The 67164-nt window shown below is 45.3% G+C and overlaps 12 protein-coding genes across 17 annotated transcripts; 11 read left to right on the plus strand and 1 right to left on the minus strand.

The window, feature by feature from the left end:
- Window positions 1-3830: 3830 nt before the first annotated feature.
- On the plus strand, window positions 3831-8253 carry LOC101785331 (BTB/POZ domain-containing protein At3g08570). Its single transcript, XM_004978462.3, has 4 exons — window positions 3831-4252; window positions 4954-5020; window positions 5621-6766; window positions 7239-8253. Exons 1-4 carry the CDS (start codon window positions 4167-4169, stop codon window positions 7809-7811), a joined length of 1872 nt encoding a protein of 623 aa, XP_004978519.1. The 5' UTR covers window positions 3831-4166; the 3' UTR covers window positions 7812-8253.
- Window positions 8254-9358: 1105 nt separating this feature from the next.
- LOC101785732 (root phototropism protein 2) lies at window positions 9359-11881 on the plus strand. Its single transcript, XM_004978463.4, has 3 exons — window positions 9359-9556; window positions 9671-9740; window positions 10060-11881. Exons 1-3 carry the CDS (start codon window positions 9405-9407, stop codon window positions 11650-11652), a joined length of 1815 nt encoding a protein of 604 aa, XP_004978520.1. The 5' UTR covers window positions 9359-9404; the 3' UTR covers window positions 11653-11881.
- A 134-nt stretch (window positions 11882-12015) lies between these two features.
- On the plus strand, window positions 12016-14316 carry LOC111258225 (wiskott-Aldrich syndrome protein family member 1-like). The gene is made up of 3 exons (XM_022829168.1): window positions 12016-12058; window positions 12414-12871; window positions 13784-14316. The coding sequence occupies exons 1-3, from the start codon at window positions 12016-12018 to the stop codon at window positions 13841-13843; spliced, it is 561 nt and encodes a 186-aa protein (XP_022684903.1). The 3' UTR covers window positions 13844-14316.
- Window positions 14317-16602: 2286 nt separating this feature from the next.
- Window positions 16603-17263, plus strand: LOC101761847 (ethylene-responsive transcription factor ERF096-like). The gene has a single exon (XM_012848069.2). The coding sequence runs from the start codon at window positions 16683-16685 to the stop codon at window positions 17226-17228; it is 546 nt and encodes a 181-aa protein (XP_012703523.1). The 5' UTR covers window positions 16603-16682; the 3' UTR covers window positions 17229-17263.
- A 483-nt stretch (window positions 17264-17746) lies between these two features.
- On the plus strand, window positions 17747-18204 carry LOC106804448 (mannan endo-1,4-beta-mannosidase 8-like). The gene has a single exon (XM_014805606.2). It carries the CDS (start codon window positions 17773-17775, stop codon window positions 18202-18204), a length of 432 nt encoding a protein of 143 aa, XP_014661092.1. The 5' UTR covers window positions 17747-17772.
- On the plus strand, window positions 18022-22702 carry LOC101786538 (mannan endo-1,4-beta-mannosidase 8). Of its 6 annotated transcripts, none has more exons than XM_022828892.1 (6): window positions 18022-18163; window positions 18467-18661; window positions 18846-18968; window positions 19060-20409; window positions 22135-22311; window positions 22400-22702. In XM_022828892.1, the coding sequence occupies exons 2-4, from the start codon at window positions 18506-18508 to the stop codon at window positions 19273-19275; spliced, it is 495 nt and encodes a 164-aa protein (XP_022684627.1). In that variant the 5' UTR covers window positions 18022-18163; window positions 18467-18505; the 3' UTR covers window positions 19276-20409; window positions 22135-22311; window positions 22400-22702. The 6 variants fall into 6 exon arrangements, with proteins under 6 accessions (XP_022684627.1, XP_022684629.1, XP_022684630.1 ...); XM_022828894.1 differs by having other exon boundaries at window positions 22135-22238; window positions 22361-22702; XM_022828895.1 differs by having other exon boundaries at window positions 19060-20405; window positions 22135-22238; window positions 22361-22702.
- Window positions 19724-22128, minus strand: LOC101786138 (methylesterase 17). The gene is made up of 4 exons (XM_004978464.3): window positions 21368-22128; window positions 20864-21004; window positions 20288-20416; window positions 19724-20012 (listed from the first exon to the last, which is right to left on the minus strand). The coding sequence occupies exons 1-4, from the start codon at window positions 21590-21592 to the stop codon at window positions 19749-19751; spliced, it is 759 nt and encodes a 252-aa protein (XP_004978521.1). The 5' UTR covers window positions 21593-22128; the 3' UTR covers window positions 19724-19748.
- Window positions 22703-33689: 10987 nt separating the features above from the next.
- LOC101762666 (probable WRKY transcription factor 26) lies at window positions 33690-34944 on the plus strand. Its single transcript, XM_004980071.1, has 3 exons — window positions 33690-34024; window positions 34396-34503; window positions 34596-34944. Exons 1-3 carry the CDS (start codon window positions 33690-33692, stop codon window positions 34942-34944), a joined length of 792 nt encoding a protein of 263 aa, XP_004980128.1.
- Window positions 34945-37928: 2984 nt separating this feature from the next.
- LOC101786932 (probable WRKY transcription factor 70) lies at window positions 37929-39518 on the plus strand. The gene is made up of 3 exons (XM_012848452.2): window positions 37929-38479; window positions 38613-38717; window positions 38917-39518. The coding sequence occupies exons 1-3, from the start codon at window positions 38115-38117 to the stop codon at window positions 39281-39283; spliced, it is 837 nt and encodes a 278-aa protein (XP_012703906.1). The 5' UTR covers window positions 37929-38114; the 3' UTR covers window positions 39284-39518.
- Window positions 39519-43662: 4144 nt separating this feature from the next.
- On the plus strand, window positions 43663-45275 carry LOC101752790 (probable WRKY transcription factor 62). Its single transcript, XM_004978466.4, has 3 exons — window positions 43663-44095; window positions 44183-44290; window positions 44509-45275. The coding sequence occupies exons 1-3, from the start codon at window positions 43779-43781 to the stop codon at window positions 44894-44896; spliced, it is 813 nt and encodes a 270-aa protein (XP_004978523.1). The 5' UTR covers window positions 43663-43778; the 3' UTR covers window positions 44897-45275.
- Window positions 45276-54419: 9144 nt separating this feature from the next.
- Window positions 54420-57421, plus strand: LOC101753203 (probable WRKY transcription factor 64). The gene is made up of 3 exons (XM_004978467.2): window positions 54420-54604; window positions 54713-54817; window positions 56567-57421. The coding sequence occupies exons 1-3, from the start codon at window positions 54525-54527 to the stop codon at window positions 57051-57053; spliced, it is 672 nt and encodes a 223-aa protein (XP_004978524.1). The 5' UTR covers window positions 54420-54524; the 3' UTR covers window positions 57054-57421.
- A 699-nt stretch (window positions 57422-58120) lies between these two features.
- On the plus strand, window positions 58121-62952 carry LOC101753611 (pentatricopeptide repeat-containing protein At1g09900). The gene is made up of 2 exons (XM_004978468.3): window positions 58121-61836; window positions 62601-62952. Exon 1 carries the CDS (start codon window positions 58385-58387, stop codon window positions 60920-60922), a length of 2538 nt encoding a protein of 845 aa, XP_004978525.1. The 5' UTR covers window positions 58121-58384; the 3' UTR covers window positions 60923-61836; window positions 62601-62952.
- The last annotated feature ends 4212 nt before the right edge of the window (window positions 62953-67164 follow it).

Consider the following 67164-nt stretch of genomic DNA (forward strand, 5'->3'; position numbering starts at 1 on the left):
ATGTAATAAAAAATAACGAATAAAATTATAGATTATTCTATACCATTTCTTTTTTAAACGCATCTTTTTTTACTCAATATCCGGTTCCATTCTTTCTTTTGTACCGCAACCTTTTTATTCCGTTTTCCCTTATCCAATCCTTCCTTTTCTCCCTGTCTCTTGTTAAATAGACAAATGTTAGGGAACAGAAACTTTATTCATATTTAATAAAATACAAACACCGGTTTCCTAATATACATGTGCTCATAGCGTGCCGTTGGGCAAATCCAACTTGGACGATGTGGTCTTCTGATTCTCGGGACCTTGAAAGGCTCCTGGTTAATTACCTCTACAAGTCTAGCTTGCAGAGCATCTCCAATTCCACTGTTGTGGTCGTCGGTCTTCGCTTCACGCCATGCATGTGTAGTGTTAGTGTAGATGTAGGCGTTGGCGTCATCCATAGTCTCGTTGGTGTCCATAAGCCGGTATAGCACAGCTGGGACATCAGCTCCGTCCGCCCGTGCCGTCCGGCCTAGTCAGTCACGCACGTCAGTCACGAACGGTGATGTAGTCGTAGTAGTTGAAGAGCATGCATGAGGAAGATGTGTAGCTGAACCGCCGTGGACGTTTCGGCAGCATTGTCGAGGTAGGAGTTGTGGAAGAAGAAGGCCTCGCTGGCCCATGAGAGGGCGTCGTGTAGCTGGAACATCAGCTTCGCCCTCCCGCATCGTCCGCCTTGCCGGTGTCGAAGGATGTAGTTGTCGTAGTAGAGGTAGGTTGAGCTGGACCAAGTCGATGTCGTGCCAGCTTGGTCGTCGAGGCCGAGGCAATTGCCGAGTCGCGATCAACAGTGTGGTCGTGGAAGTGGTGTTCAAAGATGGCCGGTCTCTGTGAACGGTAAGAGAACCGCATGAGCACGAGCTAGCTGGGCAATCAGATGATGCTCCACTCGTGATGTCTCCAAGTGATGGACTTTACTTGCTTGCTTATTAAAGTCTTGTAAGTGCATGCCCATGCAAATGCACGAGTGCACAGACAATCGCCAGTTTGCCTCCCGAGCCTTGCTTGACGATGCTGGCTCAAAGACCGTCCTCGCCTGCTCCTTGAACGATCACGCGCCGCCTTGTGGCGGTAGCGTTGTCTTGGTGTCCCCGGCGCCTTGCTCCGTCACTCCCGGCAGCCTGCGGCATCATCTTCGTCGTCTCCACGGCGCCTCCGGCAGCAGCGTGATCGTCTCGGCAGCCTCGTGATGTCGTCTCCGTCGATGGCATCGTCTAGTCGTCCTCGGCGCATCTCGGCAGCCATGCGACGTTATCACCATCGTTCGCGGCGCCGTCTTGTTGTCGCCGGGGCAGCCTCGCGGCGTTGTCATCGTCTTCCCGGCACCACCTCCGGCAACCCTACGGCCGTTAGCGTGGGGAGGGCGCGCACCAGCGTTGCGCCGCCTCGCCTCGTCGTCATCCTCGCGGCATCTCCCTCGATCCTGGCAGCTTGCGGTAGCGCCGTCACCGGCCGTGGGCGCCGTGCCTTCCATCACATGTAAGACTTCACGCTCCCTCTTGACATTCATCATCTCGGGCGCGTCCGACTGAAGCACCGAAGATGAACAGAGAGGTGCCATGGCTGCTTCCTGCTGCGCTCGCCGGCCTCGACTTGACTCCGGCGCGGTCGTTGGCTCCTGGCGCGCGGCGACGGTGGATGAAGCTTGGTGACGATGGACGTGGAGGGCGCCGCCGGCCTCGTGGACACGTAGGTCTTGGGGGTGCCTAGATGGATGGATGAGAGCTCCAGATCCTCCCTTCGCCGGCTGGCTGCCGACGGGAAAAGATCCCGCCGTTCCATGGCGCGGCTCTGCGGCCGCCGTCGCCTCCTCTCCAACACGCCGGGCCTCCTGGCTCCCTTCTTCTTGATCCTGACGGCTCTTCCTTCGATCCAAGATCAGCCCCCCCTCGGTAGATGCATGAGGCCTCCTTTTATAGGCTAGGAACTAGGGTAGGCAGCCGTACCCAGGGAGGGGCGCCAGGGTGCCGCCGCCGGGTTTGTTTGACGCCACGGTATCCGCAAGTCGTTGTTGTATTTGCTTGCCATCCAAGTTGGTCGAGATGATACGCGTACACGTGTAGTTTGTTTGTATCTTTCCCCGGCCACTAGATGATGCTGTAGCAACTGAACGTATATGAAACTAACACATACAAAGCTTCTCTCTCTATTTCTTATCTTCTTTAATAGCACGAACATATCGCCTATATATGAGCTCATACCAATGTACCAGACACTATCTATTTGAAAGATTTTGTACAAAATCTCATCAAACATCCCTATCCTCAGGCGCTGACGTGCTGTCGCCCATCCCGTCAATTTGCTCGGGCCTGCTGCGCCGCTCCGACCGGCAACCTCACGCACCGCTCCAACCTCGCACGCCGCTCTCCAAGTTGTCACGCCGCTCCGAGCCACGCGGAGTCGAGGTGGGCCAAATCCACCGCTACTCGCCGACCAGCTACCGCGCTTTGGCACCGACATGTCGCCTCCCCGCCGCCGTGCTCCGCGTCCGGCATACTGCTCCCTCGATGCACGGACCGCTTGCGGCCGGCCTCAGCGCGCCACTCCCCCGATGAGTGGCATTTTGGCTGTAGTATTTGCAATTTCGAGGAGCAACTGCTTACTTATGCATGCTGAGATGAGGAGCCGTGGGGAGCCATATTTTTCAGCTTACTGCACCTAGTACAAAAAGAGCTCCACTCCACGTGGATTTCGACCTCGGAGCTGTTTTGCAAAGTGCCGTTAAGTAGGGCTCCTGAGGAAGCCGGTGGTGGAGCAGCCTACCAAAGAGGCCCTCTGTGAATGGAACGATCACTCACGAGCCAAACTGCAAAAGCTGAATGGCACCTCACCTCTCGCGGGTGCTAGCTCCTGGTGATGGCAGGCCTGCTAAAGTGAAAGCGGAAAAGCGTACCACTGTCCTCTCACTCTCGGCCTCGATGGGTGGGCAAGCAGCCAGCCAACATGCTTCACCATCATTTCCTTTCTTTACCGACAGACAGCCAGCCTTCTACCCGACTCCATACTCCATAGTCCCTAGCTACTCTGTAGCACAATATACTACTACCACCGCTACTTTATTTGTTTTGCATGCTTTCGTGGATTTAGTGCCAGCTATGTTTATATTGTGGTGTTTGTTTCCATATTTGCACTTGTTATATGCGAGAAATGACCTGGTTTTCTCAAATCAAATAAAAATTGCAGAAGGACCGACCCGGTCCATACCGTATTCATTCAAAACTTGGACTTTGCGACTTTCTAACACACCACCCGACCTTATATTCGCTTGTGATTCGTGTCAAATATATATACTTTTATTTAACACTTTGAACCGATGGCACGACCGAGTGGAGTATTGGAGTAACCAAACCGTGAGCCTCATTGGTTCGATACCCAATCCGACCCTAATAATTACTTCCTTCATGTTTCATTTTTAGTTACAAGGTATACACCCATATCAAGATTCAAACTTTACAATCTTTTACCAATAATTTAACTATTAAAATTTTATTTTTATAATATAAACTTTATATGGTTGAATTCGTAATCAAATATACTCTACAATGATTATAAGTTTATAACCATAAATAATAGAATATGAGATAAATGAATAGTCAAAGTGTTATTTGGAAAACCGTGCCAAGTTATACATACCTTGTTAACATAGATGCAGGGAGTATAGAACAAGTATGCTACCATTAGTTGCCTCTTCCTAAAGTGTATGATTATTAGGAATCTCGGAGAATTTAAACAGTTTCTGCCGAACTACTGTGTTTACATAATTCACGCGAAGCAAGCAGCCACAAAAGATCAAGTCCCCTTTGAAGGCTTCAATGATGAAGCAGCCACAAGCTGACAGTGGAGTGGAGCAGGGGTTATTCCCTAGTCACCCAACTATTCCTCCGTCGAGTCACTTTTCTCTGTTCCTCCTCAGCTAATCCACCCACATCAAGACACAAGAATGCTCTGTCGTGTCGTCTCTCCTTGCTGCTTTCTTTTCTTTGAGAATTTGTTAATGCCACGCGCCGACGACCAGCCGACTATTCTTGCTCCTCGTCCTCTTCTCCTCCACATCGCTCACATTTCAGAGAGAAAGTGGGAGGGAGGGAGGGAGAGGAAGAGAAGGAAGAAGAATCGGCGGCAAAGCAATGGGGATGGGAAGCGACAACGCCGTGTTTCCCTTCGCTACCACCACGACGTCCCCGCGCTTCCGCAACCCCATCAGCCATAGGAGGTGAGGATTCCCATCTCCTGCTCCATTTTCCACTTTTTCCTTCCTGAGTTCAATCGGCTTTGCATATTTGGAGAAACAGATTGCAATGCCTTCATAGTCTTAGATCACCTCACCATTTGCGGCGGCGGCGGCTTTTCTTGTTTGAGATTTTTTATTTTCGCTGCGATGGCTCAAGTCTGTATTCCATTCTCAAGTCTCAACTGATTTGGACGCCGCCCTAGCGCCACCACCCACCAGTTTGTTTCTACGAACACGCCGCATTCAGCGGAACGCCGGAACGGAACTACGGGGAGGAGGCAAAATGCCATCTTCAGGGTTTTCGCAGCCAAGTGAAAGTTGAACCGGTTGAAGGTTTTGGAAGGACTCACAAAACTGCTACTCTGAAAATGCTTTTGCTCCTCGAACGGTCATCAGATGCACTCCTAATCTTTTGTGCTCCCTAGAAAGTCACAAGATTTAAGAAGTTTCTTGAGAAATTCATCAACAGTATTATGGTACAAGCAGAGTTCAAGTACTTGCAGCATTGACTGGAATGATTTGTTGTCATTAGTTGTTTCTTCAGCATTTGGTGTTCTCAGGAGTGTATAGCAAAGGCAAAGTGGTGTATTGTTGTTAAAAACTCTATGCTTCAAGTTTACCTATTGCCAATTCAAATACAGATCTTGCTGCCTGAAACTTTTGGAACATTGCCTGTTGTGCAGGATATTTTCAGATGTCGCAGAGGATGTAACGGTATCGGTGGATGGACAATCTTTCCTACTACACAAGGTTTTGTTTTAATAGCTTTTCTTCTTATTCATCGCCTTTATATACTGTTTCCTTTTTAATAGAACATTTATTTAATCTGTTTTTTCTTGTGAATCTAGTAACTTTAATTGTCAGCCTGTATAGCCTTGTTCGGTTGGGTGGTTGTATTTCTCTTCCCTAGCAATTGAATCCCAAGTTACACTTTTGGATAATAGATGTGCCAAACTTAATTCCAGATTGAACGGGCATGCCACTTCTCAGTAAATTGATGAAAGAACCAATGTGAGGTTTGAACTGAATGTTGGTTATCAATTAAGTACGTTAGAAATGTCTTGCCAAAAAAAAACAGAGTACATCAGAATTGGGTTTTCCTTGCAAATTTGGTAGTGATATAAGCAGAGTTCTTGTAGTGCTGTTAGTGGTTCATTCCAAGAATTTCATAAATGTAATTATTTGCAAAAAGAACAGGTTTGAAGTATGAGCTTTTCTCTAATGGCTGAAAAGTCTAACGCTTACATTAACTGAAGCAAAGTTTTATGCTTTTCATCATACTGAAGCCCCTGCATAGTCCATGTTGACTACTAGACTACATAAACTGAAGCCCCTGTACTTGTTTTGCAGTTTCCTTTAGTATCTCGGTGTGGACGAGTACGAAAACTGGTAGTAGACTCCAAGGATCCAGATCTCTTAAAGCTGGAGCTTGTAAATGTACCAGGGGGAGCTTTTGCATTCGAACTTGCTGCCAAGTTCTGTTATGGTAGCAATTTTGAAATAACCACAGCAAATGTGGCTCATCTCCGATGCGTTGCAGAGTACTTGGAAATGACAGAGGACTATCAACAGGAGAACCTCATTTTTAGGACAGAGACCTACTTAAACGAGATTGTGCTCAAGAACCTTGATAAATCCCTGGAAGTTCTTTGTAAATGTGATGGATTGGACCCGATAGTGGTGGAAGTTGGGCTTGTAGATAGGTGTGTTGATGCAATTGCGATGAATGCAAGCAAGGAGCAGCTGGTTTCAGGCTTGGCGCACTTGGAATGTAATGTGGGATCTGGAAAGTTGCATATGCACTCCCAGGATTGGTGGGTTGAAGACCTTTCTGCACTGAGAATCGACCACTATCGGCGTGTGATTGCTGCAATGAGGAGAAATGGGGTGAGGCCAGAGAGTATTGGCACCTCTATTACACACTATGCCCAGACATCGCTAAAGGGTGTTGAAAGACGCCATGTATGGGACTCAGGTCCCTTTGTCGGAGACGATCAAAGAATGATAGTCGAAACACTCATCGATCTGTTGGCAGCTGAAAATATTACGACGGTTACCTTGTCATTCTTGTTTGGCATGCTGAGGATGGCAATTGAAGTTGATGCAAGTCTAGATTGTAGAATCGAAGTCGAGAAAAGGATTGGTCTCCAGCTTGAGATGGCATCACTAGACGATCTCCTGATCCCCTCGACGCAAACAAGTGACTCAATGTTTGACGTTGATACTGTGCATCGCATATTGGTGAACTTCTTGCAAAGGATCGACGAAGATGATTCAGGAGAGTTGTCACCTTGTGGATATAATTCAGATGGACTGAAGTCTCCAAGTCACAGTTCAGTCTTGAAGGTTGGAAGACTAATGGATGGCTATCTAGCAGAGATAGCTCCAGATCCATATCTGAAGCTGCAGAAGTTCATGGCTCTTATTGAACTATTGCCGGATTACGCACGCATTGTTGATGATGGACTATATCGTGCCATCGACATATACCTGAAGGTAATAAAGGGCATTAGATTAGAAATGTCACATTTTTGTAGTTGTTTCAGGAAATGCAGAGGTTTGAATGCATATTTGATATGGCAGCGCTCCTGCCAACTTTTTGAGGAAAAAAAAAGAATGCATATTTGATTTTCCATATTGTGAGCAGACAGGTTTCCCATCTAAGTAAATACTACCATATATAGACAGCATTATTCACTCTTGATGAAAATGTATCTGCAACAAAATAGAATGAACTCTAGGTAATCACGGGACTTTGATCTCTGTCCGATTAACATTGCTGGATCAATCTTTAAGTTTAAAGGCAAATTGCATTAAAAAAACTACTGCCGTTGTCGTCAATGATGAAAAGTGCTATTTTTATACGACCAAAAAGAATAACTTTAGCTGATCACTAGAACATTGCTCTCTGAATGATTAAAACTTGCTTGGTCAATTTTTTTTATATCTGACCATATCCTCTGTTTAGGCACACCCGTCTCTGACGGATTCGGAGTGCAAGAAGCTGTGCAAGCTGATCGACTGCCAGAAGCTGTCGCAGGACGCGTCGAGCCACGCGGCGCAGAACGACCGTCTCCCGATCCAGATGGTGGTGCGCGTGCTCTACTTCGAGCAGCTCCGGTTGAAGTCGTCCTTCTCGGGCGGTGGCTCCGGCGGATGCGGCGACGGCGGCTTGTCGCAGCGGTTCATCTGCAGCAGTGGCGTGCCGAGCTCGTGCGTGTCCCCGCAGCGTGACAACTACGCGTCGCTGCGGCGGGAGAACCGGGAGCTGAAGCTGGAGATCTCGCGGATGAGGGTGCGGCTGACGGAGCTGGAGCGGGAGCAGGGGCTGATGAAGCAGCAGGGGATCCGCGGCGGGGACGGGCGGCCCGGGGAGCACGGCAGGGCGTTCCTGGCGTCGCTGTCGAGGGGGTTTGGGCGGATAACCATGTTCGGTGGGCCGGCGGCGGCGGAGAAGAGGAGGAAGAAGAGCTCCAGGAGCTCGCAGGGCTCGGAGGGGAAGAACCGGAGGCGGCAGAAGGCATCCTTCGCATACGATTGAAGAAGATTGGAATCAACCCTGGTAGTAGCAGATAGCAGTGGCGGGGGCAGTACATGCCTGCTGGTTTTCAGTTGAGCACTCGTAGTACGAAGAAAGGGCAGATCGAGATAAAGTTTAGGTGGTGAGCGAGATTTTAGCGGGAAATGCTGCAGGATCATGGCATGTAACATCACCTGTACGCATCTTCATACGAGTACTTGACTGTAATACTAGTAGTAGTAGTCTATAGGGGTATGCGTTTTCCCTTTGCCTGAATGCATGGCTAGGTACAGAATGAAGCACCTTCACTGGATTGCATGATTTTTGAGCTTTGCTCGGCATCTAGTGAAAGAAGAAAGCTCCAGCCAAAGCAATCAGTATCTGGTCCTATATTCCACTCTACTGCTGTTTGTATCTCGTGTGCTTGTATCCTATTGCATACTTGCATGTCGATATTTTGGTATGAGTCATGGCCTTGAAGGTGAAGGGTGAACACTAAGGTGCACTTGACCCGAAATATTGGTGTTTGCTATCCTTTTTTTTTCCCAAAAAGGAAGACGAACTGATCGAAAAGAGAACCCGAATCAGTATCTGATTGCGCTGCCTCCAGTAAAAGAACGAAGAAAGCTTCAGCAGCTGAAGCAATCAGTATCCGATCCACTACTGTGCGTGCAAATCATTTGCATCCCGAGATGCCGGTGGCTCCGACGTGGCGACCTCCCACTGGCGCAGCGTACGGAGCCCGGATTTTTGTGGGTCCGCAGCGTTATCGTCCGACGCGAGGGAAGAGTCTCCGGCGAGAGGTTTCGTCGGCGTAGGGCCGGAACGAAGCTGCGTCGCTTGTTTATTTGCGCGGCCGCCGCAGACTAATACGAAGCTTTGCTTGTACTCTTGCGCTGCCGAAAGCATGGAAGCTGTGGACGTGTTCAGTTGTTTTGGATGGATGAGATGACATTTTCTTCGAGAGTACTTGGCGTTGATGTTGACGTGTTCAGTTGTTCATGCAGCTGCAAGCCTGCAAAACAACAACAACAAAAACTGAGAATGGAAAACACAAGGTAGCGATCCTTTTATTAGTTTGTGTGATGAGGCTGCAGCTGCAGGTTAGTGCTGTAACTACAATGTTACATGATCACCTTTTCCCCCTTCCGAATCTGTGCATGGAAATCATTTGGGACCATGTATGTAATAACCAACTGGATAGCACTGTTTGCCTTAACTTTGGATGATGATGTTGCACCTAATAAGCAAACAGAAACAGCGTTCTTGAGAAACAACGTAACTTCCAGACGGCTCGTAGCCGCAGGATAAGGTGAGGAGATTTAGTGGTACTGTACGAGACACTGGGAATGCAGCCGTCAAGACGGAGGCCTGTCTGCTCATCTCGTCCAAGAATTGAGACATTGATGAACAAAACCAGGACGCCTGATTTTTAGCTGCCCATCGAGTCCACTAGTAGCTCGAATAAACACCAGCCATGCAAAATTCCTGGTAGGACCCAATGAGATCTTGGATCTTCTTCTTTCCCAAATCCATTACTGGTACTAAAATACGTAATATTGTAACCGAAAGAGAGAGCATGGAGCGGAATGGAATCTCTATATATGAGATGAGATGGATCCAAAAGAGACTGCCCCTGCTAGCTCCAGCGTGAGCTCTGCAGCTCATGCTCTGACCTGCTCTCTGTTCCTCTCATACAAGCCGCCGCCATCCAACAGCTGCTGCAGCAGAATCTCTGCTTCCGCCATGGACAGGATCACCCAGTGGTATGCATCGCAATCTCATAACTAACTCATGCAAGCTTGCTTCAATATATAATCCAGGCCAGGGTGAACGCGATCATGCTGATGCTTGTGATGTTGATGATGTGTTGTCTGCAGGGTTTCGTCCCAGGAGATCCCTGCCGACCTCACCATCCGCATCGCCGACTCCATCTTCGCTCTCCACAAGGTACTTACTACGCTGCTCTTCATATCACAAAATGAATTCCACCATTTCATGGCGGGAAACACATGAACCTCTGTAAATTTACAATTCATCTCAACAAAAAGAAAATTTTCAAACGTTTGAGCACGACACCTAGATGATCACGGTGATCAAACTCTGCTTTGAATTTTGATTATCGTGCTTCGTGCATAAAAGGAAAGGAGTTAGGCTGTTAGAGCCTTCTGCTTCGGATTTTGATCGACACAACAATACTATGTCTCAATGGAACACGATCAGGGACTAACGACTGACGTGAACGAGCTCTGCTTTTCTCTGCTCCCAGGCGGTGATGGTGCCCAGGTGCGGCTACATCCGCCGGGCCGTCGCGGCGGCCACCAAGGACCCCTCCGCCGCCGTCGAGCTCGACCTCTCCGCCCTCCCGGGTGGCGCCGACGCGTTCGAGAAGGCCGCGCGCTACTGCTACGGCGCCAACTTCGAGATCACCGCGCGCAACGCCGCCGCGCTCCGCTGCGCCGCGGCGTTCCTCGACATGCAGCACCCGGCCGACCTGGCCCGCCGCGTCGACGAGTTCATCGCGCAGGCCGGCCTCCGCGCGCTGCCGAGCGCGGTGACCGTGCTGCGCTCCTGCGAGGCGCTCCTCCCGGCGGCCGAGGAGCTCGGCGTCGTGCGGCGGGCCGCGGACGCCGTCGCGCTCAGGATCTGCAACGAGGCGCTGTTCCCGACCAGGTCGCCACCGGGGTGGTGGACCGCCGAGCTCGCCGCGCTCTCGCCGGCGTCCTTCCAGAAGGTCGTCACGGCGCTGCGCTGCCGCCACGCCGACCCCCAGGTGCTCGCCAGCGCGGCGAGCGCCTACGCCGAGCTCGCGCTGGCCGAGGTCCTCGCCGACCCCCGGGACAGGGAGGACCAGCGCGCGCTCCTCGAGTCCGTCGTGGACGTGCTCCCTTCCGCCGCCGACGCGCCCATCCCGGCCGCGTTCCTCTGCCGCCTCCTCCACACCGCGGTCACCACCGAGGCCTCCGCCAAGACGTGCCGCGACCTGGAGCTCCGCGTCGCGGCGGTGCTGGACCAGGCCACCGTGGGGGACCTGCTCGGCGTCGCGCTCGACGGCGCCGGGGAGCACGTCCGGAACACAGACACCGTGCGTCGCGTCATCGCCGCGTTTGTGGAGCGGCAGGGGGCGGCCTCGGAGGGCGGGCGGAGCCGGCGGGCGTCGCTGTCCGGCGGAGCGGAGCTCGATTCGGGCGCGGCGATGGAGAAGGTCGCCAAGACGGTGGATGAGCTGGCGGCGGAGATCGCGACGGAGGAGTCGCTGGCGATCTCCAAGTTCGTCGGTGTGGCCGGCGCGGTGCCCAAGGAGGCGCGGGCGTCGCACGACTGCCTGTACCGGGCCGTGGACATCTACCTGAAGACACACCCGGAGCTGGACGAGATCGAGAGGGAGAAGGTGTGCAGCGTCATGGACCCGCTCAAGCTCTCGTACCAGGCGCGCCTCCACGCGTCGCAGAACAAGCGGCTGCCGCTGCAGGCCGTGCTCAGCGCGCTCTACTACGACCAGCTCAAGCTCCGCAGTGCCGCCGGCGCCGGGGACGATGACACGCAGTCGGCCGCCGGGAAGGCCCGCGCGCAGGCGAGGGCGGACGCGTCGCTGGCGCGGGAGAACGAGGCGCTGCGGTCGGAGCTGGCGCGGATGCGGGCGTACTTGTCGGGGATGCAGCCCAGCAGGGGGAGCGGGTCGTCGCCGTCGCCGGCGGCGAAGAAAACGAGCTTCTTGGGGTCGGTGTCGCGGACGCTGAGCCGGCTGAACCCGTTCAAAGGCGGGTGGGCCAAGGACACGGCCAGCGTCGCCGATGGACGTGACGGCAGGAAAGAGATGCATGTTGTGAGGCCCAAGAGGAGGAGGTTCTCCATAAGCTAATCATCATCTGGTCATGTTGATTTAGGACTTAGGAGAGTGTGGTTTGTAGTTTCACTATTACGTTTGTTTTTTATTTAATGTTGTGCTATACTAGTACAAGTCTATACCATGTGTGCTTGCTTTAAGCAAAGCACAAAAATTGCATGTATATTGTATTAGAGTCATATAAGATCACATTTGTGAGTTTTTAGCCATTGATCTATCTCATCGAATTGTCATTGGAGAAGAAGACTAAGGACGGACCTGTATAGATTGTTGTATTTTATTTCAGATTTTACTTTTGTAATTTCACCATTCACTTTGGAAAAGGGAGAATCGGTCCAAGGTGGAAAAAAGTTCATGATGTTTTTTTTAAGGGACTTCATGGTGTTTTTGTTTGAGAGTAGGAGGTTCTTTTGTGTGGGCTGTAATTTGGCTGGGCTTCGAAGCTCAATTGCAGCTACGAGCCCAACCACCACAGTTCCGTTCCATATCATCAGCCCAAATTTTGCTAAAAAAAAAACAATCAGCCCAAGTGCCAACTGCCCCATCGTCCAACTACGGAACCCCATCGTCAACGGTACAAATTACCCGCGTGCCCGCGGACAAAAACCCGGTAGGACGAGGGTACAGATACGAGTGCAGGTTTGAGTTTGTGCCTGCGGGTAAAAAATTAGCGGGTATAAAAATACCGTACCCGTGCCCGTGAACCCGCCTGACATGTGGACCCTTATGTACAAGTATATAAAGGGTTCCACTAATCCACTCCTGGCCTCCCGCAGACCCGTGCCGCATCTTATCCTCCGCTCGACCTTGGCCACTCCCACCCCATGCCTTGCGCCCAGACGGCGCTGCCAGTTCCCCGCCGCCCGCCGTCGGCCATCTCTTCGCGCCGCCCGTCGTCCACCCTCACTCCCCGCCGACCGCCGGCCGCCCTCGTTCCCCGCTGCCACTGGTCCACCCGCCCACCTCCCCGCTGCCACCACTCCACCCGCCCACCTCCCCGCCGAGCTCAAAGTCCCGGTCATTGAGGTGCGCGCCGAGCGCCCCGAGCGCGAAGCCAAGGATCTGGTCGTCGAGCATCCTCCTGGCGCAGCTGTGCGTCCAAATCTCGCACTTGAGCACGTTGACCCTCCCGAGTCGAATGCAGAACGGCGGGAGGCGCTCGTCGAAGCGCGGGCTGGCGCTGCCCCTCGTCGTGACGCGCGTGGAGAGGGACGCGTCGTCGTCAGGCGACGAGGTGAGCGCGAACCTGGCGTACATGTCCTGGTTGGCATAGATGCAGATGTTGTGGATGCCACGCACATGGTGCACGTAGATGTCCAGCACGCAGGGCCTCCTCCTATTCGGTGACCTGGCTGCTGCTCCCCTCCTCTGCTCCACCGCCTTCGTCCAGCCGGTCGTACCAAGACCTCGCCGAATCCATCAAAGGAATCAATCGGATTCCTTGGCATCTTGGATGATGATCCTGGCCTAGTAATCCAGGACAAAATGAATGGATCGGATCAAAGTTCAAAGGATTGGATACTGGTTTGAGAAATTGTGAATCTGTGATCTGGCTGGCGGGTACAGGTGTGCCCACGGGTGACGGGCGCGGGTTCAAGTTCGTGCCCGTGACGGGTCGTGGGTGCGGGTGCGGGCATAGGGTTTGCCTCACGAGTGCGGGTTTGTAAACCCTTTACCCACGGGTAATGTGCCCGTTGCCATCTATAGTCCTGGACTTGCTTCTACCTCTGTCGCCGCCGCCGAGCCCCAGGTAACTACCTCGCCTCTTCCCTAGCCCCCATCTCCCTTCGTTCACTAAGTTGTCTCTGTGCGGTGTCTGAAATCGGAACGGCTCTGCTGTTTTAGTGGTCGGTGTCTCTTCAGCATATGCACTCAAAAATTTTCTTCCCGATTCCATTATATTATTTTTTTTCTTGTGCGCTTGTGATCTTTGAAGAAGATGTGTATGTGAGATTGATATATTGCATCAAAAGGCTATGAACTATCATTTATTAGAGCCATTATAGAGGGTTTAATTAAATGTTGGTTTGCTTTCACTCTATGCCCGTAAGGTGTTTGTTTCTATGCTTACTCGCCTGTCTCCTTGTTTTATTCATCATCTGATCATACCTTCTATTTTTTGGATGCTGAAAAAGAGGATCCTCAGACGCTTCCATGTGGAGGAGCTTGTGCTGTTGGTGCTTCTACTGTTCTGTGGAAGTGCTAGAAAGGGTAAAAGAAATCTTCATGCAGTGATGTGTTCCTATAGAAAAAAAAGCTATGACGGAAGCCAGATGTGTTTGGATATAAGTAGCTCGGAGCTGCATGAAAACAATGCCTGGCCCGTTGGTACCTGATACTTTTTTTTTATGTTCACGGTGTCACTTCAAACACCCCGTTGTAATGAAAGATGGTCTCTACGTTTGGTATGAGTGACTGATGGAGAAGTTTGAGGAGGATCCTTTGGTAATATGATCAATGGTTTGTTATGTAAAGCTTATGATCACTGTGGTTGTGTTTCTGTTTCATAATCCTGGTGATCTTATTCTGGTATGGGGTTGTGTGCTTAGAGCTCTGTGTTTAGTTTTCTGTAGGATAACCATATGTTGTAAAGTTGGCATGGATGCTCAAGAAGTCCAGTCAGAAGTGATCCTGGATAAAGTACAGAAACAAGTAAAGAAGGGTGAGGAATGTCGGTTATTTCTTATTTGTCCTTGGGAAGAATAGATCCGGTGGAATCCGAAGATTGGGTGCTTCTTTTCTGCTGGTGGTTGACTCTGTCAACTCGGGTGGAGATAAGATGAGATATGAAATGCATCTCTATTATTTATAAAAAAAATGCAACTCTGGTTTATCATTTGCTGCTAATAATAGCGTTTGACCTCACCTTGGTAAGCCATCCGGGACCCACTAGTCAATGAAAATCACGTGGAAGAGACGCAACTGCAGAAGGAATCAGCTCGAGTCATTGACCTATGGGTCAAATATCGAAATGGGCCCACGAATCCTTCCTACCCTTTGTAAAATATCGAAATAGGCCCACGAATCCTTCCTACCCTCTGTCTCCCTCTGTGTCCAACCAAACCAAAACCCTCCCAAAACCACCCACCCCCACTCTTCTTCCTTCCTTGTGGGTACTGGGGATCTATCCCCGATAGGCAAGGATGCTCGCGACCTGTTCAGTGTGTCTCTGTATGATCTTTCACGTGACTGTCTCTTCTTCACATATGATTACACCGACTGGTCTTGGAAGAAAACAACTACATCTTGTGGAGTGTATGACATGAAAGATGAGAAGGTCTATTCGCCCTTGCCTATTGTATCATGGAAGAGTGGAGATGTCCCAACAACCTAGCTTTTCTCACAGGGTACTCACGTTCACACTTTATTTTTCTTGCAGCCTTTAACAACATATTAAATGAAGTGCCTTGATATTTTTCTCAGCAAAATTGAATTAGTTCTTTTAGATTGTGAACAGTCGTACGTTCTTACTCAGGTGTTAAATGTTTGAGTAGATAAATAGAGTCTGAAATTATGTGAAGCACCAAAAGGATACACATGTGCAATTATATATAAGCAGGGTTTTGAATATCCTTATTTTGAAACTCAATGTGCTTATACATACAGAGATGCAATAAAACACATACATCATATTGAAATATGGAGCGTTTCTTCCATCAAAGCAAAAGGCCCATGCGAGATAACCTAATATTGATGGTTATTTGAGTGCTGCATTCTCATATTTCCACAATCTTGTGAAAAATGAAGTCACCCTTATTTTCTTGATGGCTGCATTCTCGTTATATGATATTGATATGTTGATGGAAACGTGTTTTCTTGAAATATCTTTAACCTTGGAGGATAAATCATCAATGCAACCTTAAGAAAAAAAATAACTTTAAACAATAGTATAACATGTGGTAATTGTTATGAAGAATTAAGCCTTATTGGCCATCAGAGGCACAAGCACCGTGTGATTTTGTTCTGTTTTGTGAAATGCAGGTAAGACAGATGAGTTGCAAGCAGCAGGGGAGCATCTGCAGGAAATTGTGGATGCTGAAAAAGAGGATCCTCAGATGCTTCCATGTTGAGGAGCTTGTGCTGCTAGTGCTTCTACTGCTCTGCGGAAGTGCTAGAAAGGGTAAAAGAAATCTCCATGTAGTGATGTGTTTCTAAAAAAAAAAGCTATGACGGAAGCCAGATGTGTTTGGATATCAGTAGCTCAGAGCTGCATGAAAACAATGCCTTGCCCGTTGGTACCTGATACTTTTTTTTTAGTTCACGGTGTCGCTTCAAACACCCCGTTGTAATGAAAGATGGTCTACGATTGGTATGAGTGACTGATGGTGAAGTTTGAGGAGGATCCTTTGGTAATATGATCACTGGTTTGTTATGTAAAGCTTATGATCACTGTGGTTGTGTTTCTGTTTCATAATCCTGGTGACTTTGTTCTAGTATGGGGTTGTGCGCTTAGAGCTCTGTGTTTAGTTTTTTTTGGATAAAAATATGTTGTAAAGTTGGTATGGATGCTCGAGAAGTCCAGTCAGAAATGATCGTGGACAAAGTATAGAAACAAGTAAAGAAAGGTGAGGAATGTCGGTTATTTCTTATTTATCCTTGGGAAGAATAGATCCGGTGGAATCCGAAAATTGGGTGCTTCTTTTCCGCTGGTGGTTGACTCTGTCAACTCGGCTCGGGTGGAGATAAGATGAGGTATAAAATGCATCTCTATTATTTAAAAAAAGATGCATCTCTAATTTATCGTTTACTGCAAATAATAGTGTTGGACCTCATCTTGGTAAACTAACCGAGACCTTACCAATCAGTGAAAATCACGTGGAAGAGACGCGGAGAGCAGCTGGACCGCAACAGCAGAAGAATTCAGCCCGAGTCTCTGACCTGTGGGTGAAATATCGGCCCACGATTCCTACCTACCCTCTGTCTCCCTCGACCAAACCAAAACCCTCCCAAAACCACCGACCCCCGCTCCTCCTCCGATTCCCTTCCCCTTCCTCCACTCCTCGTGATCCCGCCGGCGCCGTGCTCACCTCATACTCTAGTCGCCCATGGACAACGATCGGCCGGGTCAGGGGAGGGGTCGCCGCCGGTTCCGCGGCGTGCGCCAGCGCCCGTGGGGTAAGTACGCGGCGGAGATCCGCGACCCCACCCTGGGGAAACGCATCTGGCTCGGCACCTTCGACACCGCCGAGGAGGCCGCCGCCGTCTACGACGCCGCCGCGATCCGCCTCCGCGGCCGCCGGGCCGTCACCAACTTCCCTGCCTCCACATCCTCCTCCTCATCGTCGGTGGCCTCCTCCGCCGTCTCGCCCGCGCCGTCGCCGGCGGGCTCGACGACGATCCCTCCTATCCCTCCTCCGGCGCAATCATCCTCTCAGGCGGAGACCTCCTCGGCCTCTCCTCCGTCCACCCAATCGTCGTCGGTGGTCGATGCAGATGAGGAGGTGGCGGGGATGCGGTGGTTCGAGGACGAGCCCTTCGAATTGTTGGAGTTCTGCCTGCCGCCGGCGCCGACGGCGAGACAGTGGGAGTTCGGCGAGCTCGGCGATCTCGACGACCTATTCTCGCCGGAGCCGGAAATTTTTCGTCTTTAGTTTGGTTAGTCGATAGCTTTGCTACTTGAAATCGTGTCAACTGTCAAAAAAAATTATTTCGTTTTTGTTTTGGGGCGGTGGTGACTGGTGAGCCGAATCAATTTTGGTCACAATGTCATCTGACGAGTTGTGCCTTGCTATTATCCTGTCGTGCCTGTGAAATCCAGCGAAAGTTTAAGCCATGCGATGAAAAAAATTGCCTTTGCAACTGCAATCATGGATTGTTCACCAGATTATGCAACTACAATCAGTTCAGGTGGTGTCAATCGTATAGCTATGTCCCCATCTTCAGTTAATTCAGCATTCAGGTTACAGGTAGATGTGAATATGCGCACCAGCCCCGCCTGGATGAGGAGGGCTTGACGACGAAGCCATTACCGATAGGGGATGAGCCAGGGAAGCAGCAGCGGAGCGCCGCCGTCGCCGCCATGAACGCTTTTCCCTGGGGCGGTTGGGCCTCTGCCACTGTGTTGTTGGCCCCACCTGTCAACCTCCAAATAAACAGCCTCGAGAAGCCGATGAGGCGTTGACCATTGACCACACCATGGAAATGGAATCGCCGTGGAATCCGACGTGCCCTCGCCACGTGGCGCCACCGCTTCCAGCAACGCCGCGCGTGTCGCTCATCCGCTGCTGCATCCTCCTCGCCTCCTGCATCTCCGTCATGCCGCCGGACGACGCCGGGAATAGGGCGGTGGTGGAACGCCAAGGCCCGCACCTGCGGGCGTCGGGGCGGCCCTTCATTGTCCACGGCTTCAACACCTACTGGCTCATGTACTTCGCCGCCGACCCCGCCACGCGCCCCACGGTCACAGCCGCCCTCGCCGAGGCCGCCGGCGCGGGGCTCAACGTGTGCCGGACCTGGGCCTTCAACGACGGGGGATACCGCGCGCTGCAGCTGAAGCCCTTCTCCTACGACGAGGAGGGTCTTCCAGGTGAGCGCGGGCTCCTTGCGATGTTTACGGCACTTGTTTGATGAAATGCGTGACCGAGTGCCGTGTTTGTGACGGTGCTTTGTCACTTTATTTGGCAATCTTCTCATGCGCATGCTGTGCATTTGCATTTGATTTAGTTAATGGCCCTTGTCCAATTAGTATGCATGGCGTGGGGTTTTGTATTATGTTTTCTGTATCTATCAATCAAAGGTTTATTTCTATCCCCTTCAAAAAAAGGTTTATTTCTATGCAGTAGTAGTTACTAATAAGTGATAACTGACCTTAGAACTCCACTTCTGTCAGGCATTAGATTTTGTGATCAGTGAGGCAAGAAAGCATAAGATGAGGTTGATACTGTCGCTGTGTAATAACTGGAAAGATTACGGAGGTAAACGACAGTATGTAAGGTGGGGAAAGGAGGCTGGGCTGGATCTTACTTCCGATGACGACTTCTTCTCTGATTCCACGATTAAGAGCTACTTCAAAGCTTTTGCTAAGGTAAACTTTCTGCTCGCGTGGCTCAAAATTGAGAAGTGGGCCGTGTTATATTAATATCTTCAAGATTCGAGTTTTTAATAAAAGCTAATTTGCTACGGCAATTGTATATATTTTCTTGTGTTTTGTTTTCTCGCCTTCTGTCATGTCTTTACCGTGACAGTTACATTTTTCTTTCACTCCCTAGGCTGTTCTGACAAGAATAAATACAATTACAAATGAGGTCTACAAGTATGATCCTACAATTCTTGCTTGGGAGCTGATTAATGAGCCACGATGCCATTCAGATCCATCGGGCGACACATTGCAGGTCCTTACTTTAGTTCTACTAGTTTGGTATTGTTTTTTCTCCTTTTAATTCTTTATACTGCACATGTTTTAACACTTGGCGTTTCTCATAGGCATGGATAGAAGAGATGGCGTCTTATGTGAAGTCTATAGACCCTGTGCACCTTTTGGAGATTGGTGTTGAAGGGTTTTATGGTCCGTCCACTCCAGAACTTTTGCATGTGAACCCAGATGCTTATTCTGGAACTGTTGGAACAGACTTTATCAGGAACCATCGTGCACTGGGAATCAATTTGGCTTCTGTTCATATTTATTCTGACACTTGGTAAGTCATCTGGTTCAGTCCAATGTGAATATGGCCACTTCATGAAATGAGATTGATTATCATGACCAAGATCCTTTTCCCAGTCCAATGTCAGAATGCTTCCTTACAGGTATGTAAAAATTCATAAAACCGTATGTTCTTCATGGCAGCAAGAATTCATAAAAGACCCCCTCTGTTAGATTAACACAGACCAGCCAAAATTATATAGATCTCAATCCTCTGCGATTAAAACCGCGTCTAAGTTGGCATTTGTATTTTTGCTTTTTTTTTTATCTTAATGGCATGTGAGCATGTCTAAAATGGAACTAGACCATGTTTTACTTGCAACCTTAAACCATTTATTATGTACATGGACCTTGAATATTTACTGAGAAACATGTTTCACAAATGTGAGATCCTAAATCTACTGATTATTATGTGTTGATAATGTTACAAGAATTCAGGAAGGCCTAGTCTGTAGCTTTCTGCATATTTGCATCAGAGTGATTTGACTATTAAATTAAAGAGTTGTTCTGGTGCAGAGAAGAAGGGACTGTGATCTGTATCTATGACTAAAACTTCACTGGGTGGCCACTTCTTGATCATGGAATCTTGCTGTTCAGGGTCCAGCATATGGTCACGCTCTGTCTTTATGAAAATCCGTTTGACTCGATTTAATCTCTCATCATCTCCTTCAAAGCTTGCACTACTAATAGCTGTTGCAGGCCACGGTCGCATCAGCATTGAAGCAAGGACTGATTCCTACCAAATAAAATAATATGTATAAGTAAATTTTACATCTGTATTCACCTCTTCATTGGAGCAGATGTCTGGTTTGTCAGGAAATGGTTGCTCAAGAAATATGAACGAGAAATCATGAACAATATCCGTTTAGAAGTTGGATTATTGTAATACTGCATTTAGATTTTGGTGAAATAATCAGTAGTTTAGTAAAGGAGGGGTTTTGATGAGCAGACGCCCAGAAATGTTGACTTTTTCTCGCAAGGCACATTTCATACAATATACATGTATAATACCTCTTCAGGGCTTTGCTGGGATAGTCGATCACGCTGGAATTCTGGTCTCAAGGCAACGGTTATTGGAGGATCATCTGCTGCTGCACCAAATGTCAATTCAATCTCGTTCTCAGGCAAAGTTGGTAATCCCTGTTACATGTTAATGGCAAAGAATATATTAGTTACACATAGTATTATAACAGAAAATTAAATATAGTAAATTCAACACGTATTATGGTAAGTTCATATAGCTGTTCCAGATTTCTTTCAAAATTTCATGTACTTTCTGTTTAATATCTATCATGCAAATGTTTTTGCTGAGAATAAGTCAGCTTTTTTAGGAAATATTGGGTGCCTTGTTTACAGTGTTCACCTTATTTACCCTGTCTTTTATCTTGCACAGTTTAGCTATTGCAATTTCGTGATGCTCATATGAGTTATTACATTTCTTATTTTAAAAAAAACCTTAATGTTTGTGTTCTTCATGTTGTTCTATATGTATGTTTATTTGCTGTATAGTTTACGGGTTATATAATCATCAGTTGCCAGGGGATCTATGCTTTAAGAAGAGAACAAAGTGAATATCCAAAACATTACATCTTTCTTATCTTCATCAGTTTGAAAACCAAATGGTAGCATTGTAGCTGCCACAAAAAATGCTTGACTGATCCTGTCAACGAATTCATGCAATGCATGAATTACACTCAGCCCTCCAGCACCGTGTCCGACTAGAATCACCTGGAATAAGATTGAAATGAGTTAGCATGCTACTCTAATTCTATTCTTCACAATTTGAACATTAGTCGTAAAAAGCTCCTTAACTACCTTAAGCATTTTTGCTGGAGCAACTATAGTTTCTGACATGTATTCATATTGTACAGCAAGTGTGTAATTTCGTCAGGTATAATTCTAGATACAACAAGGATCAATACTTAAGTGCACTTAAGATTTAGCTGAAACCAGCTCCACCTGCTTTCATGTAATCTGATCTGATGCCTTTTATTCAAAATAGCACAAATCATTTGAGCTTTTGATATGCCAAGATATTACTCGATAATTTAACATAAGTTTCCTAGCAAAAAGGAATAACAATGCACATACCTTCTCCCCCTCTGGCAAGATTGAGATGAGGTCTATGAGCGGCTTGTCATATTGCTTGAACGACCGGACTGTGTTGGGATCGGTAGGATCAACGCCACCTCCAGCAAGGTCAATGCATGTGACGCGGTAGCCGGAGCCCTCAAGGAGCCACCGCAGCTTGAACCAGCACCAGGCTCCATGACCTTCACCGTGAACAAGCACAAAATGTTCCTTTGCCATGCCCATTAGTCTGGCCTTTTCCTATCAATCTAAGTTTTCTACCATGGATATTAACTATATGATGGACATGCAGCAGGGTGACTGCATTTGCATGGCCAATTCCAAATGTCAAACCAAGCAGGCATCCAGTGAGTTCTATTCTAAATAGAGGGGTCTTAAGCGGTGTCTACGATTTTGGCATGCAAAATAGCCTAATATGGTAGATGATGGTGGATGAATTGTGTGGACCAGCTAGTTTTTCTCCTTGCATTGCGTTGTGTGTGACTTATTGGTGTTTGGCCTTTCTGGCCTGATCAATTTTTTTCCTCCTTGTTATCTTTCTGTACTCCAGTTTCTCGTTGCATATTGAAGGCTCAAATGTAGTTCATGCTTCATCACAAAAACCTTGTACTGTATACAGATGACAAAGACATGCACTTATTCCTTTTCAATGTATACATATATTTATCTAATTTGTCTTTAAAATTATGTTTTGTGGTGGACAACTGACAAAAAGTCTGTTGATATATGACAACTCAAATTGGCGTATAACATAACTTAATGAACAGGTCAAGCCTCCACTGGGATTGCGGATACGGTTCACCACCACCGGTCACAGTGACTCGAGGATCAGCTCCAAAAGACGCTCTGGTGCAGAGAAGAAAGGACTGTGGTCAGTGTCCATGACCATCACCTTTCTTGGTGGCCAACGACGAATCATGGCCTCCTGCTGCTCCAGCTTCAACGTACGGTCATTTGCCTTTTTTATGTACACGCGATGGTCTGCGTTTACAGGGCTCTCGACATCATCATCGACGCAACCAAACTTTGCAGTGCTAAGCACGGCTGGAAATGGGCGCAGCAGAATGGAAGCAAGTGTGGAGTCCTGCACAGATGTTAACAATGAAGGAGCTGGAGAATTGTGCGCTGGTACTCCTTTCTTAGTGCCATGCTTGTAGGTGGATGATCTTCTCCCAGACCAAAGTTGAGGTCATACACATCCCCAAACTCTGAAAAATCAGGTACTCCCTGTTTATTTTCAGTCAAATATTAGGACATGCTACCGTTTGCTCGCAGACATAAGAGGGATATTTAAACAAAGTTGTTGTTAGAAAGCATCTGGGGAATTTTGAATCACATCTTTGGTGTCTTGTTCTGTCTGGAAGCCAAACGGGAGCGTGGCTGCTGCTATGAAGATGGCTTGCTTGATCTTGTCTGTGAACAAATGCATCGCATGGGTCACGCTTAGTCCTCCTGCGCTGTTGTGTCCTACTTAGATTACCTGAAAACAACGGTGGCATTAGAGGCATATGTATATCTACGTTACCAGTCGGTAACAAAAATGATTTCCCTACGTTACTTGCAAAATTAATTACATCAATTTATTTCCTCAGCAAGACAGTAGTGTCAATTGAAGTATTGCGTGAAGATGTTGTGTCGACTCTAGTGCTTAGTGGTGAATTTTATCTGCTGCATTTTTCTTCCTTTCTTTTAACCCGGCCTGTTGCACGTGGGACCATTGGTGTATGTCTTAAAACAAAATCCATATCCTTGCATTGACGGGCGGCTGGCGGTCCCAAGACGTCGGCCAGGCCTCCATTTTCTCTCAAATTTCTCACTTGCCTCGGGTTTCAGCCAAGAAAAGTAGACTCGGACATGATGATGATGATGGTGTCAACAAAACAAAGGAATGGCAATCCCCTTTGATGAAATTAATTCCAAAGGAAAAACTCCAATCCAATCAGAACAGGCCTAAATGATGGGAAAAAAATTAGGGGAGGACCGTCCGCAAATTCATCGCTGTGCGGTCCCATCTCGATTTCGTTCGCTGGCGGATCGACGCCTCCGCACGCGCCTCGCTCGCTCGGCTCCTCTCCATCCTCTGGTTCCGCAGGGGCTAGCTCGCTCGCACGGCTCGCTCGCTCCTCTGGTTCCGCGCCTGCTCGATCGCTAGCTCGCCCGACTCGCTTGTTTGTCTCATTCTCGCAAGCGCACCGCCCAGTTGCTAGATCTCGCAACCGTCCTCCTCCTCCGTCCACCGCCGGCCACCCCCGCTGCCCTCGAGCCCGGCGGCCGCCCCCACCACCATCTTCCTCGTCCGCCGGCGCGTCTTCCTCCGTCGTCCTCCGTCATCCGCCGCCATCTTCCTCCTTCGTCCGTGTGACATCCTGGCCCAAGGCTTAATAGGATTGATAGAATACTCATACCAACAAGTTGTAACTTCTTTTCCGGAAGCTCATCCTCAAAGAACTCCGGGGTTAAGTGTGCTTGGCCCAGAGCAATTTCGGGATGGGTGACCGACCGGGAAAGTTCTTCCCGGGTGCGCACGAGTGAGGACAAAGTGCGCAGAAAAGACTTGTGTTGGTCTGTGAGGGAATTCTTGATATCCTAGAGAGCTGCCATGTGTAAGCGGGCCCGACCCCCGGGGGGGACGCCACAGTTGGTATCAGAGCTGACTCTCGCGGTTTCACGGGCGCGTGCAGTCGCAGTTGCGCAGGCATAGTGTGCATGGCTGGTGTGGGCCTAGAGTGGTCACACAACATGGCACATGCGCTGGCACTGGACACACGTACGTGGCCAAGAGGGGACGTTCTGGCTTGGGGTTGACTGACGGGGCCATTGGTCTTCTAAGGTGTGTAAGCGGGCCCGACCCCGGGGGGGGGGGGGCGGGACGCCACAGTTGGTATCAGAGCTGACTCTCGCGGTTTCACGGGCGCGTGCAGTCGCAGTTGCGCAGGCATGATGTGCATGGCTGGTGTGGGCCCAGAGTGGTCACACAGCATAGCACATGCGCTGGCACTGGACATATGGACGTGGCCAAGAGAGGACGTTCCTGGCTTGGGGTTGACCGACGAGGGCGTTGGTCTTCTTAGGGGGTGCGTATGTGACATCCTGGCCCAAGGCTTAATAGGATTGATAGAATACTCATACCAACAAGTTGTAACTTCTTTTCCGGAAGCTCATCCTCAAAGAACTCCGGGGTTAAGCGTGCTTGGCCCAGAGCAATTTTGGGATGGGTGACCGACCGGGAAAGTTCTTCCTGGTGCGCACGAGTGAGGACAAAGTGCGCAGAAAAGACTTGTGTTGGTCTGTGAGGGAATTCTTGATATCCTAGAGAGCTGCCATGTGTAAGCGGGCCCGACCCCGGGGGGGACGCCACAGTCCGCCGCCGACCGCCCCCGCCGCCCTCGAGCAAACGAAGGCAACACTAACCCATTCAGATCTCAGTTCACAATACTAGAAGAGCACTATGCTGTTTCAGGAGAAAGAAATATAAACAGTATGCTTTCTTGATTTTTGATTGTACGAATGAGAATGCTATTTTGCATCTCTCCGTCTAATCCCAAAACAACAAATTTATTAGATAATCTTGAACTAGTTCATGGGCCAGAAAATTTCTTCAGGTATCATGTAACACACTCTAATGTTATCGTCGGAGTAGTTCTGTGCAATCTAGCATATATATATGGTCATAAATCAGTGGAGGTCGAGGTCATGTAGCACGGTCAAACACACACGTAAAAACTCATCGTGATCAAAGAATGTGAAAAAAATATGTACCTGCGTTGGCTGCATTCCGTTGTGTGCTAGGGCAGGCATAGACAACACCATAGGCGACAAGTCGAGAACGTTGTCCTTCTTCTGGCTTCCTACCGCCATTGCAGCTGCGATATGTGGGGAGGCTTCTCTTGCTGTGGAGTTCAAACTGCTATCCTCCTGGCCTCCTTCTCCCATGACAGCTGCTACGGTTGCGATGTTCGTCGAAGATTTCTATGGCGGTTGTCCTTCTTTGCCACGGTCTAAGATCGCACAAAGATTGCTTCTCCTGAACTTGGATACGACGCTGGAAACGGTGGCAGCGTCGGCGGCACGCAAGGGATGCGGTGGCGGACAACGAACGGATCCTCACGTGGAGACGAGAGATAGGGCGGTTCTCATCTAGCGGACGATAGTTTCTGTTTTTGCGCTGGTTTCTGTTTCCATCTGATTTTGATGACGAGCCGAGCGAGCTGTCCAGCTATCGAACCACGCGACCGAGCTGAGCCGAGCGAGGCGTGCGCGGAGGAGCCGAGAGAGAGGAGCTGAGCGAGCGAGGCACGCGCGGAGGCGTCGATCCGCCAGCGCAACGAATTAAGAGATGATGCTCTGCATCAAGGTTGTTAAAATCGGGTACAATCCGGCCCAATAAACATAAAAAACAAAGAAATAAATGACCTGCTGACTAGAATTAGCTATAGCCATGTCGTTAAGTCGTGAAGTTATATACGATATAGTAGAATAAGATTTCAAGGAGCATGCTCTACATACTACGTATGAATATGATACTATGATACGGCAGATGAGATGGCCATCTACCTTGTGGGCGCCACGAACTGGAGGAGCGGCGCGTCGTACTCATCAGCATACCATTCTTTCATTTCCCGTGCAACTTAATAAATAAAGTTGATACCAAAATAATTCTTCTTAAAAGCGGATGACGATGTGTACTCATCAGGGCCAACAGCCCTGCAGCTTCTATCATATCATATGCAGTGAAGAGACAAATTAAACTTAGGCTAGGTATAGAGATGATGGATCATGCATGGTTCATGGATGGATACCCGGGCCAGCCAGCGTTATATTCGATCTCCGCCGGAGACGACGACGACCAAAATAAAAGGCTGTGTACTCTTGCACATCCAGCTAACCAAAGTATCATACGTCATGGTGCTGGCGTCACTAGTGTGCACGTAATTGCTGGACACCTGGACCGCATGTGTGCCAAGGCTTCCGACTCACGTATGAGCCATGACACGGCACCTAAGGGAGACAGGACACTAGTCATGACTCACCAGGAGGTGCACAACCTATCTCTGCTCCTTCCCGGACCCGGAGAGGTAAAGCCTCCATTTTGGTGCTCCCCTGACGCTTACTACTGCACACTAGCTGTTTGTGTGTCTGCCATCTTTGCCGTGCTCTTAATCAACCATGCATAGATTTTAGTCACATGAAATCTAGGAGGGGTGTGATGAAGCTAGCTACTGTAGTGATATTGCATATATACCATGATCGTGAATACATTTCGACGTTGCTAGCACCCGGACGTCCGATGGAAAATTTTCAATCGGACGCTCCGATGAAACATTAAAAAATTACGTAGTTCCTGCAACATCAACGGTTAATGTTTGCAACATGAAAAATAATGTGTAAAAATGACTACGTCATTCTACTCTGGGATAGAAAATTCACACCGTAACATGAACACTACATTTCATGCAACATTTACTGCAAAACATGTAGAAACAATAGTTGCAACATCGAGACGATGCGTGTCAGAAGGTTTGATTTTTTTGAAGATTAAGGTGTCATTTCGTTGTCGTATCGAGACCACAAATGCGCTCTGCTCCTCTTGTACGAAGATGCACCAATAATCTTTCGACAGTGACACCAGCTGCTAGCTGCTAGTGGATGCCTGATGCTGCACCTTCGATTTATGCACCAATAATCGTTCTTGCAAGATAACACATGCATTCCCAATTGGCAAGAACTGCCACTCTCTTGTTATTAGTACATAAGTAACGGGCCCTTGATGGACCTGCAGGAATGCTGGAAGGCGATGCAATTAGGCCCGGGTCAAAAAAAATGGTCAAAGAGAGGTGGAGCCCAAGCATATTAATTTGGGAAACCCCACCCCATTGGACGGACATTTGGACGTGACGGCCCCGTCATCATCGATGGGTACGTACGGTGGTCTGACATCACCCCGTGACGTCACTCTGTTGCCGTGTGCCGCTTACATACGTACGTGCATGCTACCACCTGGCGCCTAGCAATGCAAACAGGTTGCAGATTTCAGACCGGATCAGCACTCGTTCACGAGGCTACCCACAGCACCAAGCAGAGCACTAGTCAGTAGTCACATCATGCTATGCATCCATCTGATCTCACTATCGACACTGATCTAAGAAGATCCACCCTATCCAAAATATATATTACTCCCTGGAAATTCTAGGCGGCACATATTATCTTGTCATATGCTAGTATTTGTACGCTCCCATGCATGCGTCCATTCATGCATTTCGTCGGTCCACCATGTACGCATACGTATATATGCTTGTTTTTCTACCAATTAACGATCTACACATGCTGCATGTAACCCACCATGACGTGTATCATTCCCTCTGTCCTGTCCTAAATAATATTACATGTCGTTTTGAGTTTTGTAGGTTCGTACTTTTCATTATATATCTAGGCGTAATATATATTTAGGTGCATAGTAAAATTTAAGAATCTAAAAAAGCTAAAATAATCTATAATTCAGGATGGAGGGAGTTTGTCTACATATATTCCAGTCACATGTGCATGATATCGATCGGTATAAAAGTATCTTACAGTGATTGTTAATCAATATTTCTTTTGACCGGTCGGCCTTACATTATTATTTACTTATTTTTGTCTGAGAAATAAGGACATTAGTGTTCTTGTTCATTGTGTGTTGCCCATCTTTAACGTACTACCGCTACCACAACCTTACTGCCAATAGTACGCATGCACACCTGCCTGCCAAATTAAACTTATTATTGATCTTCCTCTTGAGTCTTGAGTAGTCTTTCTTAGGCACATGCATGTCCATCCGGCGTGGCGCCAGGGAGGAGGTGTATAGTAATTAGGGGATGCCAATACACCCCCAAAAAATGAAAATACAGTGAATATGTTCAATTTTTCAACATATATGTACCCCCAATGATCAAACTCTATATACCCACAAGGCAAATGCACCTCCCTCCAATTTACTCTAGGTTCGCCACTGGTGCCCAGCCATGTAGTGACGAAGGAAACTTGCTTCATTTTTTCAAAATTTGTCTCCCATTACCTAAACATAGTGCCGACTGACCCCACACAAACCCATATGCCTCTCACTATATCACAATCTTGAGGTAGCCCAAGTAATGGATTCCATCAAAGAAAAAATCTACATAACCCCCAACATATTAAGGGTCGACCACATCACCCCCTCAACTACAAAACAGAATGTTTAACCCCCGAACTACGCAAAACCACTTAAACAACCCCTGAGGTGGTTTTTGCCACACTAGCACGCTGAGGTGGATTGAAATAATGACATAGACTGGCTGATATGTGGACCCCACTTGTAAGTGATACAACAACCGATCCCCATGAATTCTAAACTCTTTTTATTTCTGTACAGCCCACATGACTCACCAACTCTGAGAAAAATCACGGCTGGCCCCTTTTGTTCTATCCTCCGACGACGCACACCGGCGGTTGGCCACTCAATTCTTCTCCGCCATGAGCGACAAGTGCAGGTCCCTCATTCTGTAGTTCTCCACCTCCACCAACACCCGCACGCACGCCTCCCTAGAGACCCGAGGCTGCTGTGCACTTCGACCATGTGCCGGTCATCAGCCTCAATCTGCTCTGTGTGGTGTCCAGCGGCGGATCCGTCGCCTCAAGCTTGCCCGCACCACCGTCGATTTTCCTAGACCCAATGTCGATTTCTCTAGACCCATCATTGATTTTGCTCACCTTCCCCCGAGATGGACAAGGTGAATAAGCTGATGAAGTGGGTGCGCGAGCAAATTAAAAGTTCAGCAAGGCACACAAAGGACAACTGTGACCCGCAGGGCATGAGCATGACGATGGCAGCATGAAGGCGTTGTTGGAGCGGCTGCCGGATCTATTGTGCGAGAACCTTGGCTTGGAGCACGGCGACATCACAGGTGGCTTCCACAGACCCAGCAAGGGTGTCCTGACATTCAGCACCAAAGCCAGCAGCTACCCATTGTGCCTACACCCGAACCCGTTGTTCAAGGATGACCTAGTCGGCGGCCTAGCTCCAGTTCCTCAAGGATGACGAGCAGGTTGAGTTGAGTGCTGGAGCAGGCGAGCAACCATGGGAGAGAGGGAGAGATGAATATTAGAAGATAGATGATCCTAACTTGCCAACTTGTTGGGGATGTGCCTTTGTAGGCTAGGGTCTAGGGACCCATTTGTATACAAAAGAGGCCTAATTAGGGGTCTAGGGGCTCGATTTGGGCATTCAGGGGTATAGTTGTAAAGTCTAGGGACTTATTTGTAATATCCAACCCCATCAATGGAATAAGCATAAACAACCATCTCCTCCTCCCTATAAATAGAGCCCTAAGGCTTGGGGAGGGGACTCTTGACCATTTGCTCATTTACTCACTTGTTACCTCTCTCCTTCTCCCTCTTGTCTGTTCGGATTTTCTAATCCCAACACAACTTACAAGTGGAGCCCATGTGTCAGTTAATGAGTCAGCATCTTAGTCCACCTCAGCATAACAACGTGGCAAAACCACTATGCAAAACCACCTCAGGGGTCATTCAAATTGTTTTGCATAGTTTAGGGGGTTAAACATCCGGTTTTGTGGTAGAGGAGGTGATGCGACCAACCTTTAATACGTTATTAGGGGTTACGTAGACTTTTTCCATTCCATTCGATCAATATCTCGTTAGCCTCCTCCGTCCTTTCCTCATCTTCTTTGCGCAGGCTTCGCCGTATATGTGTCTGAAATGGTATACGTAGCTCCTTCAATTTTTGTTCACTACTAGTTTCAACACATAGCATATGACTATTAGACAATAACTTGGACTTAATTGGCTGGAGTTAGCAGAGGCTGGCTTGTTCCAACTTGGCTCCCTGATAATGCATGCTTCATCTTCCTGTAGTATCGCGCTGCGTCCTCCTGGTGTTTTCTTGCTCTGGGCAGAGAACAACAGTGCAAAGTAAACCTAATCTGGCTGTTCATTGTCGTTTTCCATGCCATATGCAAGCTAAGTTGCACATCTTTGGCACTGTAAACTGCAGGTAGTAACTGCTCGCTTTGCAGGGAAATCTCTGCTGCATGGAATAACTATCATAACAAAAAAATATAAAAAGCACCGACTTATTACCTCCTTGCATATTCAGTATCCCATGCAAGTGCCAAAGGTCATTCAAATGACAACAAGGTCGCTCCTCTTGGCCGGCTGGCTTTGTGTAATATACTCGTGCACATCAGCACGTACATATACTCCTTGTGTATTTGATCCTTGCTGTGATGATGAGAGCCTCCAACATGAATAGGACAAGCTTCTGGCGGCACGTCAGTCCAAGTAATTAGATATATGAATATATATGTATATAGTAGAAAATGGAAAAGGACACTAGTTTATTAGTAGTTAGTTCCAAGAATACATCTCAGTTGGAATGACGTACTGTACTGTACAAACTAATTAGGGGACATAGTATATTGCTACTTCTTGTCCCTAAATTTAGCTACTCCGCCTAAATAAAGGACCAATGGGGACTGAAGCAGTTCTCCATATATTATCCTGCTTTGGTCGTCACAAGGATGCCACACATGAATGCAAGAAGCAAGATTATAGCTAGCTAGTAGTTGGTAATTAAAAGGTCCTGAACAATAACATTTCCTAATCAGTTTGAGGTAAAAGAGGCAAATTGTAAATTACGAAAAATGTCGCAACCTTTAACTTTTAGTTTAAGATGCAAGTTGCATATGCATACTTGCTCATGTGATACGACATGCATTTTACTATAGTTAGTGTAGTATATATATCTCAATGCAAGTTGTTGACCAGAAACGTGCTTAATTGATTGCCTCCGAAAGAAGTTGTCTGCAAGGACAATAGAACCCCAGCTCCTATGGTTTGGCAATCATACACAAACAAAAGAAATAATGTTTGATTTCACATCGATGGTTGCGACTAGCTGTCTGGGGGAGGAGACTGGTCCAGGTTCATGCACCAGTACTTTGCATGACGATGTTGCAAGAAAGTCATTCACTGTTATCCACAGACTACACCCCCAATTGTGTATTACTACTAGCTAGCTAGCTATAATGCCCAAATTGATAAACAAATCAGGTTAAGCTGGTAGTGCTGAATAGTGATGTCTATGGCCTCCAGTAACATCCTAAAATAAAATATAAAGTGTTGACTAGGCCAATGAGTAGGGCAAAAAGTTGATTTTTTGAACCGAAAGTTAGTCCCAGGCCTCAAATCTCTTGAAAATCTATCCGGGATAAAATTTTCGAGACGGGGGTCTTTAGTCCCGGGTTGTTCAACCGGGACTAGAGACACCCTTCAGTCCCGGTTGATTTTTTAAAATTCTTTTCCATATTAATATTGTATGCAAGTCATATTAGTATTGTATATGCAAGTTGTATATATACGTCATAGTGTGTGTATATATACAATTTTTAGTATATTATACAAATCAAACTAGTATTTATACAATTACTATATATATAAAAATTTGTCCACTTCATTCCTAGGATACTTCCGTCGGGGTGTTGCTCGGTGCGTCTAACGAACGTTCGTTGTAATGAAATTCTCCTTCCGAATTTATCACCTCGTCCACCAGAAATCCTATGAGACCTTCACATATTGCCCCTATTATCTCCTTCTCCAAGATGCTATGTTGAATATTCCACATCTATAATTTGGAAATATGTGAATGTTACACAAACAATTAAATATAAGAAGCTAGAAATAATTAATTATTAATGGTTTTATTTTACATACTTTCATCTCATGCTGTGTCGTCACCTTGGGTCCTACAAGACTGTACAAGTTCTCACAGACGTAGTATCCACACCCTCCGGCACGCCACTTTAGTCATGGGTCCAATATTAACCGGGACAAAACGGGATGGATGGAAGATCAGTTCTCTAGTAGTGAGTACAACTCATTGAAACGAATCCATTTGACTACCAATATGTATGATTCGGGTATTGGATGAATCCTTTACGAGTCATTAAACATAGACCATCAAATGTGAGCTAGGGTTTCTTTTCCTAACCGGTTAAGAAAAAGGAAGAACCGAGCCCTTCTCCTATTCAGCCGCCACTTCCTAATTCGCATCGTCACTGCCCCCGTCCTTTTCAGATGGAAACTACTGTTTCATGATTATTCACTAGTTCACTATTTTCTGGATTACTATGTTTCTCTTCCGATTCTGATTGCACTTGCTGAGTATTTTTACTCATCCTTGTGTTTATTTGGTTTTTAGGTACCAAATGATTACGAGCATGCATGGGAAGTGGGAGTAGCATTCATCCAGAGCACACACGTTTAATTATATAGTTAAATCCAATCATTAGAATTAAGTTGGTTCCTTTATCGTTGGTTGATGGTGGAACGTCTTGGGTTTAATCTCGTCTTTGTTTTGATCCTAGGGAAGGGCTGTGATGCTTACTTATTGCTTATATGTTATTCATGTGGTTTACTTGTGGTTGACAAGTTTCGGATGCCCAATTTACAGGAAAAATCTGTTAAAATTGTCAATAAATTCTAAACTTATATTTTTTTATGCTTTTGGTAGCCTCCAGGTTTTGAAAAAATCCGGGGTATTGCACCTCCCTCCGTGTATGTAAGGGGCTTTCTCTCGGACTTCTTATTTGGTCATTGCATTGCGGGAAGAAAGATGAGACCCAAAAGCCAATAATCTACATGTGTTTGTCTAATTTAGATGACTTTAGCACTTTTTTTTTGCAAGATTTAAAAAATCACCACATGTATAAATTTCTTTGGTTCTACTTTTGTATATATAGCCAAAGTGCATCAAATTAGCTAAGTGAAAATTCCATGCATGTTCTACTACGATGTGATCGAAATGAAGGTACCCGATAATCGACATCACGTACGTGCAACATATACGTACGTACGGCAGGGAAGAAAGTTGAAAGTCTCACCTCAATGCCAATACCGCGTGGTCATGCACGCCCATGCGTTCACACCACGAGATGGATGTCTCACTGCTTCTTTTATCCATTTTTCCAAGAACATCGGTAGTGCATGCTGACACCAAGAGCTCAGCATCATCGTACGTGCCAATTAAGCTTATTGGCACACAGCACATTATTCCATTGTATTGTAGTTGTATAGCACTGTATATAACCAGGTAGTGCATGCTGACGGCCAATGCAAGTACACAGCAACGACCCCTAGCTTTCTCTCTGAGTCGCACACACTCACACCCTGTCACTCATCACATTATTGACACAACGAAAACTACCTGAACCAGACAACCAGTAATTGCTTCGAGAGCTCCAGCAATAACTGAGTATACTGAATAATGGACAGCAAGAGCAGCCTCACGATGCCGCCCTGCGGCCATGGCGAGGAGATGATGGAGGCCATGATGAGGCAGCAGGAGCTTGTGATGCAGCTCCGAGCGCTCGTCCTCCCCCTGCTCCACGGTGTCGATTATACCTCGGCTGACATCGCCGTCCAGCTCTTCGACGACGTGATCGGCTGCAACATCAGCGTGGCATCTAAGCTTGAGGGGTGCCTCATGAGTACCGGAGCTGGAGGAGGAACCATGGTAGAGCTCGTCGATGACAAGTCCTTGGTGAGGAAGAGTATGACTAGTTCTACTACTGGCGACAGGACAGAGGGACAAGTGAAGCCTAATAGCGTTGGTCAAAAGAGAAGGTGTGTCACAATTAGTTGCTCAGCCATCAATAGCCCAATAGCCCCCCTCTCTTTGATCACCAGCTGCTTTAATTTGCATAATCACATATGTGACCATATATAGTTGGTAAATGTAATAATATTATTGAACATATTGTAACTACATCATGCATGTTGAACCATATATGTATAGGATGGATTTATTTGGAAGCTAGGTTAACCCATGCATGCCCATCAACTTAATCATGCATGATCTTCTTGGAAAAGGCCAGCTGATTGTGTGTATACATGTCCATAATCCTCTTTTAACATGTATCATCATTTGATCGATTTTTGGCTCATATATATATATATATATATATATATATATATATATATATATATATATGTAGGAGGAACGACAAGCGATCGAGATCCCTTGTGACACATGTTCCACATTATGATGGCCACCAATGGAGAAAATATGGGCAGAAGAACATAAATGGGAGGCAACATCCCAGGTAAACTAATGAAGCTACCTAGTTCCATCAATGACACATGTTTCCACACATACGTACTAATAATCATATCACATACCTCTGTGACTGAGCAGGAACTACTACAGATGTGCCTACAGAGAAAGGAACTGCTTAGCAACCAAGACAGTTGAGCAACAAGAACAAAATGCCGGTACCAGTAGTGCCATGGCTGTTGAGGAGAACGCAAAGTACACTGTAGTATACTACGGCGATCACACTTGCAAGAACCATAGCACCAGCATGGTCCAGGCACCCCAGCTTGTCAATATGGATCTTCACAACGGGGAAATGGATCAAACAACTACAAATGCTCAAGAGCCTGAGGCAGACTTGGACTTGCCAGCTTTGCTAGAGGTGTTTGACAGTTCGCTCATTAATTGGCAAGACTGGAATGAAGATGTGATATATAACTTATCACCGTGACTTGCAAGATTATGCTAAGTTGAAGGTAGAAATTTTGGCTATAGTCTACTGGATTTAGAGGTGTCCCAGCTCCCAATTATACTGAAAAGGCTAGCTATACCAAGCAGTCAAATTTCCTTTTGCAATGTAAACTCGAGGATTGTTTATTTAGTTATCAAGTAGGCGTATACATTTTCCACAGGATCATCAATAATGGTACGCTTGAAATCAGCTGATTTTGGTAATTGTAGCTAAGGACGTTATATTGAGTACCTAAGGACTATGTAGTGTTTGTGTGATTATTAGATTCACATCATGTACTGAGATTATGTGCATACCAAATGAGCAGACCTTATAGTTCATTTAGCAATAGTTTGTAACAAAAAAATAACAAAAATTTAGAAGAAAACCGTAAAACAATCTAGATCTAGAGATCAGACTTGATAAAAGCTAAAACAACCTACATTTAGAATCAAAGGGAGTGTAAGATTGTTTTGGCCTTGTGTGTGTGTGTGGGGGGGGGGGGGGGTAGGAGTTTATCGGGTAGTGAATCGTACCTTTTCGATTGCCTAAACTCAATCTCGATATTTGAACTTAAAGTCTCTGAAATGCGGTTAACCCACTCAAACATAAGTATCACTACAACATTGCTCGGTTTTACATGAAGTTATTTATGAGTGGCCAATAGTTTAAGCACTCGTTTCTTGAGTGCGCTCACAGTAAATACAAAACACACCAACAATATTGTTGCCAACAAACTCATTTTTCCAACCATTTAGACACTTGATGAGAAGTACTTGTTTACTAGCTATAAACAGTTGGCCAATTGAAAATGATAGTTATCGTGAAAAATCATTAATCTTGTACAAATTAATTTTCAAGAGGTGACGCTTACTTGTTTCACAAAAATGTGTTCTGATCCCATGTCCAATCTTTGCTGGTTTGTGGAAAATCATGTAAAAAGCTATCCGATCCACTGATGTTGGTCTGCATGAAGGAACAAATGTGCTAGTAGCACTACGCTCCGAAACAGAGATCTAAGTCAACATTCTTGTCTTCAAATATTATTCCGAAGTCGATCGCTCACTCCAAATTAAGAATGAATGCCCTTGAAAACCCAAATAATATGCTGTGATACAAAACATTTTTTCAATTGTTATTAGTCAAAACTGATGTTGGTCTGCATGAGGGATGCTTGTTGCTCAAAGTCTGATGGCTGATGGGAACCGGATGCTTGCCTCAACTTACTCCTTAGATCATTCGAGAGAAAACATATTGCATAAACAAGTAAACAACCCCATACAATTTGCTTTGGCAATACCTTAATCGGTCAAAATTTCACCACCTTGTTATCTTTCACGTAACAGTTGAAAACAAACTAAATTTGTTTATGGAATGGAAACAATGTTGATGCTTCAAACCTATCTGGACATGATGCATGCATTCCTCAAATAGCTACTATTTTATTTGCTATTTAATTCTTTTAAATGCAATGAATTTCAATTCTCTTATAGTGCTATATAGTTCGGGCAGAGACATAAATGAAGGCAACAAAAAGGCGTGAGGAAAATATGGACCATTTTGATTATTAGATTAGCATTTATCTATCTTCTGTATGGCAGAAATAAAATACAAGAGCGCCAGCAGAAGAAAATGAATTCAAGGAGCAGATATAGAGCTGCATATCTTTGTATTAAGACGATAAAACTGGAAGGAAAGTTACAACGCGGACCTTTCCCGGACGCACGCACACGGTTTTTGAGTTCAAGGAGCAGATATATATACAGCCTATTACTATTTACTAATAAATCAGTAAATCTCCATCCACGCTTGACAAAGAATGATCAGTACCCTCCCTTTTCTTCTCCTTTTGTATCAAGGCCCCAAATGGTGAGACTATGTCAAAAAGCTTTACCAATTACCACTGATGTTGGTCTTTGATCTTCTTCGTGGAAAATCATGCCAAAAGCTAGCCCCTGACGCGGTCGGCACAAATGTGCAGACTGCTAATAACACTACGATCCAATACACAAGTCCACATTTAGGTTGCTCATTGTTCACTCTAATTAAGAATTAAGCAGGACGCTGTGGTATAAACCATTACTGAATTGTTAATACGTCGCAAACAACGTGGACCAAAAGAGCTTTTTCATAGAGCCTGGGTCATTTTAGAGGGACTTTTGAGCTTACCCGAAATGCTTAGGAAGGTGACGAATTTGTGCTGACATGAGCTTGCTTCTGTCAGCATGATGGAATATCTATCCATGGGCAGGATCTACTGTCTCCAGGTAAGCTATATACCACGAATACATATGCTGATGGAATATGTATCATGAATGAGAGAGTTTCTCGCTAATAACTTGTTGGAATAAGAAGGGATTAGAATTAGTTCAGTTTACCTTCTGACCTGAATGGACTTGGCCTCATTCCCAACGTATTCACAAACAAGACTTGAGAGTATTTTGTGGAGGCTCAAGTTTAAACACATATTAATTGAATTACTTGCATGCAACTCCCCACTCTCTGCATACGTACTAGATATTCGCCAGCGAACTGTGGTTAGATTTCAAGTGTAGTGACGTGTGGTGTTCTTTCCTCTATCTTTTTTTTTTGTGTGTGTGTGCAGCCGGGATTATTGTTGGAATGACACTTTAGGACAGAACGGTAGAAGGTGAAAAGTTCAGGTACTGAAGACAACTGCTTACTGACCAGACTTGTATGTCTTGTGAGCAGGGGGTAGTACCTGGTGAACACAAAAGACAATTGATTATGATGAAATTAGTCAATCCTAGTTCCAGGTTACAATGGAGGCAGCATCTAACCAGATCTTCAATTCCAAATCACCAGTACGTGGTAGCTGCCAAGTCAGAGTCCTTCCTGTCTATTTCCATGTGCTCTGCTCCTGCCTACGCATGCACGGCAGGCACAGCTGATTATATTACTGCCCAATTTGATCGTTACTTACGTTGCATAACGACGGTTCCATACCACTCCCATCTCCATATACAACTGCAAGAGATTAGGAGCAGCATTATCCCCAATTCTCCTTAGCCAGCTGACAATTAGCTTCCTTCTCCCACAGTTGCAAGGAAGTGTGAGAAGCTGCAGCTAAGCTTTCCCGCCTTCTTCCTCTATTCAGAGCTGCAGTCTTCTTCAGATACAAGAGGAAAGATAGCTAGAACTTAGCAGAGATGAAGCACCACAGCAGCAGATACCTTCCTCAATCTTCACCTTCTGATCACCCCTCTTTTGTTTCCGACCACCGGTCGGCGATGAAGGAGATAGCCAGGGGGCAGTCTCTGGTGACGCAGCTGAGGGCTATCGTCCTTCCTGCGCTGCAGGCGGGCCAACGCTGCGAGCTTGTCGCCCAGATGTTCCAGAACATTCTGGATTGCTCCAGCAAGGCCATAACTGAGCTGCAGCTTCATCATCAGTTTGATGCCCGAGCTGATGACGCACTGGTGGATGACAAGAAGAGGGTGAGGAGGATTTCTTCTGATGACTGCATCAAGGAGGAGGGTGCTACTGCTAAGCCCCATCATCAGCACAAGAGAAGGTATGCATCTATGTGATCTGATAAGTTCACTTGAACTGGTGAAAGTATAGATTCTTTTTAGAATATACTTCTTGATGATGCGTGTAATTAGCTATTTCATTTATTCTTCCTTACACAAACAAATTTTAAGCAGGAAATCTGATGATTTGGTGTCACTCGAAACGCCTGTTCCACACTATGATGGCCGCCAATGGAGAAAGTATGGGCAAAAGCAAATCAACAAAGCGAAACATCCAAGGTACCTTTTGTTTGTCCTGAGTTTAGTTTCTTTATTGTTTTCCATTCAACACCTATGGGGTATACATACATTTCTATGTACTCAATTCCATTTCTTTCTGAGTGTTCTGACTTCTGAATATCTATTTGTGTAAATGATAAAAAAAGAAATGTGCACAATTATTGTATTAACTTGGACTATGATTAATTTGGTTCTCCAGGAGCTACTACAGATGCACCTACAGGCAGGAACAAGACTGCAAAGCAACAAAGACGGTGCAGCAGCAAGATGACAGCGCAGGTACTGATCATCCCGTGATGTACACAGTCGTCTACCACGGCCAACATACTTGCAAGGACAACAATGGCGTCGAATCAGGCACCGATGACTCTGAAACAAATACTCAAAGCAGCAGCGACAACCGATCCAGCATATCAACCACTTGTACAGATGCCTATGAACATCAGACATCCCTAGATGACAATAAGCCTCTTGACAAATCTTCAGATTTGATCACGAAGAACTGCATGTATGAGCCATTCGACATGGCTGCTTTTGCACCTTTGGATTTGGACAGCTGGGAGTAGGACGCCCTACTAAGATTTGGAGCCTGATAATCAGGGTTAAACCAAAAGCTGGTGACCAATTGATAATATGATATGAAGAGAGATACTAAGGTATATGTCATTTAGCCAGAATGTGTTTGTATCAAGCAGTCATGAACAAAAGATAAGGCAAAGTTCTTCCACTATAGGTGGGCTGCCATTTTCAACTTGTAATCTATACTTTTATAAAACACATTCCTTATGGTTCTTCGAGAAAGCAACATAGTCCTTATAACTAACAAAATCAGGCCTGATTTTCCTCCAGAAAAAAAAGCAGGTCTCAAGTTTCATGGCACCCTCGATCCATTCCAGCACGTGCATGACATGGCTCCATGTGAATCCTCATAAAAGATTAAAAAAACTTTTTTTTCACCCCTAGCTAGGAATCAGCTGTCTTTCGGAGTTCATGGGATCTATCTATCCTCACCTTACTTCGTATCCATCTGTGTTTTCTGGACTACACATATCAGTGCTACTTAATTCTGGAAAGCATGTGGGAAACTGGGAATTGTTAAGCATATGCAACAGCTAGCTGGCAAGCAAATATACGGATATATACATACGGATGATTTCAAAAGAACTGAAGGGGGTCTGACCTGCAGCCGCCACAAGATTGTCGTATGTGCTCTTAATTTTTCAATTTGCAGTAGCCACTGGGTAATTAATGTATTAAGATAGATGATGTTGAAACCAGCTATTAGTAGCAAAACAGAGGACGTACCCCACCCATTTATATATCGACCTGGGAACCACTACCATATATATGGTGCAGATAAATATAGTTGATCATACAAGTTGGTATATAGTGGTATTATATGTATCTAGGAGAGCATTGAGCATATCTCTGCTATAAACCTGCATCAAACCTGTAAATGTGAAAAGAACCTGAATGCAGTACTAATAATGAATATAGATGTGAGAGACAGTGTGCTTACCATTGGTTGAGTAGGTTCCAATTCACCATGCAAACACTTTACAGGATCCAAGCAAGATGATGACTATTGTTTTAATTACAACAACTTTTGTTATGGCCCTTATTTACATCAACTTGTGGGTGCACTATTAAGATTTGTAGCCTGGTAATTCATATATTAATGAGTGAGATAGTGATCAGTCTGCATGATATGAAACAAATCTTAGGAACTGTGTGGCATAGCAGAGAGATAATAAGGTGAAGAAAATAAGAAATCATGCTGAGAAATCCAGGCTGACAAGTATTTGTGAGTAGAGGGAGTAGATTGAACAGACACAATTTATCTCATCTGTTGGGATCTAATAACAGTCTGAACTCTGAAGCCATTGGATTCTCACACTAATGCAATAACCCTGTATTTTCTGCATTCTAAAATTGGAATACTAGTACAACCTTAATATGGAACTCATATGTTCAGAGTCGTGTGTTGCACTAGCAAGCAACTACATGTAATTAGTTATTATGTAATGACAAGTAGCTGCTGATCATTGAGTAATTATTAACAGGGTCTGTTGACCCCCAGCCGCCACAAGTTTGTCGTATATGCTGTATGCTCCCAATGCACGTGCGTACCATATCAGTTGTAGATAGAATTGATGTTGCAACCAGGAACTAGCAAAAGGCATAGTGGTAGTATCCTTTGTCTAAAAAATGAAGTGGTAGTATAGTTTAGTGCACAAGCTGGCCTATCTATAGGGAGTAGAATATGTCTGCATCACTTCACCAAACACCTGACGGAATCCATGGAAGACAGTGACTTCGTAAACTACACCAATAACCTGTCTATATACACATCTATCTCTTTCTGAGTTTGGTGCCTGTGCAAGTGTTGCTTCTTGTGTTTGTGTGAGCGTGTGTTTTGTTTCGTAATTGTTTTTCTCCTCCTTAAATAGTGACAGGCAGCTGAGAAAAAAATGTTATCCAGAAAATGGGCGGTAGTAAACCAAGGTTTATATGCTTCCTGTGTTTTAGTTAAGCTCTAACATGTTGCTGAGAGTAGGGACTAATTCATTTTGTAATGGCACACCAATGCTAGGCTAAGGAGGCCCCATTGGCGTGACCATTGAAGAGAGGGACGGTATAGGCATCAACCTTGTCCATAATACGATTAGGCTAACTGCAAATAAAATGAACCATGAATGCATTGTGTCACTGTCTCACACCGCAACACACTTACGAGATGTAATGATAAAAAATACATACAGTGATCCATAGATTACAATTTTTTTTCTTTAGGCATGATCAGTAGCAATATTACAAGTTATATATAAGTTGTGCAAAGTTTACAAGTGCCTGGCTACCCGGTAGGCAAACAAAGCTAATTAAAAGTAAAGACCACGTATTTGGGCTAGCCCCGAGTTGGGCCACAATCCCACAAACGATTACTACTAGTCTTCTACTCTTCTTGATATGATAGAGAGAGGGCACATATCTCTCGCTCTCCTCTATAGGTAGCTTGTTTGTACCGCCCGTTGCACAATATTGGGCCAGCAAGCAGGTATGGCCTCTGAGGCTCTGACAGCGTTCCTATTGTGCTGTTGATGTCTTAGAAAATACATCGATGAATTTTTCTTCCACTTGTTATCTCTGTCACCCCCACGTCTACTGTCCTTGAGCCACAAAGATGTGGACCTTTGGGGCCACCTGCTACTGTAAAACAATATGCGCGGCGTGCTCACTGTAGGCTGCCATTGGCAGACAGTGTGGTCATAGATTCTTGGTGCCAACTGCATCTATGCAGTCAACCTCCTCTACTCCCTTGTTGTATCAGAAACCCTAGGCCATAAGCCCTTGTTTACATAATTGAATAGAAATCTTAGGTGGGGATGTCATGGTACTAGACCATCACAAATAATTATTAATTTGGTACTATCAGAAGGTTTAATATACAGAGTCAAAAGTTAAATTTATTTCTACGTTTGAAGATTTGCAATTCAAAAATTCAAAGTTGGAAGCCTCAATGGCCAGGTTGTTTAGTAACATGAAGGTATATTTTTGTGCCCACAAAATGCCACATGAAAAACGAGAAGGGGGAGCCATGGGATGCTATTTCACATGTAAGGGATGTACATAGAAATAACATTATCTTTTGTCACAATCTAGTTTGTTTGTTCCTTATATATGTGTGGCTCACACATATTACATTCATGTGGTGCTCAGGAATCCTAAAGGTCCACATACCACTTGTTTTCTTCTCTACTTTGTTGAAAATGATGGTAGTCAGCAAAACCAGTTCAAGGCTATGGTTAGTCTAAGTGGAGCTATCTGTAGCGTACATATTCATATTACGAAATATCAAGGATTTGCAACTACATGATATTCAATTTCCATGGTTGTCAGCACATTTAGACAATTACTTAATGTTTAAATTCAATTGAGGTCATGCATATCAACCTGGTTAATACTTTGCTCATGCATGTATGAGGATTAATAAAATTAAATTTCATGTGATAATAATTGATCTGCACAAAATCTCAAACTGATGATAAATGTCTCTATAACCTACTTAGTATTATAATTCATCATAACACACATACATCAACAATATCTGCCATGTAATTTGAAATGGCTAATCTCTTCTGTTTTTTTTCTTTGCATGAAGACCTGTTTAAATATCAACAGCCACCAAACTATGTGTATTTTTAGCACATCATCAGCACATTACTAGATATTATTAGATATAATCTTTTAGACATGCTATTAGAGCCAAATCTTGAGACCGGCAGATTAGCAACGACATTGCTCTGTATAACAACCACTAGAATTATTGGCCATACACGTCTTTTCATGAATGCTTGTCATGTCGGGGAACATGCCATCCTACATAATTTGTCAAGTCTTTGCTTGTCACAACTCTGGACCACAGAAATAAAACCTAGCCCAAGTGACCTAACAATGTTTATTCACACATCGAATAACTTATGGAGGCAGCAATTTTCATACAAATGTATTTTCATGCATGGGTACATAAAAGACAGCATTGCTTCCTTTTATGCACCAATCCATCTTAATGTAGATATGTCAATCCTCATCATCTGATCAACTACATTTAACTCCATACTAGTACTACTAACATGGATTCTAATCATCATCTGACCATATAATGAATAGCACTACTACTTACTATATGTCAAATGTGCCTCCTAAGCACCATCACATAACGTAATTATTAAACATGTGCATCTAATGGCAAATACGTAACACTCACAAGTCATGATACATGACTCATCATAACCTCTTACCCATTTATGCATCAGTCTAAGTAAAACAAGATCTTGAATAGCACAATTGTGGTTGTGAGTTCTGACGTACTGTTGGATAGGGACAGTACTATCCCTAGTCTTCTCTAGTGAGAAAATTTGAATAATGACGGTTCCCTCCACCATGCTCAGACTCTAAGTGCTGCTACTTGCTTGTATAAATAGATGCCTAAAGCTGAAGTTACCAGCACCTTCAACTCCGACTGCCCAAGTATTATAGCCAGATATATTGAAAAACCATCAAATGAACATCCTTGAATCTTCCACTCATAGTAGCCGCCAAGTGGCGATCAATGAGATTGAGCACCAAAGGGCTCTCATGATGGACCTACATGACCTTATCCTACCAATACTTGATACCCATAGTGGGCAGGCGAAGCTTGTTCAGCAACTCTTTCAAGATATATTCAATTCCTCAAGTAAGGTTATCTCTTTTCTAGAACTTGGTGACAACAGTGAGAAGCAGGCCAATCTTATCAAATATAAAAGAAAACATGGTAAGAACAACATGGAGAGTCACATATTGGAGGAGGAAACCAAGGAAATTGGAAACAAGAGAAGGTATGTAGTAGAAGGAACATATGCTTACTTATTTGTCATTCACTGGGCTTAAAATAAATATTGCTTTGCTTCTCTTGATGATGGTAGGAAGAATGCGGAACACATAGGTTCAGTTGTGACACAAGCACCATACTTTGATGGATATCAATGGAGGAAGTATGGGCAGAAGTGGATCTCCAAAGCAAAGCATTCTAGGTATGTAACAACTAACAAAACATATGCATTGATGTACTTCATATGCTATTTTCTATGCTAAAATTGGGTATTGAGTTTCTCATCTATTTTGATGATTAGCTTTTTCCATAGCAAAACTCAAATTGCATCCAACATTTCTAATAGCAGAGTTGTATATGATTAAAATTAATATTTTGTATATAACAAACACATATTCTAATGAGGTTATGCTCGAGCAGGAGCTATTATAGATGTGCCAATAGTAAAGGGCAAGGGTGTCTTGCAACCAAGACTGTGCAACAGAAGGAAACCGATGGAAGTGGAACGGTGAGGTTGTTCGATGTTGACTATTATGGCCAGCACATTTGCAAGAAGGATGGCATAATTCATCCATATGTTGTTGAGACAACGTGCCATAGTGTCCCAATTGTCAATCATAACCAAAGCAGTATCTCAACGTTTGTCAATAATGATGTCCATGGAATTCAGGACGAAAACTATGAAAACTTATTCATGGTGCCAGACATGCCAGAATGTTTGAAAGATTTGACAGATACTGAAATGGAAAGGGCACTGGAGCTTACCTGTATGAACTTGCCACTGATCTCTGAGGATATATGGGCATAACGAAATGAGAAACGAGCTCCTCTGATTTCACAGATATGTAAATCGGCTAGTGTGGCCCAATGAGTTTTGACAAGAAAAGGGCATGTATTTTACCAGTAGTGTAAATTAAGTGTGATAAGCCAAAACAGAATATGCAGAAAGTAATCAACGGAAAGAAATGATATCTTATAAAACTGGTGCACGGTGTCCAGCATTCTAGAATGTTGATGTACTATCTAGGCCCTCCTTTGACACAGAATAGTAAACCATGAATACTTTTCCTTGTAAGTCTGTAAAGCTACCTGCAAAGTCTTCCCAGATGGTAATTGAAGTCCTCCTGATATTTGTACTGTCTGGGCTTCTCTTTGACCCAGAATAGAAATGCTCATATTTTCACATAGATATATGGTGATCCAGACGAATTGCAGCCTATATATATGGCCATATGTATATTCTCTTCGCATGACTCCTTGACTTGACCCAGTTTGTGTGTTGCTGGATTGAATTGAACTGAACTTCGCAAGTTGCAACCACAGAAATAAATAGAATGTCTGTTTCAATTGGTCGACCAAGGAAGCACTATATGATTTTTGACCGATTTCAACGATATCAAACTCATATCAAAATATGTGGTAACGGAGTAGGGAGTACTATATGAGCTAGAGGCCCTACGTTGGCCACTCATCTAACTGAAAGATGATGAAAGATTCACACACTATATGCCGGTGGAAAGCGGCGTTTTTGCTCGCCTCTACTAGGTGTGAATGAACAAAACGATGACCTGTCAATTCGATTTTCGAAGACGGCTCAGCGCCCACGGTGTCACAGGAAAACGAAAGGGAAATCCACCCAAATCTATTGGAATTTTAGAGAGAGAGAGAGAGAGAGAGAGAGAGAGAGAGAGAGAGAGAGAGAGAAAGAGAGAGGAGCCACGGCCGCCCGCCGCCGTCGCCGCGGAGCCAAAAAGCAGTCCAGGCCCGCCGCCGGGGGATGGGGTTGGCCGTGGGGCAGACACAGAGAAATGGTGGGCTGAAAAATTAAGCAGTCCAGGCCCGCCGCCGCCAAGACTACAAATCGTCCAGCCCAGGTGAGGCCCAATCCCAGCCTCGCTCGTCAGATCGAGACGGCCCAGACAGGCAAGGCGCGTGTCCAGCCCGGAGCCAGCCCTAACCGAAGGCTATTCATCTCCTCCTCTTTTTTGAAACGGAGCTGCCGATTATATTGAAAAAAAAACTCAGACAAGTCAAATAAAAAAAACAACACCGGGCGGTTAGATTGGAACATCAACCTGTGTCGTAACATGCCAATATACAACTCAAACTCAACTCAACCACACAACATCAGCCGGTTGGATTGGGACATCAACCGGGTCTCTCTCAACTCTGTCCGGTCGGATTGGGACATCGACACGAGCCTCAACGAAGACTCCGCCCTGTCGGATTGGGACATCGACCCGAGCCTCCATGAACTCTATCCGGTCGGATTGGGATGTCGACACGAGCCAGCACACAACCAACACCATATACTGGATCTTTTTTATTATTTTTTTAAGGAAAGAGAAAGAAAGGAAAAGAAAGAAGACAACCTCTCGGAAGCAACCATCGCCGAAACAAGCCACCTTACCGGAAATGCCCGACATCGCCTTCAAGAAGGTCATGGCGTCGAAGACGTCGTCGATGCCAGCCCAAACTAGGTTGGGTTTCACCCACCTCATCCGACAGGGAAGACCGGCATCAAGCTGTTGGCCCCAAACAGAAGCCAAGGCATGCGCAAGAGATGTCCGTCGTCGCCTTCAGGAAGGACTGACGCCAATGGCACCATCGACGCCATCCCAAGGAGGGATGGGTTTTCACCCGCATCGTCACCAGAGTGTAAAGAGACTACCGGTGCCACCAGCCCACCACCATGGTGCTGCTGATGAGCTTTCGCACGATCGCAGCCAACGACACCACCACGGCGACGGTGGCATACGCCCGAGCAAACTGTTGTTGACCCCACCACCGCGGCGCCACCAACACACCGCTGCACAGCACCTTGGAGCCCGCCCGCAGGGGCAAGCTGTGATGCCACTGGAGTGACTAGCCACCATAGGGCTCGGCTGCAGCCCCAACCGCATCACCATGGAGCCGCTGGGTGATGCAGTGCGCTGGCAGTGGGTGCCACTGCCGCCCGACCCCACCATGCGCCGCCGCTGTCGGGCACAGCCACTGCTTCCTGGAGGGCAGCCGCCACGCGCCGACCGTGGGCGCCGCCGCCACCGAGCCACGCCTCTCACCAGTCGCCGACGCCGCCGTAGTCGAGCCACGGTTGTCGCCCATGTCGGGCCACACCGCGCACTGGCTGCTGGCGCCACCGTGGCCGAGCCAATCCGCACGCCCGACGTATGCATCACCGTAGCCAGGCCCCGCTACCACCGCATGAAACAGTCGCTGCCGCAAATCCCTGACACGCTGAGGCCCCGGGGAAGTAGATCAGGTGGCCGAGGGTGCGGATTCAGCCATAGCCAGGGCGGATCTGGCCGCAGATGGCCGACGATAACCGCTGCCGCCATGGCCGCCACCAAAGAGAACGTGAGGGGGAAGGAAAGGAGAAGAGGAGGGTGGTGGAGCCCAGCTGTCGCCTTCCTTGCGGCGGCGCCGGTGCTCGGGTTCCGCCCGAGCCGTCCCAGGAGGAGCGACGTGGGGCCGAATCGTTTGAGTCGCAAAGAGGACTTGTCAATCTTGCTTTAGGTGTAGGCCTTCATCTCATCTCCTCTTGTCGCGCCTCCTTCCCCAGCTCAAGCCATCTCTCTGGATGGAATGAGTGAATGACCAACTCTGATTGCCGGTGCCAATGGGAATTGGGAACCCATAGCGGATTTGGTGTGCGTGCGTCTTCTTGCTTCGTTCCCTGGTCCGACTGACTAGGGGCGGCCCTGGGGGGCAGGGTGTGCGGCCGCCCCGGGCCCCCAAATCCTAGGGGCATAGCAACAGTAACATAATTCTTAGGGCAAGGGCAATGCTTATGTTCCAAATAGCATTAAGGTGGAGGCCTAGAAAAAGGTAGCCTTTGTTACTGCCCCGCCCACAATGGTTCACAGTAAAAGGTGACATTAAGATGGGCCCACTTCGTGGTTAAAAAAAAGGCCCAATTCATCTACCACACCCCCTCATCCCTATAGCCTCATCCTGCCGCTGGTCATCTCTCTCGCTCGCATCGCGCGCTCGCCGCCCCTCGGCGGAACAGCGGACGGGTGGAGATTAGATAGGAGATCGTCAATTCACTTCTGTGATCAGGTGATTCGATTGCCAATTCCCCAATTCTCCATACCATTAATTATTAATTCACTATCACAAGTTATTTAATCTCAATTGATTTATAACTATTATGTATTTATAATAATTTCATCATTGTGGGATATCATGTCGTCTGTAAAATATGAATTAGGTAACGAGAGAAAAGGAAAAGGAAAGGACGTGTGGATGGGTTGATAGAATCACAAAGAGGAGCTATGGAGAAATTTTGCAAGAGTAATCATGACCCTGAGAGTAATGCGGGCGCTTCGACGAACTCAGATGAGTTGGCAATAGTTATTGTGGATGAACCAACTAATAGGAATCAGAAAGAAAATGTTAACATCAACGTCGATGATAACAATGTAAGTGACTCTGAGAACACAGTAAATGCATCAGGGGCTGTTGACGTCAGATTTTGACATGTTTTGGATCGGCGTCAAGAAAGGAAAGGATTGGCCGATGTGGCAGATTAAAAGGTTACGGTTGGGAATCGGCCGATTGGTGCTACAGTTGGGAATCGGCCGATTGGCACTACAGTGTTTCGAGCGATTGGCAGGCGGAATTGGTCGGCCAATTGGAAGTTGAAGCAGTTGGGCCAGTATGGGCTTAAGGTGAGCCAGAGAAGAAGATAGAGAGAGATTGGCCTGTGAGAGTATGGTAACCAACTCCGATACGAGTTGCGTTTGTAAATATTCGTTATCGTTTGAAATTAGAGATAGATTCTAGTCGGTTAGGAAATCAGTTGTAACAGGCTATAAATAGCCATCTCTAGAGATTTATAGGAAATCAATCAATCAATACAAAGCAATCTACTTTTTTCATCGTACTTTACTTTCAAGTCGGCGACTTCGCCAATACCTTTTCCTTTCACGAGTTCGTACGGATTGGCAGGACTGCATCGACTCGACCTCCGGCCGATTTGTAAGTTCCGTTTATCGAATAATATCTAAACTTTAACTTCGAGCGCATCGCTGTCGTTTCGTTTAGATTTATTCACCAGTTATCGATATTAACTAGAATTATAGGTTCTATCTATTGCTCTAGTTTTTATCACTAGTTATCCAGCTTGAGATTCGAACTGTTGGCTTCATTATTGTTATTCTTATTTATCGCCGTATAGCCGATTAGATCTATTTCAAGTGTTGCATCTGTAGCATTGTTTAGTCTGCTCTAGTGGTTTTACCTCGCAATCGCTACGTGGTATCGGCTGTTCTACTAAGCCGATTATCTCTATGGTGAATCGGCCGATTCGCCGACTCGCTTTAAAAGCAGATCGGAATTCTAGCCGATCGTAGCCCCCCGGAATTTAATTGTTTTATTTCCTTGTCAATCAACAGGTCAGATTGACTGGCACGCCGCGCTAACCGCACCAGAGCAATAACCCGAATAGGAGCTAAGCAGATTCTCCCAGGTCGTGTGTTCGACGCTGAAGATCATCAGCTGGTTTTTAGCGCCAACAGATATGCACAGTCTGCTAGTGTTGATGAGCAACTAGTTTACACTTCAGATATTTATGATCCAAGAAATTGGGATGATCTTGATAATAAAGCAAGAGATATATTAGTCGAGAAAGGGCCTATAAGAGAAGAAAATATCGAATTTCCTCTAGATGCTGCCTCAAGATATTTTTCATATGCTCATTATTCTAGAAAATTAAGCAATGGAGATGTACATGATAGAAAATAGTTAGTTTATTCGAAGCATGTTGACAAATTTTTTTTTTGCTGTAAGATCTTCAAGTCTAGCACTAGCAACAGTCCTAGTTCGGATTTTTATTGAGCTCAAACACTTTGAAGTCATTAAATGATAATGAACGAATGTTGCACTAAATTTGCAGAAACTTTTTCTTTTGATGGTTCATTTGATGTTGAGGTATATGATCTTATTTCTAAATTAAAGATTACGAAATTCACTTTGCCAGATGGCGTAATGTCTGCTATGGAGATTTTCGAGCATGTCAGAGATGTAGATTGTTATCCTAATGTCTCCATTGCCTACCGACTCTTATTTACTGTGCCTGTGACTGTCGCATCGGCTAAAAGAAGCTTTTCAAAGTTAAAGTTATTGAAGAACTAAGGTCGACAATGACTCGGGAGAGTTTAAATGGTTTGGCAACATTATGCATCGAGAAGAAATTGTTGGATGAGATTGACATCAACCCTATCACAAGTGACTTTGCATCGAGGAATGTTAGAAGAAACTTTTAAGATAATATGTATAAATAATTTGATATGAATATTACTTTTGGATACATTTAAATATTTATTGGTAATATTTCATATATATTTGTTATAATGTTTATATTAAAACTTCCTGAGTTTTACTTTCACCCCGGACTTCCCAAATCTCAGGACCAGCCCTGCGACTGACTGACTCCATCAGATGGCTGGCTTTCGATGCCTGAAGCCGGCACCCGGTAATTTCAGCACAACTAGTGCTTCTGCTTAATTAATTCGCCAATCACCTATAGTTGTATTTGTTCTTGTTCAGAGTCCTACTAGATATGGCATGACATGTATAACCTACCGAGGCTTCCATCACCGCGTTACTCCCTCTGTATCTACTCATAGCACGCCTCTCATTGCTTAAACTTAATTTACCTCGTTTTATTTGGTGCTAATAGTCCATCCCCATCGATCTCTCTCTCGCCGATGACACCTAAGTCAATAGGTATATATGCTATTTTCAGTACTATATACTATATGTATATCTCATTGCAGCCACAAGCCTGCGGATATACTATTGTTGGACTGCAGCAGCCTGCAGGATACATTAGAATACCCAGTAGCAGCAAACTGTGTCAAGATTGCCGTGTCCCCAAGCTGCTTCCTCTTGATTTCTATATAACAAAGCTGGTCGCATGAACTAATTAATTAACTAGGAATCCTAAACCAATTCAACATCTCATTGGGATTTTTTTTCTGGGCAACAACTTGATTCCTACACATGGAGTATTATTAAAGCAGTATTATTTGAGTGCCACATTTATTTTCTTTGAGAACAATTCTTTTCTTAAGCTGAGTTAGATTCAAGAGACCATCTGCGAGAAAAGGAGGGGTTAAAATCGATGACGTGTGCCCAAGTTGATGTTTCCGACACGTTGGTGCTAGAGGGGAGGAACTAATTTAGTTGAGTCCAAGTGGAATAATATCTTCCTCGACTTTATTTTTATTATTCTAACTTTTACATCATCAAAGAAAGTATGGCACCAAAGATCAGCTGTCATAAGATAGCTCCGCCTAATTTCTTTCTTAGGTCCCCCTGAAGAGATCTTAGCTTCCAGGAACCATCCCACCGCCCCCATCATAGGAGTATTACAGAAAATTGTTTAGATAATCAGTGATCGATTAAGATTGGGCAATTTGCACGCAAACAGCGCAACAGCACATGTAAGCACATTGTATCAACGCTGCTTTTTAGATAGGAGATCAACTAGGTCGTCTTTGTTTTCGTCCATTAGGCTCTAATTGTTCGATTAAAGGTTGCTCATCAGTTAGTATCTGCACCCCATTGTTTCTTACTCAATCCCCTGGGTGTGCTCTAGAAAGAACAAAATTAGCAGCCAGTGTTAAAAGTAAGGTTTGCCCGTCATGGAGTACCCATTCCTGATAAATGGCTTCAATATTACTTATGTAAATGGTCTTTTTACATATCTGGTGCCAGCAACTTTGAAGGCTAGTGTGGAGTAAATAATTATATTCCTATTATCTGCTCTCACTGGTTCCAAATATTTGACCTTTTTGGTGAAACCAGGGATATATGCTGGGGGAGATCAGTTTTTCCTTTTTGGAATTGGCAGTAATTTGTGATTTTTGAAGTAGAATGGAGTATCTTGATTGAAGCTAGGTACTACTGCATTACAAATATATTTTTTTGCAACGATTCGGTAACAGAATAACATAGCCGTATTCTTCATTCAATAAAAAATAAAGAAAAAATAGTTATAAGGTGAGCTGTTTGTTTGTATGTGGATGTGTCTGAAGCAAATAAACTAAGCTTGACTGTTTGAATCTGGCCACCGCTCACCAGCATGTCCACTAGGTCCCCTAATTCTTCAACAAAATAATGTGTGAGATGATGCGGCTACTTCTATAGCCACAATCTCAATGTGTAAAATATTAGTATCACAATGTTATTAAAAGTACAAATTGTTTCTATTGATCATCTGTGCTCATTGACTGCGTAATATTTAGTATATTTAGCGCACAAAAGTTAGCCTGCTAGATGATGCAATAAAAACAAAATACTACTATATACAGAGAAATTATCCGTGTTTCAGAAGAAAGATATTAACTTTATGAATTACATAAAAACCATAGCAACTAAGTAGGACTCTTTCTTAGATCAGTGTACAACTAATTTTGTCCCCCGTGTCATGTTAAAATGGAGTTTATTTTATTCGGCCAAGCAAGTGACAATAATAAACTAATTACAAGTTGCAATAAAAAGAAAACCTATGAACTAGTGACAATAATAAACCAATTACAAGTTACAATAAAATGAAAATATTGGATTGCTAGATTATAGTAACCAATAGCAACAGTAGGTTTTTGGTGCCGCCACTAAAAGCCGCCGCCTCAGTCCCCTTCCTCTGTCCCTCCGGCGGCCTCACTGGTGGGTGGAGGAGCGGGGACCCATTCTTTTCACATCTAGTCTTTTAGTTTTTTTTTCTTCTAGGGTTGTTTCTTCAGCGACATCGACGAAGTGGTGGCGACAATGATGTTTTGAAATAAGGTCTCTCCGGCCTCTCCCTACCTCGACAACGTCCAATCCGACGCAGACGAAGGGCCAGTGAGAGTTGGTATTGCTAGATCTGTAGGTTCTCTCCAGATCTTTGCAGTTGGTATGTCAATTAGGAGATGCAGTTGGCTGTTTGTAGTGGCAACTTTGGTTGTTTGTAGTGGCAACTTCGACCTCTTCTTTCAGTTTGGTCTACGACAAGATTCGGTTTCTTCAACCCTCTGTTTTGGTGATGATGGATTGTAAGCTTGTGTTGCTTGGGGTGTTTCCCTAGCTGATGTTTTTTCAATGGTTTCAAGATATCGTTATTAGCGGTGAGTGGTTTTTGCAGTCTTCAAAGCCTTGTATAGCGAGGGTGTTGGCAGGTGTCCTTTTCCCTTCTGCCTTACCAGTGCACTTTTCAAGCTTCGGTGGATGATGAACAATCGAAAGAAGAAGACGACCAGTTCTTCAGTATATTTTTATTTTTTAGATATTGTTTTGTGTCGAGTTGTCCTTCATTTGTACCTCCTATTGTTTTCCTTGATATAAATCAGATATGAGGCACCTTTTGGTGTCTTTCGCAAAAAGAATGTTGGATTGCTGCCCTACTTAAAAAGTGAAAAACACTCGCTGGTCCACTATTAGCGGTGTTGCTTTAAGGTTTGTGTATTTAAGTTTTTAGAGAAGAGTGTAGAAACACCTTGCAACTTGCCAAGTGTGGTTAATATTAATATTGGAAAGAAATACTTAAATCATCTCATTTTCAACAGTTCCTATAGAGCAATGTTTTCTTTCTATAAGGTCATTAGCAATGTAACTAATACTACTTAATCAGGAGTCATTCACAGGATTATTTTCTTTCTATTTATTCTTCTCTCTTGGTACTGCTTTGAAAAAGACTACTTGGTGAAAGTTGTTCCAAGGGATGTAGTATAATATGCTCTTTATTGGTCCCTATGCTAGCCTGTGGCGGTGGAGATTGATCCACCAAACCCAAGATTTTGTAATAAAGTTGCGCTTCCTTTTTATTTAACAAGTAATATAAGACCAAGATGAGAGTGTTCAGAAATGTAAAGAAATGCAGAGCCAGTGCATCAGCTTGCTAGCTGTTCTCTTGCACATGGATTTGTATTGATGCTTGCATTAGTTATTCAGATGTGGCGGGCTATCTGATGGCAGCCTCACTCCGTCAGTTCATCTCCGTTCCGTCACTGATTAGAGAGGGGTAGAGACAGAAGGTCAATTTTTTTCCCTTTGTTAGGGGCCAACATTGCTAATCTTTTTAATTTTTTCTCAAACATGCAGGAGAGACGCGTACCATTAAATTTTTAAAATTTACTTCTATTATTTATGAAATCATTTGACATCTAGAGAGAAGGAACAAGGTATAAAGAAGTTTTCTGTTCTACCATGGAGAACGAAAAAACAAAAACGCATGAAGAGGAAGTGCAGCGCCGTTAAGGGGAGCTCCAGAGTCTGCGACGCGTGTTAACGTTGAAGAATGCTCCTGCACCGTCGTTGTTTAATGCTATAAATAAAGGAGGTCAGAGTCTCCAAGCGCAGGCTGCCGAAGTCCCCCAAGAAACGTCTCCTCCCTCCCTCTTCATCAGTCCAGCAGCCTCCCTCCGCTTCTCTGCTCCATCATCCTCGCCATGGCTCTGGACTCTGTTCCTCCTTATCCCTGCGAGTTGGGATCCAACAGGGCTGCCAGAACCCAGCACCAAAGGATCAGGTACTTGGAAGTGTAGCTTCCTCAATTTGCCCCTGCTTTGAAATTTGCGCGGATTTCAGTTTCATCGTGCCTTTTCTTCAATTTCTGTTCTGTAAAAAAAATAACCAGGAAAGATGAGCGCACCTGGACCTCGGATACTTACGCACCTTATGACGACGGGCACCAGTGGAGGAAGTACGGCGAGAAGAAGCTCTCCAACTCCAACTTCCCAAGGTTCATAGTCCCTCTTTGCCATGCAGTTTGTTCCCCAAATAAGCGGGTTTCTTTCGTTCAGGTCATGCATGCATCCCCTTTGTGTGCAAGAACTTCTCTTACTGTTGCCATGATTCCAGTGTCGCAAATAATGGTTAATTTGGTTATTATTAGATCTGGAGTGAACTTATGGGACCTGTTGCTTGGTGACTGAGAGTGTTTACCACAGATATTTGGAATTTAGGAACAAGCTTTGCCTTGTTTATCTACTGTTGTGGTTTACTTCTTAAATGTAGCGTGTTCCGGTAGTTCCATGGGCATAAATCTTGACCAGTCCAGTTTCGGCCGTTTAGTTCGTGCACTGAAGAATCTTTCTTCATTTCCGGTTCATTTTGTCTAGTGCTAACTTGATAAATTTGCAATTCACGAAGGGCCTGCTAACTTTGTATGGAATTTGGAATACCATAGGTTCACGCGTCTACGTGGAGAACAAATCCGGTAGCAGACCACTTCATGTAATTAACTCCAATTTTTACATTACCTAAAATATAATAAAGTTGCCCACAAATAGAGAAAAATCTCTTGCTTTTGGTCAATATATAGTCTTTGTATGTTCAGTTTGTGGGCCAGCTACTTTTTCTGCCTCAAATCACATTGCTTCTTAGTGCGCCTAGCGTTTGTATACCAGGGGATGAAGGACATATCAAACTGTGCAGTTGTCTACTAGTCACTCGGTAGAATTGTCGGTGGACAGGTGTCGCCATACCCCTTGATTGATTGAAAGAAAAGAAATGTTTGCCAAATAAAAATTGTTTTATGTAATGACTCCTAGACTAGGAAAATAGCCCTTGCAGTGCCAATCTCTTTCTTAATTGACAACTCAACTAGACAAACGAAACTTGCAAAGTGTAACTTCCTGTATGAATATACAATTCACAAGTTGGCCACCTTTATTACCTGTCATTGGCGACTCATTTGAAATCTAATACTTCACTAGCAGGCTAAATGTTCCCTCATTTGTTTAGCACACTTGTTTTCAAATCAAGTTTTCAGCTATTAGTATGCATGCCGGTGGTGCAGACCCCATATATCTTGTTAGCCCATTAAGAGCACGTAGAAGAAAAGGCATTGGATGCAGTAGAAGAAAAGATCTTGAGAGTATGTTTATTGATGCTGTTCCACCTAATTTAGGTAGACTGAATGTTGACGGAGGGGGAAAGGACATGGCTAATCTTTCACTTTTTTCACTTACCCACTTACTGAGCTAAAGGGAAGCAGACCTTTGACATATGCATCTTAATGCAAAGTTCAGTTCCAGAATTCTTAAGAACTTTCAAGAAAAAGAAAAGGACAAGACCAGTGGGTACTGGGTACACTAAATTGCAAGTCTTTAAAAGATTTTCAACCGTTCAAAGGAAACTTTAACAGAACTGTGCCAGATTTAACACTAACTGCAGGTATGTTAAGTTGTAAAAATTGTATTTCAAAATAATGAAATTCTGTGAATCTTCTTATGAATACTGTAAGTGGGCAGAATGGCATGAAGTCCCCTGCTGTCAGATTCTGGTGTCATCTTGCTAATTTTATTAGTGGAGGACATGCCCTTAGCACTAAGATTATTGTAAAAATGGAAACTAATGTGTATCCTCTTAAATGCAACTATTGTAAGCTTGTTAGAAAAGGTATTTAGATTGCACTCCACATTTTGGCAAACAATTCATCTCTTTCCCTTTGAAGTGAAATTTTGTGTTCATGGCATTCTATTTTCAGGTTCTATTACAGATGCACCTACAAGAACGACATGAAGTGCCCTGCCACAAAGCAAGTCCAGCAGAAGGACACCAGCGATCCACCATTGTTCTCCGTCACTTATTTCAACCATCACACCTGCAGCACCAGTTCAGCTCCCATTGGAGGCACTAGAGATACCACAGCGCAGTCATCTTCAAGAAAGGCAGTATCAATCTGCTTCAGCCCGCAGACCGCCAGCGAGCAACACACATTCTTGACTTCCTCTGCTCTGCCGCAATCCCCGAGCATACATTCTTACAGAGCCAACCAACAACCAGAGAGGAACCCCTATGCAAGCCAGTTTCAGTGGACAGACACATCGTCACCTACAAGTAGCGGTCCGTTTATGATTGAGATTGACAATGTTTCAGGAGCAAGCGCTTCGTCCAGCAGCTCTGGTGCTCTGCCGCGGACGTTGCTGCCGATCGATCAGTCCAGATGCATCGAGTACTTCCATTTCTTGTGATGCTGTACATGGAAGAAGAAGGTTATATAGATGCTGGGAGTCTAGGAGGCCGCTTGGTGCCAGTTTGGAGCGTCAAGTGCTGGGAGGCAACATTGTTGTCCTGGGCCTGAAGCACAGGGACCCAACCTACAGATACCCATACAGATATTACTGCCTTGTTGCTTACTTACATTCATATTCAAGCTACATTTTTGTGCTTGAATGATGTGGAGAATGGTATTGGAGTTTGTTTTATTAGCTACATTTGTTTGTTTAGAGATGAGACTGGTATGTCTCGAATTCCTGAATCCTGACAGCAACCCTTGGTCATTCTCTGCTACTACTGAAATACTGAAGGTTACAGATTTATACAGTAATAGTTTTATTAAGATGTGTTCAGTTTTAGAAGCAAGTTGGTTTCTCTATCAAGATATTGTTAAGTTCAAAATTTAACATAATACTTATCTCTTAAATATCGTCCGAATTTGCTCAAAGTTGAGTTGGAGATTTGAGACTAGGGTGGCTTAAGTGAACTTTTGCACAAACGGATGCAGTCAATGACTAAGAGATGTTTGGACACCAGGGGCTAAAGTTTAGCCCTGTCACATCGGATGTTCGGATGCTAATTAGGAGGACTAAACATGAGGTAATTATAAAACTAATTGCAGAACCCCTAGGCTAATTCGCAAGACGATTCTATTAAGCCTAATTAATCCATCATTAGTAAATGATCGCTGTAGCACCATATTGTCAAATCATGGACTAATTAGGCTTAATAGATTTGTCTCACGAATTAGACTCCATCTGTGTAATTAGTTTTATAATTAGACTATATTTAATACTATCTAAACATCCGATGCGATAGGGCTAAATTTTAGCCCTCTTGGAGCCAAACACCCCTAATTGTGTCTAGAAGAAATTGTGATTGTACTACCGGGGCATCCGTTGAGATAGAAATTCAGGAAAAGCATTCCTTTCTCTACATTGTTCCCTCAGCAACTGTTATGTGTTTCGGAACAAGTAAACTAGGGAATTCAGAGAATAACCAAAGGGAAAAGCGAATTCAAGAGCAACAGCAGCAGCACTTTACTGCTACTCCTTCTCTGACGAAACTGAATAGAGGAAGCCATTGTGCTTCAGGTTCAGTGATACTGATGACCAGGAAAGGAGGTCCCTTTGCAGACCCATGAGCCGCCGCTGTGGCGAGCCGACTGGCGCGCCGCCGCCGGGAGCTCCTTGGCCCGAGTGGCCACAGCACCCCAGCGTCGGCCATTGACCGCCTCGTCCAGCACCCTCGTCCACTTGTTTCCGTTTCCCTCTCCCACCTCCTCCTCCCGCCGCCGCCGCGCCAGATGCGCCTCCTCGCCGCGGCGGCGAGGCAACCCAAAACACCGCACCCTCTTCTCGTCGCCCTCCACCGCCTCCTCTCAACGGCTACCACCACCTCCTCCTACGATCCAACCGCGCAGTTCCTCCATCCCGACCACCGCCGCGTCCTCTCGCTGCCGGCGTCGCTCCGCCACGACGCCCTCCTCGCACTCGCGCGCCTCCTCAAGACCGCCCCGTTATGCCACCTCGCCCTTCACGCCGTCAGCCCCCCACGCTCCTCTGGCTCCCCTTCCTCCACCCCACTCGCTGCCCGCTTCGCCGCCGCATCCCGCCTCGCGGCATCGGCGTCAGCGCTCCGCCCCTTCGCCGCGGTCCTCCTCGCGGCGCTCCTCCCGGCCGCCTCCCCGGACCTCCTTTCCTGGTCATCCTCCTACGGAAGCACCGGCGGAAGCGCTCGCGTGCGGTACGCCGCGCTCCGGCTCGCGCTCCACGCGTTCCTCGCCGCGGGCATGGCGGCCGAGGCGCTCCAGGTGCTCGCGCGCGTCCGTCGCTCCGGGAATACGCCCAGCCTCTCCGCGCTGGCGGCATTGCTGCGCCTTCTCTTCCGCAGCGGGGAGGTTCGCGCTGCCTGGAACGTGTTCGAGGAAATGGCCACGAGGGGACCGCGCCCGAGCCTTGCCATCTTCAGCGCCATGATCCTCGGGTTCTGCCACAGGGGGATGCTGCGCGTCGCCTCCGGGCTGCTTGGGGTCATGGAAAAGAAGTTCAGTATCGTCCCGGATGTGTGCAGCTATAACATCCTCATCAAGGGGCATTGTTTGTTTGGGTGGTCGGGGGACGCCTTCAAACTGTTTGAGGAAATGCGCAGGGCAGGATGTGAGCCAACGGTTGTGACCTATAACATACTGGTGGATGTTCTGTGCCATGAGGGGAGGATGGTGGAAGCGAGGAGCCTGTTCGATGAGATGGCACAGGTGGGGATCAAAGCAAATACAATCACCTTCAATGTCTTGATTGACGGGTATGCAAAGACCGGACAGATGGATGAGGCCAGTGCGGCCTATAAGGAGATGAAAGTGAGGGGATTAGTGCCGGATTCCTGCACCTTCAACATTCTTGCTGCTGGATCCTACAAGTTTGGGCATGCTGCCCAGTTAGTCCATGACCGTGAAATGTTTTGTTCAGATACGGCTGATGACTTGGATGTGTTGGTCTGTAGGCTTTGTTGGGATGGCCGATTGGATGGTGCCTGGGAGCTTCTGCGCGGTGCTATTGAGCAGGGTGTTCCTGTTAGTGTTGCTGGATTTAATGCGTTGATTGCTGCTTATAGCAAGGAGGGACTCCATGACGCAGCTTTTCAAGTATATAGAATTATGAACAAGTTGGGACTGGCACCTTCAACACATACTTTTTGTTACTTGGTAATGGGGCTGTGCAATCAAGGAAGGCTTGATGAGGCGCAGCTTGTTCTAGAACACATGGTCAGTAAGGGATATTGTCTAAGCACATCATTTACTATCTACTTGGATGCATCCTTCAGAGAGGGTGATGCAGTCCGTGCTTTGAAATGTTGGGATGATATGGAAAAAATAGGTCTGCAGCCTGATTTTATTGCCTTCTCAGCATATGTCAATGGCCTATGCCGATTAGATTATGTGAATGAGGCTTATCAGGCATTTGCTGAGATGACAACAAGAGGACTTGTACCGAACAATATTACTTACAACTCCATCATATCTGCATTTTGTCGGGCAGGCAATATGTCTGAAGCTTTGAAGTTACAGCAGAAGATGAGGCAGAGTGGCCTTGTTCCTGATGTTTACACAAGCAACATTCTAATCGACGGTTTGTGCAGAGAAGGAAACTTGAAGATGGTGGACAACCATTTATTGGACATGTGCAGTAATGGTCTAATCCCGGACACAGTGACATACAATACGATAATCAATGCTTATTGCAGGGCTCAGGATATGAACGGCGCTATGAATTTCATGAATAAGATGTTTGCAGCTGGTTGTGAACCAGATATTTTCACATATAATATTTGGATGCATAGCCTCTGCAGCAACCATATGTTGAACCAAGCAGGGAAGGTGTTAGATGAGCTTGTTGCTATGGGTTGTCATCCTAATTCAGTTACATACAATACATTGATGGATGGCATTTGCAGTGATGTTCTTGATCGAGCTATGATACTGACTGGCAGGCTGATTAAGATGGCTTTTCAACCAAACACTATCACACTTAATGTTTTCCTTTCTCATTTCTGCAAGCAAGGGTTTGGGAAGAGAGCCCTTATGTGGGCTGAGAAGCTCAGAGAAGATTCTTTTGTTTTTGATGATGCTACTAGAAATATAATTGATTGGGCACAAAGGGAAATGGAGAATGATCCCCAGGCTAACAACGAGGACATAGATAGGTGCCTGTTTCTCGAGTTCTTAATGTTCATGACATATGAGACTATGCACAACAGCAGATTCTCAAAGGCTAGGCATGTGCCTACAGATAAAGGTTCTGATCCTGCTGGCACCAACATGATCAAAATTTTGGATGCTGGTTGATTAATGAATTTTATAACCACATTATTGGAAGAATCTTTTTGATAGTAGTGGTGCCTCTGGAAGGCTACCATATCACTACCCAATACCCATTGCTGTTCAATATCTGCTATCAATCACTTTTGACTGTTTGAGGTGAAATTGGGCATGAAAGATTATGAAGCCATTTGCAATGGGGATTTGGGAACTGTCAAATCTCTGATCTGCTGTTCCAGCATTTCCTTGCTATGAATTTTGGGTGCTGATTGATGGTCGCATAGGCAGTGACAATTTGCAGTCTTCTGCCCACCTCATCCCAGCCACTGCTATATACCACCTCGAACCAGAACGGACAGGAACAACCCCCACCCAAAATTGCAATGTAAAGAAATGTAGAGCCAGGGCATGAGCTACCTGTTCTCTTGCACATGGATTTGTGCTGACGTTTGGATTAGTTATTCACATGTGGCAGGATATCTGATGCCAACCTCACTCTGTCAGCTCCTTTCCGTTACTGACTTCAGCTCTTAAAATTATTTGGGAAATTTCCCATAGCGTATGGAGATTTTTGACCCATTGATTATGAAGTTTGCCATGTTGTAGTGGCATTATATGACTCTCATAGATTTTTAGCTCCTAATAATGTTTTGGTGAAACTTGACAAAGGACGAGAGTATCTTTGTTGCTCCTGGTGCAAATCTTCAGCCCCAACCGAAACCCTGCAGAGCGCCAAAACGACCACCCAAACCATGCAACAAAGTGATGAATCTAATATTGGTACAGGCATATTTACTGATGTACTAGTTTGCTTGTTAAGCTTGCAAACACTTTTATAGAAGAAAACCCCAGGTGGCTCTCCTGACTCGAGGAAAGAGAAGGCATATTTTGAAGAAGTTGGTGCTTTTGAGCTCATGGACCAGAGGAATGGAGCAGGAGAGGTGGGAACTTTCCAAGCTTGCAAGCCGTGTATCATCTGAGCCCTTGTTTGACATCAATGTGATCCTGTCTACCAACAGTAACAGCAGTACCAACAGTTATAGGACCCCTGTAAAGCTAGGCTAGGCCTATAACTGACAGTCTTTTCTTTTATGTTCATATCTTTGTAGATACTTGTAAATACAGTAATAATGGTGTTTCAGTTTGGCCAATATCTAGACAAAGTTGCAGCTTGTAGCAGGAAATGCTGTGTCAGTTTCGTCTCTGAATCTTTTGCAATATTTCAGTCATCTCTGAATCTTTTGCAATATTTCAGTCATCTCTGAATATTTATATGATGGCTTCACTTTCAGACAAGCATAACATTTGTGACCTGAAAGTGTAGTTCTATTTTGTGCATCCACCAATGCTTGCTACTGCATTTCATGCATGATATTACTGCTGATTCTTGTTTATGCCTTTTTGAAACAGATGTCTTTGCTTGACAGCTTTTGATAATACAATACTTGGTCCTTTAGCATAGCCTTTTTTTTTTGCTTGAATAAACTGCTGGTTGATCAGCATGTCATACTAGTTCTTCTCAGATTTATGTTTAGTTGATTACCTGTAAAACATTCTTGTGAAGAAACTTAATTGCCCCCTGTCTGTGCAAATGTTCCAATAAGTGCTTGGGGAACTTGCATTAGGATTTGTTTTCTTCAGTTTGTTTACATTTCGACATCTATCGTACTATTACGTACTGAATTTTCATGCTTGATACATGCAGCTTGGAGCGGCAGAGCATGTTGGGGCGGTGGCATTGATTGGCTGGCACCTGGCATGGCTTCTGAAGTGCCCACTATGTAGATGAGTAGCTCAGGAAACTGAAACTCGAAGTGTGCCCTTTTCCTGGCAAAAGGAGGTCAAGGAACTTCCCATCCATTAACTTGCTTGCAGATCGCATGCTTATGAGTTGATGCTTGGGACATAGAATGCCTAGAGGTCGGTCGTCGTAGCAAACATGACCTCATTAAGCTTTTGTAATTTTGTAATTGAGTGACAACATAGTTATTGGGACTAATGTTTTATCTAGCATGTACCTTGTAGGTTTTTTAGTCCCAAAAATGCAAACCAAATCACGGCAAAGGTCCAAATGATGGTATTCTTGACATCCAAGTTATGGTATTCGAGTATCAAGCTATGGTATTTAAGTGACCAAGCCATGATATCTAGGATTATTATATGGTATTGAAGCATCCAAATGATAGAGAAAATCCAAGTGACGGTATCCTTGTGCTTGCATTGGATGAATTGGAATGAAAAATGCACCATTGGATATTCCGATGCCCCACCTAAGAAGCGTCGGAGCAATCATCGGAGCAATTGGTACAACGGGAAAAATAGGAAAAATCTCAAATGCACCGGATGATCTGATGGGGGTAATTTTATAAGCGTCGGAGCAATTTGTTGAGGAGGCAGAGGAAACACTGGATGTTCCAATACCCTATGGAGTTGACCGTCGGACGAAGCATATTTTCTTTGAGAAGTTCCAGAGAGGTTTTAGGCAAAAATCCTTCAACACCGGATGATCCGACGTGTAATACCTGCCATTTTTAGTCATCAAAGTAGCTCTGAAGAAATGGAAGCAATTCATGAAGAAAGGGAGAAGAAATTGGCTAAAAATCAAATTCGGGTCAAATTTGACCGAAATTTGAATTTTGAATTCGAAATTCAGAAAAATTCGGCAAAAATATGGAATGGAGGTGTAAGGATGATTAGAACTTAAAGATAAAGATTTGGGACAAGATTTGGTTCTAAATACCTCAAGAAAATCAAAGAAAGAAATTAAAAATCAAAGTACTGTTCCCTGTCCGACAACAGGAATTTCAGAAAAACAGCATAAAGTTCATTTTTGGAAATTAGATTCTGTTGAATTTTTCAAATAAGTGGATCCAAACAACTATACCATATTAAATTATGGGCTTTGGACAAGTATCTTCAGGTGTTGTTGATCAGGAACAGTGAGGGGAACAAATTTAAATTTAAGCTCAAAGTCAGCACATTGTCACGGGTTGACTGTCTTGCTGAAAATGGCTAAGTCGGAAACAGCCGTATGTAGTCAAGTTTGGAGCCAATTTCAGCAAAATCTAGTGCAAAGGGTATAACTGATTATGGGCAAAATGGAATCCTTGGATGTTGTAGAACACAATTTGGAAGAAGTTGGACCAAAATAAAAGGATTTGAACCACTGAAATGATTCACCAAGTCGGGCAAATGACCACATTGATTGACTGACGAAACTGAATGGAAGAACAGAAGGATTCAGTTATGTGCCAGAGAAAAATTCAAATTTGAAGACTTTCAGATGCTTATCTCGGGCAAAGGTTTATATATGAATTCAAAAGCTCAAGATTATCTACAACTTTGGTTAAGATACTGGTGGGCTGTCGGATGCACTTTCGACCGTCATGGGGCTCTGAAGATTTCGGGCGTCAGAGTTACATAGGGGGAGAATGACAGAGTCAAGCTCGACGTGTCGCCGCCGCCGTTCTTGGTCGCCCGCCAGCGCGGCAGCTACGCCACCTCCTTGCCACGCGAGTCCATAGGTAGGCCACGGTGTCGTTCATGCGTGCGGTAAACCGTTCGTATATCTACCGCTCCCGCGCCGCCCGTTTACAGTCGTTCTTTTACCGCCGCCACTCCTTCTGTCCAAGCCGCCGCCGCCGGGTAAAATTCCCCCACCACACCGCCGCTCTCGTCGATTCCCTCAGTCCACATCTCCATACATACCCCACCAACAACCCTAGCCACTTGTTGCCCAGCTTCCCCGCCGGCGTGCCAGAACCCGTCGCAGTTTCCGTCCGCCGTCGTCGTACCTCCTGCTCACGGTGAGCACCTCCTTGCGCTTGCTCTCTTTCTTCTTGGGTAGTCGTAGGCAGGTCCTTGGGATGCTAGGAAGGTGTAGCAGTAGTCGTTGGGGTAGGTTGCGCCGTCGTCGTGCTTGACCACGACCGGCCGTAGGCGCCGCCGCCCGCCGCTGTGGAGGAGGCAGCTCCGGCCACCTCCCGGGGAGCTGTCACCGCACGCGGGTGCGCTAGGGCACGGGGATGCTTCCCCGGCCTAGCCTCGTCACCGGTGGGGCGCCGGCCGGCGAGCCGCACCGCCCCCTATCGTGTCCAGTTTTGGCGGGAGGAGGAAGAAGAGTCTGGAGTAGCAGGCCCGCATGTCAGAGGAGGCGGGGGAGTGAAGGAGGCAGGCCGGCCGGACGCGGGGGTCAGATGGGCCGCGGTCTTGAAGGCCCAGGTGCGAGCGCGGTTGGCCGGTGGGAAAAAAAGGCCGGAGGCCTAGAGGTCCAGCAGGCCAGCCTCGTGAGTAAAGAAAGAAAAAGAAAAATGGGCCGTTGGACCGTCAACGGTGAAAAGAGAAGAGGCGGAGAGAAGAATCGGCCCAGTAGGGCACGGCCAAGGAGAAAGGGGCCGGCGGGTAGGATGAACAGGAGAAAGGGGTGGGTCAGCGCCGCGGGCCCAGCGCAAGTGAGAGAGGGGTAGAGTAGGGTCGCGTAAGAAAGTTGCTGGGGGTGTTTTTCGGGAAAAATTAGATTTCCTTTATAAAATAATTAGCTTAAATCCGAATCTCACCATTTAAATCCCAGAAATTTCTAGGAATGTCCAAAATTAGTGAAACCAATTTTGTTAGGCTTGTTTTATTTTCCTTTATGCATTAAAATTTTTATACCCTAGAAAAATAATAAAAATTTGAGTATTTATTTAATGTCTTTCTTTAAAGGTATTTAAATAAATACTTAATCTTTATAAAATGCATAAAATATGGAATAACATTTTTATAATTACAAATTATTATTAATTCATAGGAAATTAGGTTTTAAAGCTAGAAAATAATTATAACATTTTTTAAAAATAAAAGAAAAGGCCTTAAGTAAGGTTAATTAAGGAAATAAAAATTTGTGGGCTAATCTTTGCGAGTTTTATGTGTTGGCTTGCAACTTTATCATGATAAATTGTGTAGTCCTTGTTGGCTTGCAACTTTATCATGAAGGAAGGTTGTATAGTCTTGTATTCAAAAATTTGCATTCCTAACCCCTGCATATGTTGTGATATAGACGCCGAAGCACCAGAAGAAGATTACCCGGAATATTCAGAAGGATCTCCGGAGTTTGAGGAAATCTTTGAATTGGTCCCCTACGAAGCCAACCCTTCGGACAATGCTAACTTTTTTAGCGAACAAGGCAAGCCCCGGTGCATTATACCTATTGTTTTGGAGTCAATATTTCATGTGTCCAGTTATCAGTTATCTGCTATATGTATGCACTAAGTCTAGGAGTTGCTTGAAACCCATTCTTGTGCATTATCATACCTTGTTGTAAGGACATCTTTGCCACTTGTTCAAACCTTTAGTAGATAACCCAAGTCTAGAATTGCTTAGTTGCTTAAATGCTTGGTTTACCAACCTGAAGGAAAAATTTTGAGTCATACATGCTAATTATGGAAAGATGACTTGGAAATTGAGAAGCGGACAGAAGCTAAGGATGTAGTTCTGTTTGCTAGATTAAATTGGTTAAGGCCCGATTCGTTGTCTTAACCTTTGATCAAGTGAAAATCATCTGATCACTTGCTGGGTATGGGACCAATAAAGCCCAGTAGGTTAGTAAACTCTCTGATCGGGAATACTTCGTACTCGTGCTTGACGTGCTGGAGCTTGGCAGGGGTGTAGCTTGAAACTCACATGGTGATCGGGCCAGACGTGGGGTCCCATGTGGGGGTGCGTCCCTGGGTCCGGGTAGTCTTATTCCTAATCATTGGTTTTGCTAATCGAAAAGTCGTTACGTACGACCTGGACAGTCGTATATAGCTGGTGATCAGGGTACTCTCCTGCAGGATGTAATATGATCCGGATCGCCGCAATTCTCGGTTATGAATGCACTTGATCACTCTTGAGCATCATAGCATAAACTCATGAATGTCATATCTTTCTGATAATTTTTGATGTATGACTTATTACCTTGATATTGCAAATAACCTTTATCATCACCTAGAATGGTTAGGTAAAGACTTAAACCAAATAAAAGATAAAACTAAGGTCTCACTTGTAGTAAGCTTTTTAGCAAAAATGTATCAGTCAAGTACACTGAAAAAGCTATCATGTACTTCCAAGAAAAACTATTATATTGGTTAGTCGGGTAAGACTTGCTGAGTACCCCGTACTCAGGGTTATCCCTTGTGGCTATTTTCAGAAGCACCGCAGGAGTCCACCGAGGAGGAAGCCCCGAAATCCTAGGGTATTGTTACGAGTCTCACAAATACCCTTAGAAGAAACCTTATAATGCTCATCTC

This window comes from Setaria italica, chromosome VIII (assembly GCF_000263155.2).
Source record: "Setaria italica strain Yugu1 chromosome VIII, Setaria_italica_v2.0, whole genome shotgun sequence".
In the NCBI taxonomy this organism is placed as follows: domain Eukaryota; kingdom Viridiplantae; phylum Streptophyta; class Magnoliopsida; order Poales; family Poaceae; genus Setaria; species Setaria italica.

Bases quoted from the DNA above. Each gene is read 5' to 3' on its own strand.
- LOC101785331 (XM_004978462.3), top strand. From the start codon at position 4,167: ATGGGGATGGGAAGCGACAACGCCGTGTTTCCCTTCGCTACCACCACG. The intron at 4,253-4,953 runs GTGAGGATTCCC...CCTGTTGTGCAG, and splicing joins AACCCCATCAGCCATAGGAG to GATATTTTCAGATGTCGCAG. The intron at 6,767-7,238 runs GTAATAAAGGGC...TCCTCTGTTTAG, and splicing joins CCATCGACATATACCTGAAG to GCACACCCGTCTCTGACGGA.
- LOC101785732 (XM_004978463.4), top strand. From the start codon at position 9,405: ATGGATCCAAAAGAGACTGCCCCTGCTAGCTCCAGCGTGAGCTCTGCA. The intron at 9,557-9,670 runs GTATGCATCGCA...TGTTGTCTGCAG, and splicing joins ATGGACAGGATCACCCAGTG to GGTTTCGTCCCAGGAGATCC. The intron at 9,741-10,059 runs GTACTTACTACG...CTCTGCTCCCAG, and splicing joins CCATCTTCGCTCTCCACAAG to GCGGTGATGGTGCCCAGGTG.
- LOC111258225 (XM_022829168.1), top strand. From the start codon at position 12,016: ATGGTGTTTTTGTTTGAGAGTAGGAGGTTCTTTTGTGTGGGCT. The intron at 12,059-12,413 runs GTAATTTGGCTG...GGCCTCCCGCAG, and splicing joins GAGGTTCTTTTGTGTGGGCT to ACCCGTGCCGCATCTTATCC. The intron at 12,872-13,783 runs GTGAGCGCGAAC...GAGGATCCTCAG, and splicing joins CGTCGTCGTCAGGCGACGAG to ACGCTTCCATGTGGAGGAGC.
- LOC101761847 (XM_012848069.2), top strand. From the start codon at position 16,683: ATGGACAACGATCGGCCGGGTCAGGGGAGGGGTCGCCGCCGGTTCCGC.
- LOC106804448 (XM_014805606.2), top strand. From the start codon at position 17,773: ATGGAAATGGAATCGCCGTGGAATCCGACGTGCCCTCGCCACGTGGCG.
- LOC101786538 (XM_022828891.1), top strand. From the start codon at position 18,506: ATGAGGTTGATACTGTCGCTGTGTAATAACTGGAAAGATTACGGAGGT. The intron at 18,662-18,845 runs GTAAACTTTCTG...TTCACTCCCTAG, and splicing joins ACTTCAAAGCTTTTGCTAAG to GCTGTTCTGACAAGAATAAA. The intron at 18,969-19,059 runs GTCCTTACTTTA...CGTTTCTCATAG, and splicing joins CATCGGGCGACACATTGCAG to GCATGGATAGAAGAGATGGC.
- LOC101786138 (XM_004978464.3), bottom strand. From the start codon at position 21,592: ATGGGCATGGCAAAGGAACATTTTGTGCTTGTTCACGGTGAAGGTCAT. The intron at 21,005-21,367 runs GTATGTGCATTG...ATCTTATTCCAG, and splicing joins TCTTGCCAGAGGGGGAGAAG to GTGATTCTAGTCGGACACGG. The intron at 20,417-20,863 runs GTAATGTTTTGG...AACATGTAACAG, and splicing joins CTGATGAAGATAAGAAAGAT to GGATTACCAACTTTGCCTGA.
- LOC101762666 (XM_004980071.1), top strand. From the start codon at position 33,690: ATGCCGCCCTGCGGCCATGGCGAGGAGATGATGGAGGCCATGATGAGG. The intron at 34,025-34,395 runs GTGTGTCACAAT...ATATATATGTAG, and splicing joins AGCGTTGGTCAAAAGAGAAG to GAGGAACGACAAGCGATCGA. The intron at 34,504-34,595 runs GTAAACTAATGA...GTGACTGAGCAG, and splicing joins AATGGGAGGCAACATCCCAG to GAACTACTACAGATGTGCCT.
- LOC101786932 (XM_012848452.2), top strand. From the start codon at position 38,115: ATGAAGCACCACAGCAGCAGATACCTTCCTCAATCTTCACCTTCTGAT. The intron at 38,480-38,612 runs GTATGCATCTAT...AATTTTAAGCAG, and splicing joins CATCATCAGCACAAGAGAAG to GAAATCTGATGATTTGGTGT. The intron at 38,718-38,916 runs GTACCTTTTGTT...TTGGTTCTCCAG, and splicing joins AACAAAGCGAAACATCCAAG to GAGCTACTACAGATGCACCT.
- LOC101752790 (XM_004978466.4), top strand. From the start codon at position 43,779: ATGAACATCCTTGAATCTTCCACTCATAGTAGCCGCCAAGTGGCGATC. The intron at 44,096-44,182 runs GTATGTAGTAGA...TGATGATGGTAG, and splicing joins GAAATTGGAAACAAGAGAAG to GAAGAATGCGGAACACATAG. The intron at 44,291-44,508 runs GTATGTAACAAC...ATGCTCGAGCAG, and splicing joins TCCAAAGCAAAGCATTCTAG to GAGCTATTATAGATGTGCCA.
- LOC101753203 (XM_004978467.2), top strand. From the start codon at position 54,525: ATGGCTCTGGACTCTGTTCCTCCTTATCCCTGCGAGTTGGGATCCAAC. The intron at 54,605-54,712 runs GTACTTGGAAGT...AAAAATAACCAG, and splicing joins ACCCAGCACCAAAGGATCAG to GAAAGATGAGCGCACCTGGA. The intron at 54,818-56,566 runs GTTCATAGTCCC...TTCTATTTTCAG, and splicing joins TCCAACTCCAACTTCCCAAG to GTTCTATTACAGATGCACCT.
- LOC101753611 (XM_004978468.3), top strand. From the start codon at position 58,385: ATGCGCCTCCTCGCCGCGGCGGCGAGGCAACCCAAAACACCGCACCCT.